Source organism: Lonchura striata, chromosome 3 (genome assembly GCF_050655825.1).
Source record: "Lonchura striata isolate lonStrDom1 chromosome 3, ASM5065582v1, whole genome shotgun sequence".
Lineage (NCBI taxonomy): Eukaryota > Metazoa > Chordata > Aves > Passeriformes > Estrildidae > Lonchura > Lonchura striata.
In genome coordinates, this window is record NC_140705.1 from 5,230,407 (window position 1) to 5,286,792 (window position 56,386).

The 56,386-nt window shown below is 42.7% G+C and overlaps 4 protein-coding genes across 15 annotated transcripts; 2 read left to right on the forward strand and 2 right to left on the reverse strand.

Moving 5' to 3' along the window:
* Nucleotides 1–5,737: 5,737 nt before the first annotated feature.
* Nucleotides 5,738–15,851, forward strand: LOC110468938 (cytochrome P450 2K1). Of its 3 annotated transcripts, none has more exons than XM_021527220.4 (10): nucleotides 5,738–7,187; nucleotides 8,534–8,696; nucleotides 9,803–9,952; nucleotides 10,425–10,585; nucleotides 11,239–11,412; nucleotides 12,003–12,144; nucleotides 12,817–13,001; nucleotides 13,086–13,227; nucleotides 13,722–13,810; nucleotides 14,522–15,851. In XM_021527220.4, the coding sequence occupies exons 1-10, from the start codon at nucleotides 6,930–6,932 to the stop codon at nucleotides 14,696–14,698; spliced, it is 1,641 nt and encodes a 546-aa protein (XP_021382895.3). In that variant the 5' UTR covers nucleotides 5,738–6,929; the 3' UTR covers nucleotides 14,699–15,851. The 3 variants fall into 3 exon arrangements, with proteins under 3 accessions (XP_021382895.3, XP_021382896.3, XP_085430549.1); XM_085574423.1 differs by lacking the exon at nucleotides 5,738–7,187 and adding an exon at nucleotides 7,878–8,025; XM_021527221.4 differs by lacking the exon at nucleotides 13,722–13,810 and having other exon boundaries at nucleotides 5,745–7,187.
* CENPQ (centromere protein Q) lies at nucleotides 14,169–20,975 on the reverse strand. 7 transcript variants are annotated; one of them, XM_085574428.1, is made up of 10 exons: nucleotides 20,889–20,975; nucleotides 20,434–20,530; nucleotides 19,755–19,918; nucleotides 19,456–19,510; nucleotides 19,207–19,321; nucleotides 18,967–19,035; nucleotides 18,278–18,407; nucleotides 17,945–18,064; nucleotides 17,606–17,683; nucleotides 14,169–17,016 (listed from the first exon to the last, which is right to left on the reverse strand). In XM_085574428.1, exons 3-10 carry the CDS (start codon nucleotides 19,905–19,907, stop codon nucleotides 16,888–16,890), a joined length of 849 nt encoding a protein of 282 aa, XP_085430554.1. In that variant the 5' UTR covers nucleotides 19,908–19,918; nucleotides 20,434–20,530; nucleotides 20,889–20,975; the 3' UTR covers nucleotides 14,169–16,887. The 7 variants fall into 7 exon arrangements, with proteins under 7 accessions (XP_085430554.1, XP_085430551.1, XP_085430555.1 ...); XM_085574425.1 differs by having other exon boundaries at nucleotides 19,456–19,513; XM_085574429.1 differs by lacking the exon at nucleotides 20,434–20,530.
* A 13-nt stretch (nucleotides 20,976–20,988) lies between these two features.
* On the forward strand, nucleotides 20,989–38,156 carry MMUT (methylmalonyl-CoA mutase). Of its 4 annotated transcripts, XR_014953531.1 has the most exons (14): nucleotides 20,989–21,313; nucleotides 23,101–23,474; nucleotides 24,377–24,744; nucleotides 25,444–25,601; nucleotides 25,823–25,994; nucleotides 27,334–27,582; nucleotides 27,857–27,968; nucleotides 29,251–29,366; nucleotides 29,923–30,038; nucleotides 34,347–34,478; nucleotides 34,960–35,015; nucleotides 36,033–36,180; nucleotides 36,311–36,478; nucleotides 37,745–38,156. XR_014953531.1 is itself a non-coding variant. In XM_085574421.1 (13 exons), exons 1-13 carry the CDS (start codon nucleotides 21,279–21,281, stop codon nucleotides 37,871–37,873), a joined length of 2,277 nt encoding a protein of 758 aa, XP_085430547.1. In that variant the 5' UTR covers nucleotides 20,989–21,278; the 3' UTR covers nucleotides 37,874–38,156. The 4 variants fall into 4 exon arrangements, 3 of the variants coding, with proteins under 3 accessions (XP_085430547.1, XP_085430548.1, XP_021382902.3); XM_085574421.1 differs by lacking the exon at nucleotides 34,960–35,015; XM_085574422.1 differs by lacking the exon at nucleotides 34,960–35,015 and having other exon boundaries at nucleotides 20,989–21,028; nucleotides 22,523–23,474.
* Nucleotides 38,157–40,329: 2,173 nt separating this feature from the next.
* Nucleotides 40,330–46,505, reverse strand: LOC110468950 (opsin-5). Its single transcript, XM_021527250.4, has 4 exons — nucleotides 46,198–46,505; nucleotides 42,584–42,877; nucleotides 41,663–41,994; nucleotides 40,330–40,846 (listed from the first exon to the last, which is right to left on the reverse strand). The coding sequence occupies exons 1-4, from the start codon at nucleotides 46,268–46,270 to the stop codon at nucleotides 40,499–40,501; spliced, it is 1,047 nt and encodes a 348-aa protein (XP_021382925.3). The 5' UTR covers nucleotides 46,271–46,505; the 3' UTR covers nucleotides 40,330–40,498.
* Nucleotides 46,506–56,386: the final 9,881 nt, after the last annotated feature.

Genomic DNA, 56,386 nt, shown 5'->3' on the forward strand with positions numbered 1-56,386 from the left:
AGTCCATCAAGGGAGAGAGGAGTCTCACTTGCAACACAGAGCCCCAGGAAACACAATTGCCACTTCGTGTGTTGCCATGTCACACATGGCACTGCCCAGAGAAAATCTGCCAGTGTGAAACTCTTCTTTCCATGCACGGTGCTCTCACCACCATGCATGGACAGACTGCTCACAGGGCTCCTTTAAGGATACTTTGACAAGGACCAACAGGAACAACAGTCCAGTGTCTCATTTTGGGACCACAGTCACCCCCATTTTCCTCCTCCCCTGGGGCCGAGGGTGAAAACAGAGATCTTCATCTTCCTGAAGACAGAGGGCATCATCACACCCTCCTTAGCTTTTCTCTGTTCACTCCATTCCTGCACTGGTAGTTGCTGAAGGAGTCTCTTGGCTCACCGTGCATCCCCCTAAAATGCAGTCTCTCTCAGAGGAGAAATTGATTCAGTCTATGGCTAACAAGAAAAGTCCAGAAGTCCAGCCTAAAGCCACTCCATCATCTCCCCACAGCCTTCTTTCCCTAACATCTCAGGTCCCAGGCTCTCTCTCTTTCCTTCAAATCGAGGAGGAGTAATATTTCACAAAGCCTTCATTCCCCAGGAAAGGGTTAAAAGTCCCAGCTGAAATCTTGGCCCAGGACTCCACATCCTATGATGGGCACCTCCCCTCCCACTTCTCCTTCTCCTCTGCCAGCAAATTTCCAGGTGTGTTCAGGCTGGGGTGTGGGGAGGATGGGGGGAACGAAGAAATCTCAGACTTCCTCCTCCACCCTTCCGTCCGCAGGAGCTGGCTCTGTTCCAGACCCTTGTCTCCCAGGCACATGGCTTCCTCTCGCCAGCCCCGCCTGAGGCTGGGCAGGCGAGGTCTGCACCCTCTGATGACCAGAACCAAAGAGTTCTCCTGGCAGTTCTTGCTTTTAACCCCCTGTGTTCTCAGAGGCATGCCCAGCCTTCAGTGGTCACTCCAGGTGCCAATATCCAAACGTGACACTGAGTGGTTTGACTACCAGCTTCCTGAGAAAATGCTCTTCTGTGTCAAACCATGTAAACAATGTAAATATTGCATTTGTAAAAATTTTAGAAGTATTTTCTGCATAACTTATGAAGTGTTGAAATATTTGAAAAAGATTCCATCTCTGGACAGCCTGTAAAAATCTTATCTTCAGTACATGAATTTCACCCCTCAAATTCCTGCTTGGGAGTTCAGAGGGTCTTTCACTCACCTTAAAGAGAGTGAGGAAATTTCACTAGTTTTGAGTCCTGACCACACAGGAATACCTGAGTGAGGAAGCACCACCCACTGGCAGTAAATTAATAATTTGAATTATAGTAATTAATAATTTGAATTATAGAATCCTTAAGGTTGGAAAATACTTCCAAGATCATCTAGTCCAACCTTGGATGGATTATCATCATGGCCAGTAAACCACACTGAGAATGCCATGTCTACTCAGTTCTTGAACACTTCCAGGGATGGTGACTCCCCTGCTTCCCTGGGGAGGCTGTTCCAGTGTTTAACCACTCTTCCAGCAAATATTTTTTTCTAATATCCAACCTAAAACTTCCCTGGTGATGCCCTCAATAACAATATTTAGGTTTTTTTTTTTTTTTAATCCAAAAGGGGAAAAATGAACTATACATTTTTGTTCTCCAGTTCTCCTTATAATCTTTCCATAGTAATCTCAAGTATAATCTTTCCATACCCTCATCCTCTCAGTACTCATTGTCCCCAAACTTCTTTTTCAGAAGATTCCTTCCTTAGAGAAATCAGTCCCTTAGGGTCTCTCAAAAAATAGAGTAGGGACATGAATCCCTTTGTCTTACCAGAGCTTTAAATGTTATTTTCTTTTCCATGTGACTGCGCTCTTGAAGTATATAACTGGTTTCTCCAAAGATTTTTTACCCTAACTGCTCACATTCACATTGCAGATGCCAGTGGCATTTGGTTGTGTGGCTTAGGGTATTTTCTTTGGTTGGTTATTTCCCAATTAATCAGAGCTTTGAATAATTTGAATCAGCAGAGCTTAATTAATAATCAATTACAATTTCTGTGTAATACATGACTGGGGCTTCAAAGACAGAAGCTGAAAATTTTGTACTAAAAACCCTTTTGTTCTTCCATGAGGGAGCTTTACATTGGCAGGAAAAGAAAGTAAGGAGTTAAATAAGACATGGAGTGGAGGATGAGCTTAAAGGATGGGACTGAAAATTAAACAAAAGTTTAAGTACAACTACTCTAAATTTGAGGTTTCTTTTCTTTCTCAAAAAGACTAGCAATGTTTTATCCCTTCCAACAGCCTCTCAATACTCTTCCTGTCATACCTTTGTTCTCAGTTTGACATTTTTTTATATTAAGAGAGCTTAAGGCATTGTGGGGTGGGTTTTTTTTTTTTTTGTTTGTTTGTTTTTTTTGTTTGTTTGATTGTTTTGGGGGTTTTTTTAATGAGTAAAACTTCATTGATATCCTCTTTAAACTATATAAAGGTCATACTAAAGATCATTAAACATACTAAAGGCCATTTAAACATACAGAGGTTATTAAAGCTTACTTTAAACTAACTAAAGGTCAAGCTTACATGACAGCTTTTTTCAGAATACCAGTGGGTGACTATAGCTTTGAAGGCAGTTGTATAGTTCTCCGTTCCTACCTCTGTCAGAGCAGTATCTTTGTATTTCATTACTAAAAAGAAAATTTATTTGAAAGCCATTGGCTGAATATTTGCTTACAAAATTTATTTTAACATTTGTGCTCAAATCTGCTGCGGGGTAAATGCACTAATGGAATGTTCATATGACCAGCTGTATTTGTTTGACATTTCCTGGTGATGTTTTCTTTCTCTCTTACTGGGATTAACTTTTTCTCAAAATACATTAAAAAAATATGTCTCCTCTTGCCAAAGGAGAGCTCTTCCTCTTCTTCTCAAGCCTCCTGCAAAATGTTCATGTTTCAGCCTCCTCTCAGTTCCTTGATCTTTTTTAAATTCCAGATATATGTGGAAAACTGAACATTTTCAGTGCCCTTTTACCCACTCTGGAGAGGTGAAATAGAATCAGGCAAACTGGAGCACAGCTGGACTCTGGGCCTGGACTTTTCTCAAGACATCGTCCAGGTAGGTGAAATGTCCTGGTCTCTCCTCTGGAGCCCCTGGGATCAGCAGCAGGCTCAGGGTGAGCCAGGCCAAGAGTAGGCTTGCTGAAGCCCCTCTCCCAGGCTCCCAGCCATGTGCCTGGGCTCTTTTCCTCTAGGTCTCTGCACCCCCATTCCTCGGGGAATTCCCCCATTCCCTCCTCTCCTCTGCCTCTGGCCATGTCTCTGAAGGGACCCTGACACTTTTGGGAGAGAAGAACAAGGGGCTTAGCCTTGAGGCACTTCACACAACCTTCAGGCTCCGGTCTCAAGGCCACATGCAATTTAGTGTTCAAGATTTCTGCTAGAAAACTCTTCCAAACACTGTTCTGTGGGCTGTGACTCAAGTTTCCTGTCCAGGTTTCCCCTTGGCTTGTTCTTTCAACACCTCCTTCTCTGCTGTTCACTCTCTTAGACTCTGAGACACCTGAGTTAGACTGTACCTCAGCCAACAGAGGACATCCTTTCCCAGTGCTGTGTCCAGTTCTGGGATCCCAAGTACCAAAGAGATTTGGACAGACTGGAGAGAGGCCGCAAAGATGCTGTAGTGGTTGCAACATCTCTTATATGAGGAAACACAGAGAGGTGGAGTTCAGCCTAGGGGAGAGAAGGCTCAGCCAGATCTTACCAGCATAAACACCTGGGGGAAGGATCAAATAAGTCAAGAGCCAGATTCTCCAAAGTGTGTGCCCCGTGCCAGGACCAGAGGCCATGGGCACACACTGAAACACATGAGATTCCCTCTGAACATCTGGAAACACCTTTATATTGTGAGAGTGACTAAGCACTGGCACAGGTTGCCCAGGAGATGCAGAGTCTCCCTCCTTAGGATCATATAATTTTTTAGGTCCTTGGAGATGTTAAAAACCTGTCTGGACATAGGTTGGGGCAAGTGACTTGTGGTGGCCCAGCTTGAAAGGGGCATTGAACCAGACAAATTCCAGAATGCCCTCCAACCTCAATAATTCTGTGATTCTGTGATTTCAAAATCCCAATTAATTAAATGGAATCAAAGTTATGCTACCCTGTCGTGGTTTAACATGGAAGTAAATTTTCTTAGGAAGTTAAAGTCAAACCAATCAGTAATCAAGTTTAGATACTAACACTTAGAGTGACTACTAAAAGCATGGGACACACTTCTGAGAACACAAAGAGTTAAAAGCAGAGAGCTCTCAGGAGAACCTTTTTTTCCACTTTTGGTAGTGAAGAGTGCAGACCTCTCTTGCCCAGCGACAGGCAGGGTGGGAGAGGGGAAGCCATGCAGCCTGTAGCTAAAGTAGGCTGGGGCCCCAAAGACAAAAAAGAGAGTAAAGAGAAGAGAACCAGGCCAGCCCTGTCACAGGATGAAGGGTGGAGAAACACTGAGGTGTCCCAGGCAGCCCCCTCAAGAGAGAGAGAGAAGAGAGAGTCCGTTCCACCTGGAAATTTGATGTCATGTGTGGCAGGACGCTGCAGAGAAGACAGAGGTGGTGGGGGGAGGCAGGTACCCAGCCGTGGCAGTTTAGCAACCCACTGTGAAATCTCAGCTGTCCTAAGAGCCCAAGACTTTTAACCCTTTCCTAAGAAAAAAAAAAACTTTGCAAAACACTACTCCTCATTAATCTAAAAGAGAAGAGAGACAGCCTAAGACCTGAGATGTCAGAAGATGATAGAAAAAAAAAAAATCCTAAGTAAAAAGAGATAATAGAGTAGCTTTAGCTAAACTTTTCTTACATAACCAGACAGCAAACCCCCATGGCCACTCCCTGCCAACCTGGTTCGGGAAGAATTTCCTTGGAGGAAGAAACCTATTTATTTAACAGACAAAAGCACTCCCTGGCACAAAAACACCACCAGAAGACAAAAACTCTTTCACCACTCTGAAGAGATAACAAATTTAGAAAGTCTCTCCTGGAGTGTTTACCCAGTCATCGGTCTCTGGCACTGGGGATGGCTGCTCCAGGTCACAAGATGCAGGCTCTCGGTGTTTCTCGGTGTTTCCCAGGTCCCAGTACGGAGCAGGTTCAAATGGAAAGGGAAAGAAAAACAGTGCAGGAAAAAAAATTTGGTCTGCCTAGCTAAACTAAGTAATAAGCAAAAGCAAGAAGCAGGAGCAAGAGCAAAGGGAAAGGAAGGAATTGGTGTGTAGAGACTGCGTCCCGTCAAACACCGCAGCCATGGCTTCGATGGTGTTGTGGATGACATTGTCGAAGGATGTTTTTCCTTTGTTTTTAAGGTCAAGCCTGGTCTACTTTGTTCCTAACCACATCTCACACCACTCATTTAGAAAAAGGGCATTTTCATTAAGAGTCACTGGCATTGAGCCAGCATCAAACCATGATGACACACCCATAAACAGTTTTGTGAGAAAACAGCAGTGAAAAGGCTTGGGAAGCATGGGAGAAAGAAATTATACACAGTCTGGAAACAGCAAAGGAAGCCTGTTTCCTCAAAGTCCGGAAACTTTGAGACTTTGAGAAAAATAACAGACTGATAGGCTGATGGATTTATTAGAGGCCTGAATTTATTAGAGGGTTGTGTGAAAAGTGAACAGTGTACATCTATTACCAAGAGCATGTCTACTGTCACGTGTAGGAATGAGTTAGATTGTGAGTTTGCGGGCCTCAAATTGGGCAACTCCCAGGGGCCTCTCCTGGCAGGAGAGACCTTCCTGGAACAGTTCTGTGTCCGGAACGAGAGACGCATCAGATTTTTTTGGTCTTCAGCTTCTGTTTATTGTTATCTTATCAAAACTTCAACACACTGTCTGCACCAGACTCTGCATGAAGGAAAAAGAGCACAAAAATGGCCAACAACCTCGTGCTGCAAGGTCTTTTTACGTCTAATGAAAAACTACACTACCCAATTAAGAAGTGACACCTAAATTATTTTCCTTTCTAACCCAATAACTGACCCCTAAAGATATGCAATGCAGATTTTTCTACTCAATTACAAGATACCACCTAAACCCAAGAAGAAAGAGGAAGAAAAAGAGAGAAGAAAGGAATTCGAGATCACACGCTATATCCTCCATCTTGAACCCATCTATAACATACTAAAAATCCTAAAACCTAAATTTCTCACCCATGTAACATACTACACTACTATGTACAATCTCTACAATCTATTTCACACTTTTGTGGTTTCTGGTTTACCTTGAGGCTTTGGAAGTTTTCTCCATGAATGAGGGTCCAAGTCAGTGTTTTCCTGGGAGTCAGAGCACCCCAGGGCAGACAGGGGGATATTCCCCTTGCCCTGGATTCCCACATTAGCCTGTGAGCATTTACACACTAAAATACACTTAATGTGTCTTACATACACTTAGTGAATGCAGATGGTGTCTTAACCGCAAAACAAAAACAGAAACATCTCAGCTTGTAAGCATTCTTGCATTCACGCACCACATACTAAAAATAATACCTCTTTCCGCCACACCCCTGGGCCATGGAATTTTGACTTTAAAAGCAAAAAGATAATGAGTAACCTGGACAGTGTGCAGAATTTATGCCTTCTAGAGCAAATGTCAGGTTGATGACCTGCAGTTATCCGTGTTTTTGGACTTTCACACTTAGCCAGTGACCCATACTCTCAACCAGTCACATGGGTTAGAAAAAAAAAATATATATATGCCCCCATACCCTTCCAAGGATTCATTAGGAAGCACATGGGAAGAGAACAAGTCATCAGCCATGATTAAAACATACTCTTCAGTGGAAAATAAGTTTATGGACTAACACAAGAGCCTCTCAAGCTAAATTATTCCAGGAAGACAGAGATCCAGAGTCCACATTTTCTCTTTTCTGTGGCAAATACTTGGCTGAATAGAGATGGACTGGAACAGCAACACGTCCATTGGTTTTGTGTTCATCCTGGCTTTTCTATCCATTTTGAAAATATCAGGATTCTGGAACAGCAGCACTTCTATTGTTTTAGTGTTGATCCTGGTTTTTCTGTCCATTTTGAAAACAGCAGGTTCCTGGAACAACAGACAAAGACAGAACTTTCCTCCAGGTCCAAGACCATTACCTATAATTGGAAACCTTCTTTTGTTTGACTTGAAGAGACCCTACAGAACTTACCTACAGGTACTCATTTTCATTTTTGTTGGTCCTATCAATCAAACCCCATAGACCAGATGTCAGAGAGTCTCTCCTATTGCACCCAATGTACTGCACCCATGCATGAGCCTTTAGCAAGGGACCCAGAGTAGGTTATTTGAGCAGAAAATATTGAATGAAGCATGGTTTCTTTACTGTAATATTTTATCCAGGTTTCAGCCTTCAACAACTTTCAATTTAATAGCAAGCATCCACCCTATTTTTGCGGTAATTTTGAGAAAAAGACAACAGAATAAGGAATGATTTTGAATGTGGTGTAAGCCTGTCTGCCTTAAGTGAGATCAGCTCTTGAGATCAGCTCTTTGGTGAATTCAGCTCTTTAGTGATTTCAGCTCTTTGCTTGCTAAGTGCCTCAGCAGACACATGGGGATAGAGACATGAGAAGGCTGTATGAGGTTCCATGGCGGTGTCTTTATTGGCAACTCCTGTGAAGGATTTCAGTGGCAGGCAGCTCTTCCGCCGAACTGGACAGAAATGGGGTTTTATATAGGGTACAGGGGTGTTGGAAATTGTCCAGTAGAAAGGGTCGAGGTGAATATGACCTATGGTCTTACAGCGAGATAATGAGGGTCAGAAGTGGGAAGTGGGGTTATTTTGGTAAAGTCATCGTGACTCGGCATTCCTTATCTCGGGCACGTGACCGCCTGCAAGGCCTTGCAGGGCCTCTGGCTGCTACAAAATCTACTACAAAATGAGCGCAGTCAGGAAACCACCCTCCAGCTGTCAGAAGAATCAAGAGTCACACAAAAATAAATCTGCCTGTTCCGGATAAAAAGCTGTACATTGTCTCTGAGACAGATTCATGGTGCATGCAATCATGTGTAATAAGTTTGAATGTATCTAATGCTAAATCCTGGCCCAGAAACAAACTGACTTATTTTAATAATAATTAAATTTATTTTTAATAAATGTTACCAAATATTTGAACAGGTTGTTTAGGTGTAGCCTGTGCACAAAAGAAATACAAATAAGAAATAAGTCTGAAAACATGAGTCAAAAAATTCAATTTACAAGGGTTTCTGAGGGATGACAGAACTCTCAGTGCAATCCTTTTCTGACTTGGGGTTTCAGCTCTTGACACTTCTGCTCAGTTTAGCACAACAGAACTCTTCTCCTAACTGTTCCATTTTGTCATTATCCACCACAATGGCACATTCCCATCATTTAAATCAAGTGTCTTTCCCTGTAGTCAGGAAAATATCTACCATGTGAGTAACCTCGAGCCAGGACTAGAAAATAAGCAGCACTGGAAGAGTGATAAATCTCTTTGTAGGCTGTAGAAGTTGTAAATCACTGTTCTTTTCTCCTGACAGCTGTCAAAAATATATGGTCCAGTCTTCAGTGTTCAGATGGGGCACAGGAAAGTTGTAGTGATTTCTGGCTATGAGACAGTGAAGGAAGCTCTCGTAAACCAGGCAGATGCATTTGCAGAGAGACCGAAAATTCCAGTCTTTGAAGATTTGACCAAAGGAAATGGTAAGCTGGTCTTATTCTTCCTTATCAGCTTGACCTACTCATTTCTTTTTCCCCTATGGACAAAGCAGGAGCTGGGACAACACTTTGGATCAGAGATCACAAAAGGCATTGGAAATAGGAAGCAATTTCATTGACTTTAGCACACTTATTCAACTTTGAAACTACTGACAGTGGCAACAAAACAACCATAACTCTAAAAATAACCACAGCAATAGAAAATAGCTAGTGACACAATTTCAGGATCTAGAACTGGGCATCTTTGGCAGAGAAGAGTTTTTATCTCTCATGATATGGCTCTGAACTTTTGGAGTTTGGGGCTTACCATAAAATCACCTTTTCTAAAATTAATATTCTACTGTTTTTTGTCATTTCAGTGGTAGATATGTTTTTAAATTCAGAATGGGACAATAGATAGCATGTAGCACATAGAGAACTGTAGATTTATTTTAAAAAGGGGAATACTGTATGCTGAGCTGGGTTTCAAAATACACCCAAACTTCATAAGAATTTCATATTTATATCTCTAAAGATCCTTGCAGAAATTCAGGAATAATTCTGTGAACATTTTAACAGCTGCATCTTTTGTTCATATTATTGCATAGAAGCTTACTTTTCACTCTATTTTTTAATTTGAAAAATAAAACCATAGTTGAGGTAATCAGTTAAATTTTGTAACAACTTCAGTGAATAAAAATTATGGTGGAGGTTTTAAGACATTACCTAATTTTTAAAGACATTTGTTCCTACATAATTTTTTTCCTGCAGTCATCAGAGATCTTCCAAATCACTGCTCAATTCCACTTCCAAACTATGATGACCAGCAGTTTGAACTTGAATTTCCAATGTCCACTTTCTTTCAGTGACAAGTGTCTTTGAGGATATATATTTTTCTTAAGATTTGATGAAGTAAACCTTAAGTATTTATCTTTTGCTTGTATAATGAACCTATTGCTGAGGATTGAAAATACTTAAGGCACAGTTGTGTGTTTCCTCATCTGGATGCAATTTAACTTGTTTTAAAAGTGACTGCTACTAAACAGCTCTATTTTATGCCTACAAAATGATTTAAAATCTTCTGCCACCTTGAAATGTTCTCTTGGTCTCAGGGGTTGTTTTTGCCCATGGTGAAAACTGGAAGGTGATGCGAAGGTTTACCCTCACAGCCTTACGAGACTTTGGGATGGGCAAAAAAGCCATTGAGGATCGAATTGTGGAGGAGTACGGGCACCTGGCTGACTCCATCGCCTCACACGATGGTGAGTGGATTGTTCGTTCTGCAAACACATAGAATCACAGAGTCACAGAATGGTTTGGGTTCAAAGGGACCTTAAAGCTCATCCAGCTCCACCCCCTGCCATGGGCAGGGACACCTTCCGCTATCCCAGACTGCTCCAAGCTTGTCCAACCTGGCCTGGAACATTTCCAGGAGTGGGCAGCCACAGCTTCTCTGGGCAGTCTGTACCTGGGCCTCACTACCTCTAAGGTTTTGTCCAAGTATGAAGATGCTTTTTGAGCCTTCTCAAGTTCAGACCTTTTTATTAATTGTACACTGATTTGATGAATTTGGCTCCTCTGGCATTTTTGTGTCTTGATATGGTATTCTGACACTGGATAACAATCAATGATAGCAATCAATCATAACAAATAAATAGCAAGATTAAATCATAAATTTACATTTACAAATTACATATCATTACAATGTAGTAAATTCTCTTGTTCCTTGTCTAGGAATTCCATTTGATGCCAGCAAAATAATTAATGCAGCAGTTGCAAATATAATTGTGTCAATATTGCTTGGAAAACGATTTGACTACAAAGACTCCAGATTTGTGAGACTTATAAATCTGGCCAATGAAAACATGAGGCTTGCTGGGAAACCTTTGGTCACGGTAACAATTCACATGTTTAAGTTGTTGTTCCACTGCATGCCAATAAAAATACTGGTGATCAGTTTCTTCTATTAAATAGGAAAATCTGAGACTTTGAGAAACAATTAGTTTACAAAGCACTTTCTTGAACAAAAATACCTTGAGAGACAGTTTGGGAATCATGAAGTCAACAATCAAGCCCCCAGTCCCTCAGAAACATTTTTAAAATATAGTTTGAAGAGTGATAGTGAGTGAAAAGTACCTTCAGATACTTGCATGCAATGCTGCCACACCCTGGATTGATTTATGTTTATCTAGGTTTTGAAAAAGAAAAAAAAAATGCTAGTGGAAAGGCTGACCAAAACAATAAAAAAAGTTGCTCGCCAACATTTCCGTCTGTCTGGTGGCAGCTGGAAGCTGTTTCAGCCTGACACCTACACTACTCCTGAAAAATAGTAATTTGGGGCAAGATTTTTACATCTATTTGGTGGTTCTTGATGTATTTTCTCCCACAAATTCATCCAGTCACTTTTTCATGTTCTAAAAAAAATATATATATATTAATCTTGAGTTTTTGACTTTGTATCTGCAAGGAAGGCCATACATTGCTAATTTGTTTTTATAGTGTTTTCAGAGCTCTGGCTGATAAACTCTAACAACTTCCACTCTCCTAGATGTACAATATCTTCCCATATCTTGGATTCCTCATAAGGGCTAACAAGGCTCTCCTTCGAAACAGAGATGAATTCCATGATTTTGTACGAGTTACTTTTGTAAAGCACCTCAAAGACCTGGACAAAAATGATCAAAGAAGTTTTATTGATGCCTTCCTTGTTAAACAGCAAGAGGTAACAGAATTTTCTTGCTGATTCCATCTTTTACAGCTCTATGGAGACATTTATAATTTTCTTTCAGTCCTTACAATTTCAGCTGAATTTCTTTAGGGAAGCTGTCTTTGAGAAAATACATATGAAAAAGTGGTAGAGTTGAACAGATACTTCAAGCTGTTGAAATTCCAACCTCTTTTAATCAGTGAACATTCATCCTTATTTATTTTCTTCAGACTGTATGAATATATTTATTACAGCTTCATCTTTTAATCTGCTCTTTTTGTTGTCCCAGATCTTCTTGTTCTTTTGAAAACATAACACATTATAGAATGGAATAACTACCTGGCCTTTAGTGGGACTTATCTGGGGTCTCTGATGTGGCTGGGTCACCTTCCCCATGGGGAAGGCAGCTCCCTTTGGAGACGGTCCCAGTAAATACAAAGATATGTCAGCACTCTCTTCCAGGCACAAGCCCAAAGCTCTTCCTTGTCTTTCACACTTCTTTAAAATACAGGATTTATATCTTAGCAAATGTTTATCTACATAAACTGCATTTTCACATGGAAAGCTTTGAGTTTTCATCCTTTTATCTCAACTACTTTTTTCAGGAGAAATCCACTACCAATGGGTATTTCCATAGTGGCAACTTGCTAAGCTTGGTGAGCAATTTATTCACTGCTGGTGTTGAGACCATTTCCACCACACTAAACTGGGGCTTTCTGCTGATGCTAAAGTACCCTGAAATCCAGAGTAAGTGGTTTAATTATAGAAACTGTTAGACTCAGGGTATTAGTGACCAAACAGGAACCTGGAGGATCAACACATCTGTTAATTGGCCAAGTTACAAAAAGCTGAGTTTTTCAGCCAATTATTGTCTCTGTGCCCTGTGGTTCAGACCCAGTGAGGGTCACACTGGTCAGCAGAACAGAGTTCATACAGGCCAGGCCCTCTGCTTAGGAAAATCTCATTAATTAGTAAGTAAAGGGCTGATCTGTGTTAGTCAATGATTCTGATCCAGATTTCCCTCAGAAACTGTCAATAAACCAAAGGCCTGTGCAGATATTAAATGGACTGTACTGAGGCTTTAGGGACCTGAGAATATTTGTGGAATTGCCCTTTCTGGCAGCTTCATTCCAGCTGATGGTACAGGGTTGTTTGGAGTCAAATGGGGGTTTCAAGACAACCTTTGGGCAGAACAGATCTTTAGACAGAAGAGATGGCATAAATAAAGTCTTTTCTTGTTGGTGAAGAATCAATCAAACACTGTAGTCCTGTTCACCTTGCATTATTTCTCAAAGGAAGAAAAGATTTTTGGAGAATTTATGGTTTGTACTCCAGATCTATTATATTTTACATCAGTAAAGCACACTGTGTCTCAGGAGTGAATGAGCTGTTGTATCTTAGAGTTGACTCTTTCTTCAGAAAAGGTCCAAGAAGAGATAGAGCAAGTGATAGGGTCCAACCCACCACGGATCGAGCACCGAGCTCAGATGCCATACACAGATGCGGTCATCCATGAAATTCAGAGATTTGCCAATATCCTGCCACTGGATTTGCCTCATGAGACTGCTGCAGATGTCACCCTCCAAGGCTATTTCATCCCCAAGGTGAGATGCCTACAGGATTGCTTCTTCTAACATTTCTTCTTTCTAAATTTGTCCAGGAATTCATTCCTCTGTCCTATTTTGCAGGGAACCTACATCATCCCTTTACTGACCTCAGTTCTGAAAGACCAGTCACAGTGGGAGAAGCCAGACATGTTCTACCCTGAGCACTTCCTTGATGCCAATGGGAAATTTGTGAAGAAAGATGCTTTCATGCCTTTCTCAGCAGGTGCTTTCTCTTTTACATTTACAGAGAACACACAGTAAAGATGCTTCTGTGCATTTCCTGCTTCATTTTCCCATATCCCTTTTAAAAAGTCACAAAAAATATTAGGTGGGTCAAGATTTCATATAGTGTGACAAGTAGAAACTCCCAAATTCTGTGTAAAATGAAAGGACAGCCAGAGGGGACTGGCCCTTTGAGGCTTCCCCAGAGGGTGACATTCACCTGAATTTACACACCTGCACCATTTGCCAAATCGTGGGGAATCCAATCATGCTCCTCTGGCATTTCTCCTGCTTTGCAGGCCCTGTAATTGCTCTTTTTAAGTTCCCATACATCAGTCTCTAGCTAATTTATCTGTCATATACACAAGTCTCTATTTCTTTATCAACGCCGTATTTTCAACTCCGTACGATCTTTGAATATGATTTTTTTCTTCTCATACTCACCATCCTGTACACTGTAATTTTTTTGTCTTTTTTTTTTTTCTTTCTTTTTAGAAGAACTTATGACACTTGCAGTTCCCAGATCTTCTTTTCCCGACTTAAGTCCAGATGTCCCAGCTGAAAGCACATCCAGGGAGTGTCAGGTCTGGGCAGTCCCTGGAGGCCTCATTTCGTATCACAGCCATGCAATAGCTCTCCATTTTTGGTCACACAGGGGTGTTAACACCAAATTTTAGTTCAGGTTTTTGTTAGTTCTGGGCTTGAATCATCATATTAATAAGGCAGTTTACTAGCTACTGGATTTGATAGAACTTACATTTACAGCACTTTTGAATATTCATAGAATATCCCCTCCACCCTGCTTCTCACTCTGGCCACTATTTGTGAATTTGTGAATCTTTAAGGAATTTGCTGACAAATTTTAGTATAAAAAAATAGATCTGAAGTCTAGACTAAACCAGTTGGTTTGGGATACAAAACTTGAGCCAAGCTGAGGAAAAATATGAAGCAAAAATTCAGATTTTATTGAAAACTGGAGTTGAGGAATTCAGAGTACATTTCCATACATTTTTCTCTGAATGCAAGCATTTAGACAATGGAAAATAAAAAACCATCACTAGCTGGCTTTGGTATGATACCTTTAAAGATCAAAACTCCTCTCTCTCTGTTAACTTGTACCCAAGAGTTTCAAAATCTACTGTGTTCTTTATTCATATCTAGGATATAACATTCAAATGTTCTGGATTCCCATTAACCATTTTCAGGTCAAGAGCTGATAAAAGGGGTTTTTTTTTCTTCCAATACTGAAGAAGCAGCTCTCACTGATTTTCTTGTCCTTTTGCCTTTTGTTCTAGGGCGGAGGATCTGTGCTGGGGAAACTCTTGCCAAAATGGAGCTCTTCCTCTTCTTCACCAGTCTCCTGCAGAGGTTCAACTTCCACCCTCCACCTGGAGTTTCCAGCTCAGACCTGGACCTCAGCCCTGCCATTTCATTTAATGTCATCCCCAAACCCTACAAAATGTGTGCTGTAGCACGTTCCTAGAGCTCTAATTGACATTCAATGTGTTTCTAAACTGCTGAAACCATTTTTCCATGACATCTGTCTTATTCTTTGACCAAAACAATCCATATTTCAATGAGGGTTTCCAGTACTTCTAAACTAGTGTTCTTTTATTTTTTGGGAGAGGGAAGAAATGGACCAGAAGTGTGAAGTAATGGATGGCTTATGGATTAATCTCAGATCACCTAATCTTGGCTACATAATACAGGTCCTTCAGCTTTCCTATTCTTGCTGCCATGTTCTCTGTTTGTTGAAAACATATCCCAAAAAAACACTCCCTAGTCCAGGTTTTTCCCAAAAGATATAGGGGCTATGAAGCTCTGCTTAGGTTGTACAAGGAGACAACAAATGTGGGATGTTCAGAGTTTCAGGCTGTCAGAACAGAAGGCCTGTTTGACCTTGGCTGTCAGCTGGGTTTGAAGCTGGGCTGGATATCCTGATGTTCCCCAGTGCAGCTTCTTCCCTTGACTCTTCTCCCTACTCCATTTCCACATGCAAAGAGATCAGTTCTGTACTTGCTGTAGATCACTTCTAAGGAAAAAAACTCAAGCCAAGTTGATCTGAATCCAGCAGTTCTTCAAGATTTTCCCTGAGTATTCCTTAAATAGATAAACTCAGTACATAAAGCATACACACAGAGGAAATTACCTTACCTACTTAAAGCCAAGGTTTGTGAAACTGAAATTTCAGGTGCTCCCTTGTCAAATCACAGAGCTGTGGTCACAGCTGCACACACATATCAATAGTGAACCTACTGAAAGAGGCCTCAAATCCCATCAAAACCAACAATCTGATCATTCTGCAACTCTGTCCAAGAGTATAGACCGTCGAGATAAGACCACCTCCTAAATGACTGGATTTATGTTCTGTGGTTCATGTTACCCTGTTTGTGTGTGCATGACAACCCCAAAGTAACAACATCCACAGCCAACCTATCATAAATCACCCACGGAAAAAAATTAAAGTAATTATGACTTGCCTCTGTATCTATCCAGCACTGTAATGCAGAAGCTCATTCTTCAGTTACTATTTCAATTTCCTTGTGTATAAGCTGAATCTGACTCCTACTCACTGCCCTTCTCCACAAGTTCTTTTCAAAATAAAAAAACTTTCAAAAAGGCAAAGGTCTCTATGTGGTTCAGGAAGTTCAAAACCCACACAGTAAATCACCCTTAATGAAAGGAAAGGAGTATATTTTTACTTAACCTCTTTATGGTATGCAGTAAAATCTTTAACCCATGCTCTGGATTAAATTATTTTCTGATATTGGTAATACCACTAACTGCTTCCCTTGCCAAGTGATAACAAATTTGAGAAATACTTCTAAATAATTATATTCCTTTTCCTGTGATTCAGTATAAAGCAAGTATTTAGCCTGGTTTTCCTGATCCTACATGGGTTAGGTAATCCTATGAGGAGTAGAGAGCTGAAATCAGGTTACAGGTTCGTTCCAACTTGATATATTCCATTATTCTAACTCCAGAGAGACTTTCAAACCGTCATAGAAGAGAGATAATTAGCTTTTGTCTCATTAAGGGTAGCAGCAGCTTGTAAACAGCAAAGAGTTTATGAAGCAAGTCAGTGTAAAGAGCACTGCTATCTTTCAGCAGGTAATTTAACTTGAGAAAGCACTTTATGTTGTTTGATTTTGGTTTTTGTATTAAGTAATGAAAATGTAAAGGCTATTTTTACATGCTATAAAAACTATTCAATTTTCTTCAATCAAGGGTTTTTGGTAAAAAATAGTAAGAAAGTTGAACAGGGGATTTACAACTGAATATTAGATAAGCTTATTTTTATTACCTGTTTCAGGTTTAAACTCCCAAATAAAAACTACTTTTGTAGAAGACATGGTCTTCAGTGATTTACAGATAAAGAAGTGCAAATAGAATGGAATAGTTCCCTTATTCTGTAAAAATACCCAAATAATCCAGGACCATTTCCCTCTCTTCTAAGACTGGATATGTCATCATTAGAAGTCATCACAGGTCAAAAAAAAAATCATAAAAGCTTGACAGATGACTTAAATCACTTGAGTTCCAAAATGTATCTACACATTTATATACCAATGTTAATAGAAAATGTTTTAACAGAAATTCAGCAGTCACAAAAGGAAGGCCATTAGGAACACAGCATGGAGACTCCACACATTTTGGCTTCTCAAAGCAAATCCACCTTCTCATAGGTCTTTTCAATAAGGGTTAACAAGTTCTTCAAGTCAGCTGACTGCTGAATAGTATTCATATCCTTTAAAAGGCCCTTCTGATTCTTTACCTTCAAAATTTCCTCCTAAAGAAGGAAAGAATCATAGACAACAAATAAAAAAACACTTTTGTTGAGTGCAAGAGGAATTTCACTTTCATGCAGCCCAGCTACAGTTCAAACAAAAACAGATACAAAGTCACAGAATGAGTCTTCCCTCTATCAATTATTGATATATTTCAGAAATTACACAAAGTCACAGAATGAGTCTTCCCTCTAAGTTCCCTAGGGCCACAGGGTTTCTAGGAAAAGACAGACGATGTTTTAAATCATAAGAGCACAGAATTGTTTGGGTTGGAAGGGACATTAAAGATCAGCTTGCTTCAACCCCCTGCCACAAGGTTCCACTATCCCAGGCTGCTCAGAGCTCCATCCAACCTGGCTTTGAACACTTCCAGAGATGAGAAGGGTTTTTAGGGTTTTGTCCTTTTTCTAAAGCATAAGCATGTAGTTCTCAAGGAAAAGAACAAAAATATAACATGAAAATCTATTCAAATTTTCTGAATTTTCAGAATTGTCCCCTCTGGCAGAAGTTAAGGGATAAAAGCACATTCTCTTGCCTTCTTCCTCATAACCAAAGTCCCTCTGAAAAGATAAACAGAAATTCCACACTCACCTGCAAAGTAGGTGCCTGCAAACTGCACTTGGGGAGTTCTGGAAGTTCGAGTGCACCACTGCCATTTTCCTGAAATACCTAGAAAAAGAAGAGAATGAAAAAAAACAATCCAAACTGCCAAATATCAGGCAGACAAGTATGAAAATAACCTGTCATTATCCAACTTCTGAAAACAAGCTCAATTATGCAACTGAAATTGGAAAGATTAAGATCCATTCCCAAAAGCAAATGAGGCCTTTCTTAAATGACACTGCCTGAGAAACAGCTTGCTTGAGAAAGCTCTGGAAGTCAGCCCATTCCTCTAGGTTACAGGAGTACACACGTTTTTATGAGAAATACCTTCCTGGCATTTTCTTCATCTTTCTGTAACTGGCTCTTGAGCACCTGGATTTTGTACTGCAGTTGCTGTATATTTTCCTCAATGCGCTCTGCTGATCTCTCTGCTTCGGTTATTTCTTCCTAAAACAAACAATCACAAAACTGGAAGAAAATTTACTTTAGAAATGGTGAATGCTTCCCACAGAACACACTGAGTGACTGAAAAACATCCAAAAAGAGACAGTGCTTTGCAGCAAAGGTGACTGACAATGAACACTGGACACCCCTCCACAACAGCACAAGCATAGCAAGCAGTGTGATAAGGTATTTCTTTCCCTTCCTTGCTTTTCCTACCTGCAGTTGTACCAAAGACTCCTCATTTGTATTAAGCATTTGTTTCTCTGCCATTTGAAGGCCCAGGATATTCTTCAGGTTGCCCAGCTTCCCTGGAGGCACCTTTAAAGTCTTGAAACTTGCCAGCACCCTTCAATTACAGAAAAAGGAAAGCATGACTTGTTTGGAGTTCTTTGCAAAGCAAAAAGAAAATTCTGGGGGAAAACTAATCTCACTATAGTTTTAAACTTAATTGCTGCCAGTGAAGTAAATGACTGCAGAGGGAAAGAAAAACTGCCTTGAATTGTTTTCCAAAATCATGTGGGGCAGGTGTCCAAGGAAAGAACCAGGAACAAGAAATTCCAAAATTCTCATGTTTGCTATTGCACTGACCTTGTGTGGCTTATATTCCACTGGCCTCTACACGCCCTGACTATAAACCAACATTCATTAATATTTTCCTAATATTTTCCCAGTTCTGACCTTTCTGCTTCTCAAATTAAGTTCTAAAAGGAGACCACAACTGCTTCCAAATTTTAATAAAACCTGGAAATGCTTTTATGAAACATGATACATAGCTTTATATATATATCTAAATATATATATCTGTCAGAGAGAATATTTTAGCTCGCCCTCAAAGTATGGTACAAAACAACTGGGTAGAAGGAACCTTTTCTCTCCCTCTTTTCTTTTACTTTATAATTTATTACCTGGTTTTCAGTACATTGAGATGCTTCTGAACATCATCTTTTTCCTCTCTCTGTTGAGACAAAACAGATCTGGAAAGATAATACAGGCAGAATTTCCATCACAAAGGTCTCTTCCAACACAAAGTGTGCAAGCACAGAGAACGCATCAAAAAACACATTTACTTCCCAGAAGTAATACTATGATTTTTACTTTGTTGCTTGAGGAAATAAAGAAGAACCACTAGGATATTTGGCACTTACAGTACTACTGAATCCACTATATTTTCCAGGAATAGCCTACTGTTCTCTGAGAGGGGCTGCCAAGATCTTATTGTAGCACTGGACAGCTTCACCTTTTTTGAAGAACCATTTTCTCCTGTTATCACAAAGGAAAAAAGGGAAAGGGATGACTTGTCAAACGTGGACAGACAGCTTTGTGACTCAATTCAGTCAGACTGGAGTCAAAGGTGTAAAACAGTTCAGATTTAACAGGAAAAAACAGGACCCTACCTGCAGGGGAATAGTCCTTCAGATCCTTAACTTTCCTTTTGCCTGTCTGAGGTTCCTGCTGAAGGGAAAAAAATACCACAAATGTGGCAATTTTGAGACATCCTCTGCTGTGAAATCATTAATCTACTTCTATGAACTCACTATGCCAGTGTCTGACAAGTCTTTGACCACAAAAAAAAAAAAAAAAGCTTTACTGATGACTGCTCAAAAGAGCTCTTCACACTGGTCTAATTTTAAAAGTAAAAAAAAAAAAATACCCCAGTAACTTTTCTACATGTTTGATCCAAATTAATGAATACCTGTCTTTTTTTACTTTGTTTTCTTCCTTGTTCATCTGCTCCCTTTTTTTTGCTGGAAGGCCCTTGCTGATTTTGTGATTTTAAAGGATTTTTTGCTGATCTGCCACCACTTGGTTTCCCCATTTTATTGGAAGATGTGTGGCGGGGTTTCATTAGCTGTAAACCTATGGGAACAGGAGGAAACAATGAAAAAATTAAAATCCAGCAATTATAACCCATAAAGTGCAAACCATACTTTAAAAAAGCCATGGAAATTAGGCTCAACCCAAATAAACCCCAAATGAACCTAAATGAGATGATATGTTTGAATATTTGCTAACCTAGAGCCCAAATCTTGTAAATTTACCTAAAAGTAGGACCACAAAAAAGCATCCCCATTTGAAAGATATCTCTGCCCGCAGCAGAGTGTTGGAAATAGATGATATTTAAGGTCTCTTCCAACCCAAACTATTCAGTAATTCATCTTTCTAACTTTCAGTGCAGCCATCCAATTACCAGAACTTTTTACCTTAGCACATAAGCACATCGGTGTCTGACACAGTTTAAACCAACAGATTTTTTTTTTCTTACTCTAGAGACAGAGGGAAAAGCCATCACACAGAAGGGAATAGCCACAAACCCCACCACCCTTCTCGCCTCTAAAGCACCACGATTCAGATTTATTCAGCTTTTCACTCACCCCCTCAGGCCACTCCCTCACTCAGGTCCTGTCACTTCTCACCAGGCAAGAGTTAAAATTGATAGCGATAAGTAAGCCCCGGCCGGGTTAATGAGGCCTAAAACAGGTAAAGAAACCATATGCCAGGCAAACAAACTCCACACCAGCTAAATAAGCCCTAAAACAAGTGAATAAATCCTGTATGTCCCCCTCTCCTTAACTATCCGTTGTGGGACAGCTTTCACAACGGACCGCAAATAAGCGATGGACTACAACTCCCGGCATGCATCGCTCCCCACCGCCACGCAAAATACACACTCCTCGACTGCAGCGCATGCTGGGAGTTGTAGTCATTCCCCACCCATACGATCGTACATCCCCAAATGCCCGCTCCCCGGCGCTTCTGAAGAGCAGCGCGGATAACAACTCCACAAAATTCTTCCTCTCCTCCCGTTTCATGTCTCCCCACTCCTCACCTTCCCGGCGCTGCCTCCCCCGCCTCAGCCCGCCGGGACGTTACAAAACAAACCCGCGCTTCCCGCGGCGCACGCGCATCGCCGCTCCCGCCCACCGCGCGTGCGCGGGGGCGGCGCGCTGACGGAGGGGCCGGTGAGAGGTAACGGGGGGATCCCATCCCTGACCCCAGCCCGATCCCTTTCCTTGTCCCCGTCCGTGTCCGGAGCCCCGAGCCCTGCCCCTGTCCTTGTCCTTATCCCCTCTCCCAGCTCCCGGCTGGCCCCATTGGCTGCCCGAGGGGCGTGGTGGGGGCGGGCGCGGTCCCGGCTCGGAGGGCGGAGCGTCCCCGTCCGGCTGTGGGTGCTGAGGAGAGAGGGGTGCGGAGAGGGGGTGACAGGCGGGCATGGGCGATGGGCAGAGGGGAATTGTCTGAAAGTGAACAAGGGTAAGTGCAGCGTCCAGCTCCGCGGCAGGAATAAGCCCGGCGTGCAGTAGGAAGAGCATTGCCAGGAGGAAGGTGATCCCGCCCCTCTGCTCTGCCCTGCTGAGGCACATCTGGGCTGCTGTGTCCAGTTCTGGGCTCCTCAGGACAAGAGAGACATGGAGCTCCTGGAGTGGGTCCAGTGGAGGGTGCCAAAGATGATGGAGGCACTGGAGCATCTCCCTGACAAGGAAAGGCTGAGGGATTCAGTTACAGTTCAGCCCCGGGTGTCCCTGTGTGCAGCAATGGCACCAGAGAAACGGGCAGGAACTGATGCCGAGGAAGTTCCACATGGACACAAGGAAGAACTTCTGTAATCTGCAGTGACAGAGCACTGAAGAGGCAGCCTCCACCAACAGGCTGTGGAGTCTCCCTTTCTGGAGATATTCCAGAAATGTCTGGACACACTCCTGTGCCCTGTGGTCTGTGCTTGAGCAGGGAGGTTGGATCAGATGAGCCACTGTGGTCCCTTCCAGCCTGACCCATCCTGTGACCCATGCAGGGGTGTGAGCACAGGTTGCCTTCCTTCCTGGCTGCAGCATCACATCCCTGCAGGGCATGAGTGTTCCTCAGGAGCTCCTCTGTGTTCCTCAGGTTACAGGCATGCCACACTTAGCATATATATTATTAAAGCACATGTTTGGAGGGTGTTGCTGCAGTGATACAGGTGCTCTCCAGTTTTATGAAGGATTTCTCATATAGGTGTCATGTTTCTTGGGAGTTGTGAAAAAGATGAGAGTGAGGAAGTGACTGACCCTTGAAGCCAAGCTGTAAAGGTTTTATTTTTGTAAGGAGCTGCAAGGATATGGTATGGAGAGCAGAAACAGAGGAGCTTACAGCTTTTAAGAGTTACTGAACTCACAGACTGGTTTGAATTGGAAAGGACATGAAAGATCATCTCATTCCAACCCCTGCCATGGGCAGGGACGTCTTCCACTAGACCAGGTTGCTCCAAGTTTCATCCAGCCTAACCTTGGACACTTCCAGGGATTGGGCAGTCACAGCTTCTGTAGAAAATTTGTGCCAGGGCCTCACCACCCTCACAGGGGATTGTTCACATTGTTGCCCCTATCAGTTTCATGCATGGTGGGACGAGCTCTGCAGCTTGTATTGTCCCTGTGTTCTCACATACCACATTTTTTTTCTTCTTTTTTTTTTTCAATGTCTCACTAGTTTCCATCCAGCCCAAGCCATCTTTTCCAAAGTGTGTGATTATATCAGCAATTTTCTGACAGCTCACTTCTTGCAGAGTGCCTCCTTGATGCTGGAGACTGGGAAGAAATTCTGTGAGGGTGGTGAGGCACTGGCACAGGTTGCCAAGAGAAGTTGTAGCTGCCCCAGCCCTGGAAAAGCATCACTCTTTGACATGAAGGAATTCCTAGATGAGAGAGATGTGAAGCTAAGAGGGTAGCTGGCCATGCCATCTTCATGTCTCACACTGGCTTTTCAGTGACTAATTAATGTCAGTGATTCTGGGGGACTGAAATAAGTACACATCTCAGACGTGGATATTGATAAGTTGAGGGAATGTTTTCCTTGGTTAGAGGAAGATGCCGGATTTTTCCTGAACTCTGTTCCTGGTTGAAAGGCAAGAGGAAGGGCTGTCTGTCAAATCAGTGCGTGAACAACGCGTTTTGTTTTTCTCCTGAGGGATTGCTTTGGATTCAGCAAACTGCATGACCTCTCCATCCTCACAACTGCTATGTTAGGTGTGTATGATAATGCAAAATGGATGTTTTTATTTTGTCCAGCTTGCCCCACCCTGTGAGGAGAGCCATGCTGAGGGCTGGGGATGCTGTCCTGCGGCTGCGCCGCTGTGCGCCCCTGGCCTGGCGCGCCCTGCACAGGCAGCCGCTGCACCCCGAGTGGGCTGTCCTGGCTCAGAAGCAGCTGAAAGGCAAGAACCCAAAGGATTTAATTTGGCACACCCCAGAGGGAATCGACATCAAGCCTTTATACTCCAAAAGGGACACGGAGGACTTCCCTGAGGAGCTGCCAGGGGTGAAGCCTTTCACTCGAGGGCCCTACCCCACCATGTACACATACAGGCCGTGGACCATCCGCCAGTATGCTGGATTCAGTACAGTGGAGGAGAGCAACAAGTTCTACAAAGACAACATCAAAGGTGGGGCAGCTGGTCTGGGGAAACAACACTGCTTTGTGAAGCAATGGGGGACAGGAATTCAGTCAGTTACATGGAAAATGTGATTATTCTATGCTGTGCGTTTGGATTTCTGATCCCAGTGGCACTGTCTTATTACTGGGAAATTGGATCATTTCTGGAGGTGCCTTTGTGTCATTTTGCTGTGGAGAATGAATGTGTTAAATGCTGCTTTTAGTTATTGCACCTTATATATTGCACCTATTATGGACATAATTTGCATCCATCCCAGGGTTCAAGCATCTGAGATCAAGGATCTGAGGCAGAAGTTAGCTGGTAGCACAGCCCAGTCACTGGTCAGAGGGGGGAATGCCTGGGGACAGCTGAGTTTTGGGTTCTGCTTACAGGTTGCAGCAGCAAGAGCTCTGGCTGTCCTGTTCCCTGCTTTATATGAATAATTCTCTCTTACTGCAGATTAACAAATAACAGTGTGTGTCAGTAGAGCCAGGGAACAGTCTGTGGTGTTTAGTTTGTGATAAAGAGAAGGTAATGTGGCAGAGTTTGACACTTCTGTTCCCAGCAAAGCCAAGCTAAGTTATGTGTATAAGCACTTATACTGCCTGTCTAGGTGTATCTATAACTTGTGGGTTAGCTGTTATCCAGCAATTTTTAAAGCACAGTAAGGACTACCTTTTTGGCTTTTTTTTCCCAGATAAAATCTTCTTTATTTGAAGCTAAGACTACTAGACCTCAGACAGGTTTGGGGAGGGAACAGTGTGTAGCATCAAAATTTAGTTTGCCATCCAAGCCTGAGTCATGTAAGATAGAGTGAATATATTTAGATCCCATCCTAATGGAAGTCTGTTCAACACTTCTAACTATATCTCTTTTTTTGTTTTTGTTTTTTTCGTTTCCTTTTCATATAGCTGGCCAGCAGGGATTATCAGTTGCTTTTGATTTAGCCACCCACCGTGGTTATGATTCGGATAATCCCCGAGTTCGAGGAGATGTTGGAATGGCTGGAGTTGCCATCGACACAGTGGAAGACACCAAAATCCTTTTTGATGGAATTCCTTTGGAGAAAATGTCAGTTTCCATGACAATGAACGGGGCAGTCATTCCTGTGCTGGCTACATTCATTGTGACTGGGGAAGAACAGGGAGTGCCTCAGGCCAAGCTGACAGGGACAATCCAAAATGACATCCTGAAGGAGTTCATGGTCAGAAATACCTACATTTTCCCCCCAGAACCATCCATGCGGATCATTGCTGACATCTTCCAGTACACCTCAAAGGTATTCATGGTTTAAATGTGTAACTTCTATTACTAGGTTAGGTGTTTATGAGACACTTCGGAGAACAACGAAAAGATGTCATAGAGAAGGTTGTGGAAAGGGCCAGTAGGAGAAGTTAAGATCCAACACCAATTATAATATAAATCTGAAGTTTGAGTCAGACCAGATCTGCAAACACATCTTTGTAGAGACGGGTTGTATTTGCAGTCAGCAAGGAGTTCAGAGAATGGACTGGAGACAGGCTGAGAGAGCTGGGGATGTTCAGCCTGGAGAAGGCTCCAGGAAAACCTCATTGCAGCCTTTCAGTACCTAAGGGGGGGTTTATAAAATAGATTGAGAGCAACCTTTTACACCAATAGAGACAACTTTTTACACAGATAGTAACAGGACAAGGAGGATTTAGATTAGATGTTAGAAGAAATTCTTCCCTGTGAGGGTGTTGAGGCTCTGGCAGAGGTTTCCCAGAGAAGCTGTGGCTGCCCCATCCCTGGAAGTGTCCAAGGCCAGGTTGGAGGGGCCTGGGACAATCAGGGTTAGTGGAAGGTTTCCCTGCCCTTGGCAAGGGGTGTTGAAACTAGATGACGTTTAACTTCCTTCCAACTCAAGCCATTCTGTGATTCCATGTTGAAGTTAATAGAACAAGTATTTGGTACTCTCTTCTGCTGTTGTATCCTGTTGTATCTTTTTTTTTTTTTTCAGTATATGCCAAAATTTAATTCCATTTCCATCAGTGGGTACCACATGCAAGAGGCAGGAGCTGACACCATCCTGGAATTAGCTTATACCATAGCAGATGGCTTGGAGTACTGCAGAACTGGGCTTAAAGCTGGCCTCACTATTGATGAATTTGCACCTAGGTGAGCTCCAGAAATTTGCAAGTATAAAACTCACTTTTGGTAAAACCTCTGTAGAGTTTAATATCAAATTCAGTATTTTTACACATACAAGCAAATAGAAACATTTCCATCATCTGTGAAAGTACATTAATCAGAGACCTTGCTGTAGGGCTTCTACATTACTGATCCAGAGTTATCTGAAAGATTCAATGTTATCTTCTGTTCATGTTCTCCTATCACAGGCTCTCTTTCTTCTGGGGAATTGGCATGAACTTCTATATGGAAATAGCAAAGCTGAGAGCTGGGAGGCGGCTGTGGGCTCACTTGATTGAGAAAATGTTTAAGCCCAAGGATTCCAAATCTCTTCTGCTGAGAGCTCATTGTCAGACTTCGGGCTGGTCACTCACTGAGCAGGTTAGAAATTAGACTCTCATCAATCTCCTTGCTTAAAGGTGTTCCCATGGTGTGTGTCTTAAAGGGTGTTAATACTGCTGGTGCTATTCACAAAGGTGCAGCAGCTGTCCTCTCACTCTGACAAATGCACACCACATTGGCATTGGATGCACCTTTATGTCAATTCAGGACTCAGGATGAAGCTCTCTCTTGGATTTGTCCTGTGAGTTATCCTTCCAAAATGCAGTGCAGTCAGCAGATAGAGGCACTTTTTTCTCAGGATCACTGGTTTGAGAATTATTTAAGCAGCCAAGGGAGTCTTTCACACACCTGATGCTCAGGGCTGAAGACAGAAGTAATGGTTACAGCTCATCTGCTCCTTTGAAACTGGGAGCACGCTCTGCTCTTCCTGCTGATTTACCTTACAGCAAGGAGATAAACCATTAGAGTGCATACTGTTTCCCAGGTGAGATCAGAGCCTGCTGCTCAATCGAAGTCATGTAATAGGAGTTATTTTTAGGTTGTGATTGTAAGCCTTATTGACTTCTGTGCATTTTTTTTTTTCTTTTTTTTTTTTCTTTTTTCAAATAAATGTAATGTTTACTTACATTACAACAACACAAAACTAAAACAGTGGAATTTTCTGAACAGTGGCCTCTGTGGGCCCTCCACTTAAAAGTATTGTGGGAGTGCAAGAATGTTACTATTACCAAAATTATATTCAGTTGTCTTCCAGTGTAAATATATTTCTGGCTAGATCATAACTCTTTCTTTTTGTCTAAACATTGTGGTTTATCTTAGTATAGCTTCTCAGTGTGCAATATTTTCTCCTTATAGGTTTCAGAGGGCAAATATACTTAACATGCCTTTAGATAGGTATCTACTCATAAATTATGTTTTACATTCTTACCTATCCAAATCACAGTTTTCTATAATTACCTTATGTGATGCTGTCATAAATGAAAATATTTAAGCACATTTAGTTCCAAAACACATCTTGACTAGTAATTTGTCTGACACATTTACTGTTCACTCCTCCAAGAATTCTGGATTTGGAGGATAAAAGACATCAGGCATACTGTTCCATCCTCTCTAATTTGGATTCACTCAGTTCTTTGAAACATCACTAAGCATAAATTAGTCTTTTATTTGTTGCTGTGAGCAGCTTTCTTTATGGATTAATCTCTTTGTTAAGATATCGACAAGTGATAAATCAGTTAGATTTGGGCTTTTTTCAGCTTTTGTTTTGATTACACTGTTTCAGTGGGCAATTTTGCATTTGTTTCTTTGCAATAATGACTAACCTGCCTCAGCCCCGTGCCAGAACCACTGAGCTTCAGAGCTCCCCTTTTCCTTCCAGGATCCCTTCAACAACGTCATCCGCACCACCATCGAAGCCATGGCTGCGGTGTTCGGGGGGACGCAGTCTCTGCACACCAACTCCTTTGATGAAGCCTTGGGGCTGCCCACAGTGAAGAGTGCTCGCATTGCCCGCAACACACAGATCATAATCCAGGAGGAATCAGGGATTCCCAAGGTGGCAGATCCCTGGGGGGGATCTTACCTCATGGAGTGCCTCACCAACGATGTCTATGAAGCTGCTTTAAAGGTCAGTTTGCAAAACTTTCTCTGGGAAAATTTTAGGGATAGGAGTTTTGAGAAGTGTCTTCTAAGGACTGTGTGATAAATCAGTAACTTCTAATCAAGGAATTATTTTACACTTCTGCTTCAGTGATGTCTTTGTAAATAAACTTTACAAAACACAGTTTAGCACACAAACCATATAAAAAAGGTTTAATCAAAATGTGGGTGGTAGGACAGGTACAAAGCTCAATTTTTAACCCTTGCTACTACTCACTATCTCGATCCTCTTAATTTCTCAGCTTATTGAGGAGATAGAAGAAATGGGTGGAATGGCCAAAGCTGTTGCTGAGGGGATCCCCAAACTTCGTATTGAAGAGTGTGCAGCCCGGAGACAAGCCAGGATTGACTCTGGTAAGAGCTGGGGGATGAAAGAAAGGAAAGTTGCCAATAGCATACTTCAGTATAAAGGTTTTTTACAGACATGTTCATTGTGATTTTTTTATTTCTCAGTTTAGGAGTAGCAGATTGTGAGTGCTAGAACAAATGGTGATGGTTTTTTGTCAGTGAAAGGTCTGGAAAGAGACAGAGTGTACGAAATACAGCACCAGTGTGAAAAGTCTTGTTTGACATGTTCAAGATTAGATTAGACAAAGCAGCAGAAACATCATTTTAAAGGAGTGTTTGTAGCCTTCAGTAGGGAATGGCTTGATTTCTGATAGGAGCTCTAAGATGTGATTCCTGCGTTTAAAAGCAGAAATGCCACCAGATGGCGATACTCACCGTAGCTGGCAAAATTCCTGGGTTTTTCTGGAAAACTGCCCGTGTTTCCTGAATGGTCAGATCATAGCAGGGGATGATGCAGCTCCCTGTTTGCTATACATATGTGTATATACTCAAGGAGTAAGTATTTGTGGAGATATTTATACATGTGTGCTTAAAACACTATTCCACTCTTTGTAATCTGCATTCCAGTAGTAATCCAGGAACAGAAACTAGAGATAACTCAAACATGAAAGAAGTTATATGGACTTCTTTGTATGGAGGATAAATTTGAAGCAGGTCTTAATTAAGGCCAATAAAGAATAATCAGTAAAGTTCTGTGTTTTCTCTTGTAAGGTAAATGATTTAACGTTGCTTCAAAGAGTGTATTAATGTTATCAAGCACTGCAAATAAAAATATCTGATAAGTCCATAATGACTGAAACCTAAAATATAGTTTTCCAACATGATAAATTAATTTTTATGCACATGGAGTAGTTTTAGGTAGAAACTTCACTTTCTTATCTATCTGTTAAATCAGAAAAGTAAATGCAAAGCAGGAGATCAGCACTTCTGCATAGTTCTGTCAGATACACTTAAGTAAATTTAAAAAGAGAAAAATAGCCAATGTATTTTAGGGACTCATTACTAAATCAGTTTGCAAGATAAATATTGTTCTATTTCATATTTCATTTTCTGCTGGAGTATTCACTGAGTTGAATGTTCATGCATTTAATCTCTCATCATAAAATCTGGGAAATACAGACTTAAAGAATCCGTTCTATAAGAGCAGATTTTACATATTTGAAATGTGTATGGTTATATAAGCAAAGCAATGTCTAATTATGCTCAAAATCTTCTTGTCCTGTTAACATGTCTTTTCACAGTAGTTTGCAAATGTGTTCTGAGTTTCTGGTGTTTCCACTGGAAATAGGGTCTGAAGTAATTGTTGGAGTGAACAAGTACCAGCTAGAGAAAGAGGAGACAGTGGAAGTTCTGGCCATTGATAACTCTGCAGTCCGTGCCAAGCAGATCGAGAAAATCAACAAGGTGAAAACAACTTTCTTAAAAATGAAACTTATTCTAATTGCAGACAGAGATTAAGTAAAGGCAGCTTGCCAGAAGTTTGACCTTCCAATTTATGAGAGTCCATTCTGGTCATTAGTGCAGAAACTGGAATATATGTTGAAACTGGAATATAGATGTTTAAAAATATGTTCAACCTTTAAAAATTGAGAGCTTTACATGTTCTGAAAATAAGATGGAAACCATCTATGCAATGTTTTGCCCTAAAAGCCTGTAACGTTGCTTAATCACTCACTGTTGGGTCCTTCTTGTCAAATGCTACTGAGGGTTACAGAACCAGAAATCAACATACACTTTCATAATCAGTGAAAACACAGATAAAATTGGTTTAGTGTTATCTTATGGATTTGTACACATTGTAAGGTCCAAGATGTCTTTTGACTTCTAATCTCATTGAAATAGGAAGTGGATATTGACAATTCCACATCCAGAATTAATATTTGAAATTAGTCTTCCACACTCAACTTCCCATTTCACTTTGTGGTTTCTTTGAACTGAGTGTCTCTCTCCTGCACTTTAGGTGAAAGCCAGCAGAGACCAAGCAGCAGCCCAGCGGTCCCTGGCTGCTCTCACACAATGTGCTGCCACTGGGGAAGGCAACTTGCTTGCTCTGGCAGTGGAAGCAGCACGTGCCAGGTACTGGGGTTGAGCAGCCAATTCTTACTTAAAAACTGATGGTTCATTTCACCTTTTAACTTTTCTTGGGTGTGGTGTCAGCAAGATTGGAATTTTGGGGTTTTTCATTAGAGGTGGAAGTAAATAATGCCTGCAGTTTCTCCTTGTAAGACAAACTATTATTATATTACAACTTCTTAAGGCAATGCTTTGATTTCTCACAAGGAACAGTATGGATATAAAGAATCTGATATGAAATTAGGTTGTTTGTACACATTCTGCTGTTTACAACTCATATTCTTAACAGTTCCAGGATGTAATTGAGTTTCTCTGTCACTCAGCTGTTTCATGGGTGAAGGAGTTTAAGAAGTGTCTGAGATGTGAAAATGGATATTCACAGTCTTATCATGCTCTGTTGCTTCATCCTTCCTTGCACCACAGATTGGTGTGAAAACATTTTTTGGCTGAAGGAGAAATCAGTTTGCTTAGTCAGGCAAAGTTGTAAGAAATGTTCTTGAGCAGTGTTAGGCATCCTTAGAGTCCAGGGAAACAGTTCTTTTTTTCACCCAAGGTGCTTTTGAGGCTGTTTTCTTTCCTGTTTCAAGGTCAGCATCAGTCTCTAGAATAGATTCTGTCTGTCTGTTCCTTAATTAACTAAATGGCCCAAATATGGGCAAACCAAATTCACTCCTTATTGGAGTGCTGCCCTGTTTTTACTGTCAGGTCTCAAATTCCTTCATTCCCATTCCTAGAATACTTAATAACTGTATTTTAAATCCATTTAACCACAACCTGTCAGGAATCTCCAGCAATATGTCTACATTTGTCTTGGAAATGGGAAGGTCACAGGAGGGCAGTGTTGGATTTACAAGGAATTCGTATCCTCTATATCAAAATTGATCAGTTAACTCCTAATTTCTCTCCTTGGTGACTTTGTTTTTGTTAACTGTAAAAGCTTTAATAGACTGAAGATGCACTTTGTAAGTTCCAACCACAGAACTTAATTCTGCCCCAAAACTATATATGGGATGTGACCACAGAAAGAAACTGCCGTGGCATCTGATACAGAGTGTTTGAAGCAGGATTGTGAACTCTGGGAACATGTACAGGGAGCCTTCTTGTTGGGTGCAACATGGGAAAAGGTTTCAAACTTAACACATTCACCCTTCACAAGCAGTAAACAAGTGGGCCAGATGTTACCTGTATGAGAGGGACAGCTGCCTCTTTCCTGGCCAATGGAAAATGATGGATTGTGAGTATGGTGTATTATAACTCACTTGGAATAAAATGAGTAGCACAGAATTATCAGTGTTGAGCTATGGAAAAGATTCTGTAGACTAGTACAGAGATTTCATTGCTGACAAACACAAGTAGAAAAGTTGATGTTGATATTCTAACACAAGAAATAAGGCAGATCTGAAGTTACAGACAATGAGAGCAGTACCTCCCTTCTGTGCTTCATGTCTCTTGAGAAACCCCATTACAGGAAAGTGGGACAGGTTACACAAAGTTCTTTCTCCCACACCTGCTGTGCTGCTTTTGTGTTCCTTTTCAGACTTGCAGTTTAGTGATGGAAAGGGAAGGCAGAAATGCAGTGTAGCAGCTTGTGCTTCTCCTTTTTCTGCCCAATCTGTGTCCTCATGGTACTTCCTCACCTGATTTCACACTGCTGCCTCTGCTTACTGAGGAAATGCAGAGAGGAGCAGCAGCAGCTGAGACTGAGCAGACCCTAATAGGCACATTGTGGTCATTGACTTTCTCCAAACTGGTGTTTAGGCTCTGCAGCTGGTTGTGAACCACTGGGAGAGAGTCACACACAAATACAGACTGATAAAAATGGTTCTGTATTTGTGGCTCCAGAGACAGCTATTCCATTGTGGATGGATGTGTGGCAGAGATTTTAAAAAGAAAAAGTTTATTGGTTAACAGCAGGAAAGTACTCATGAGTAGTTTAAAAGCAAAACTCCTGTTATTACTTAAAAGCTTTAGATTTAAAGGGTTGCAGAGATTTGGGACACAGTTTTCAAAATACAGGGGTTTCAGAAGCAATGTCTATAGAAGAAAGAAGTGTGTTTAATTTTTGTACAGTACACAAAAACAATTTCATCCCAGGCACCAGGTTATACCTCATTTATTTTTCATTTGTAACATGAAAATTTCTTTCACACTTTTTCATAATAAGAGCACATCACAGCCATGCTGGGCTTTATTTAATACTGAGGTATACTCAGATACTGCTTCTGCAAAAGTTGAGGAGAAAGATTTATCTAAGCTTAATTTTCTCTAGAAAAAAGATGTGCTTTATGCCACTGTAGCCCTTCACCACACTGCCAGGAGTAAGCCCTCAGTGTTTGTGCATAGAGTGTATTTATTTTGGGCTGCAATCTGTGATGTCTGGCACTCTGAAAGGGAGTCAGTATTTATAGACACTGTTTTTAAGTCTGCTGCAAACTTGCTTTTTAACCTTGGGGAAGCCACCTTCCCTAACATACTTTTGCAGTTTACTTTTCATTCTTTGTTAGAAGGTATAGAAAGCAATAATATTAATAAGATTATTTTGATATCCTGAAAATGTAAACCTGATGGCACAGTGATTAACAGTGAGTCGAACAGAATTCCAGAAAGCCAGGGAAGGAGAAATTACAAAAATGGCCAAAACAGTATCAATGACATGAGTTAAAAATGTGTGTTCCAGAGTGATGCTGTCTTTAGGCAAAGCTGGCCAACTGTGAAAAGTGATGCCAGAGATAAGAGGCTATTTCAGATATCTGAGCTGTATAGATCTTGATATGTGATCACAAATGGATTTCTGACATTTTACCTTTGCATAGTTTACATTTGTAACTAAGTTTGCTGAGTATGAGCCAGCAAAAGAACAAATTAGTTGGGGGGAGCAGAGGAAGTACAACATCTCTCTGAAATTTACTGAAAGATTCAGTGAATGCAGCAGAAATCCATGATTTGTTACTTTAGGGGCATGTGTGGCAGGTTGCACATGGTCAGTACCTGCTGAAACTGCAGTAGAGGTGTGTGGACAGCAAGGTGCATCTTCTCCAGTCTTTCCTGAGCATTTTATATAAAAGCTTTAGAGAATGCTTAAGTTAATTTTGCCCCAGAGTAGCTTGTAGTTGAATCATAGAATCACTTAGGTTGGAAAATTCCTTTAAGATCATTGAGTCTAACCACTCACCCAGCACTGCTAATCCACTACTAACGCATGTCCTCAAGGGCCACATCTACAAGTTTTTAAATCCCTCCAGGGATGGGAACTCCACCACTGCCCTGGCCAGCCTTTGCTACTGCCTGACACCCATTTCAGTGAAGGAATTTTTCTGAATTTCCAACCTAAACCTCCCCTGGTGCAACTTAGGGCCATTTCGTTTTGTCGTGTTATTTGTTACATGGGAGAAGAGACCAACCTCTGCCTGGCTCCACCCTCCTTTCAGGGAGTTGTATAGAATAAATATAATGTGGCAGGAGAAAATATGAATTCCAGAGGTTTGAAATGTGGTAGCTTAATTAGTTAGATACTTATTACTGCTTTGGTGTCTGTATTTGTAAGCACAGTTTTGAAGTGGTTTAGAAGAGTAGTATTTTTATTTCCTTCCTTTGACAAAGTTTGCAGCAAGTTGTATTCACCACCAATTTTTCAATTGCTTTGGGATAGAGGCTGTTATTGCTGATGTTTGAAGGCAGCACAGCCTAGTTTGCCTCTCTCACTTGTGCTACAGCAGAAGTATTATTTCAAACATGTACAGTGTGTCCAGTAGCAAACAAAACTTGTAACTTGCACGCAAATTTCCCAGATCCTTCTGCATCTAGTGCGTAAAGGAGCTGTGTCAGGAGTAGAGAAGAACAAACACTAAAATAAAATTATCAATGGAAAGACAAATAAATTCCTGTTAAAATGTTAGGTTTCAGTCTCTTCTATATATTCCTATTTTTTTGTCCCCTCTTGATTTATATTTTATATTTTAGCATGAGTCCAAATGCAGGATCTTTCAGTCTGAGCCCCCCCAAAAAAAACATTCAGAAAATCTGATTTAATCTAATTTTCTGAAGCATTTTGCCATTTTCCATTGCCTTGCCAGTTGTAAATCAATTCTCACATGAGCAGTAAAATATTTTCTTAAAAATGCCTGTGCATGTTTTGACAGTGGGTGGCAGTGGGGTGAGCTGGATTTTCACAGTTGCAGCACTGAAAGGGAAACCAATGTAAGTAAATTCGTCCAGCAGCAAGGCAAATGGTTGGGCCAGTGCCAGTGATGTCTGTGTTCTGTTTTCATTTCAGCCTGCTGATAATAGGAATGGTTTTTGTCTGTGCCTCAGGTGCACTGTGGGGGAGATAACAGATGCCATGAAGAAGGTGTTCGGGGAGCACAAAGCCAGCGACCGCATGGTGAGCGGGGCTTATCGCCAGGAGTTTGGGGAGAGTGATGAAATCCTCCATGCCATCAAGAGGTGAGAACTCTTCCCAGATAGCCAAACATGAAATAGCCTCATGTTTGATCCAGGAGGTACATGTGCTACTGACTATGCCCTAAAAAAACATTTCCCAAACCTGGGTGACATCCCTGAGGAAAAAAATGACCTGCAAAAGCACTTTCCTAAGCAGGAAAGTAGAATGGCAAGGATTAAGTACAATAAGACAAAGTCAAAACTTAATAAAACTTGTATTTGCTCTCAAATAAAATTCACTGAGGTGAAGTTAAGATTTGAGGGTTTTGTTCAAATAGCCTAAGCTGCTGCAGGATTAAGAAGCTGAGAAACATTGCCTGAAATCCCTGTCCATTGGGTTGCTTCTTTTAAAGGCTGTGTAATAGTCATCTTTAAAATATTTCCAGCAGTTCATGCTACAAAAGCTTGTTTTGATCTACCCATAAATTGTTCCTGCAATTTCACTCTTACTGATGCTAAAATCTGTCTGGATATTCACATACAGCCTCCAATCTTTGGTTATTACTCATACCCTGAAGGAGAAGGCATCCCAAGATGTTGGTATGTGTGAAAACAGTTGCCTTGTGGGTCTTTTCTCAGCTTCTGCCTTTACTGCTGCCCTCAGGGGTACAGAGCCTGAAATGCTGCTGTGGGAAATGATGCAGCACAAATCAATCCCTGCTGTGTTGGGGCTTACTCATTAAAGAGTTCAGGCTCTTCTGAAAGGGAATTTTTGATGGCTTTGCAGTGGTGATGATTAGATTGACTTGAAAGTAGTTGTGCTAGGAAATGTTACCATTGCTCTTTTATTTTAACTATTTAAATTTAACTATTTTTAATTATGCTTTTACGTGAAAGAGAACTGAACTAATCTTGATTTTGACCCTTGAAAATCAGGATGTAGCTCCCTTTCTTACATAGAATCACAGAACCATTTAGATTGGAAAGGAGTTCTAAGATCAGCAAGTCCAACCTGTAACCACAGAGAGATGCTGGTGGTACTTGAATAATGAGCAGTATGATGACAGGTTAATATCTGAGTCTGTGATTACACAGTAACATCAATACAACAGAAATATGAACTGCCACGATCCCAAAAAAAGAGGGGCAGTGGAACGAGTGCACAGAATAGAAGATACAATGATCCTTCCATGTACAGATTTTTACTCAGTGGAATGATAATGCACAATGTGACATCCAGGACCCATCTCTGTGCAAGTACTTTTGAAATAATAGGTCATAATTATTCTTAAAAACTAAAAAATGTGTTTTGGTGAGTTGTAATTTAGCTCATTAAACCCTCAGAGAATTCAGTATTTTACCTGTTAGAAAGCAAAAGAATAAGGGAAGATTTTTTTAAAATAAAGAATATTTTCTTGTTGAGGCTGCTAAGTACAAGAAGTGAGTTAGTAATAACATAACATGAATATTAACATTGTGTGCAGATTGCACAGCCAAACCATGACTTAGAAGATCTTTTTATTTGCTGAAATTTTGCTACACTTGCAGAAAGTGATGGGTTTTTTTGTGTGGGATTGCACTGTGACTTGCAGTGACAGAATGCATGTTTTCAACCAGAGTTAACAAGTTCATGGACCGTGAGGGCCGCAGGCCTCGTATCCTCGTTGCCAAGATGGGCCAGGATGGCCACGACAGAGGGGCCAAAGTCATCGCTACCGGCTTCGCAGACATCGGCTTTGACGTGGACATAGGCCCCCTGTTCCAGGTAGGACTGAGCAGCAGCCAGAGCATTCCCTTTGCATCCCCTGTCCCCAGGGCCGTGCCCAGCCCCGGGCTGGGCCCTGCCCTGTCCCCTGTCCCCTGTCCCCTGTCCCCTGTCCCCTGTCTGCCCGCAGACCCCGCGGGAGGTGGCGCAGCAGGCCGTGGACGCAGACGTGCACTGTGTCGGGGTGAGCACGCTCGCCGCGGGACACAAAACCCTGGTGCCTGAACTCATCAAGGAGCTCAATGCCCTGGGCCGGCCCGACATCCTGGTCATGTGTGGAGGAGTCATCCCCCCTCAGGTACGGGCAGCATCATTTCCATCGAGCTAAGAGACTGATTTATCTCTGAGCTGTTGGGCTGTTTCCCCTGTTCCGGAATGTCAGAGCACTGAAGGTTTCTCTATACAGTCACCAGGGCCAGCACAGGTCTGTAAGGTGGGATCCCCCTGATCTGATTTTCTGTGCACCATGCCCTGGTTTAACTTTGAGTGTTTGTGGGATGGACTATACAGTTATGTTGTGAAAAGATGATCTTCAGGGAGAATGTTCTTTATGTTCTTTTGTTTCACATCATCAGTCCTTGCATATCGTTGGTACAAGCTGGCTTCTTTCTTAAGAGGTCTTTTGACTTCCAGTGATGATTGGGAATAGCCACAGCCAGTGACTAAGGCCTCTGTCAGGTCCCATCACCCATAAGCTGTATGTCTCACTCACTTTTCAGCCTCTCCTCACCTTCCCTATCATCAGGCAGGTGTTGCCTCTCATTCCCTCTGCTTTCTCCTAAACTGTTGAGCAGTTTGTTGAATTCTCTTGCAATCAGATCTGTGCTTTCATCTTTAAATTTTCCTTAGCTAATGCACAATCTGCCTGTCTCCCTCACCTTACAGCCATCCTCTGTCTATAGTGATCAAAAAACTGATTTTGCACATAAACCTCCTGTTATTCCCTTTTTCCACACCTCTCCCTTTTCTAGGCAGTTAAGTAAGTTCTCAGGAATGATAGAATTCTAAACTGAACAAACAAAACTCATAGTATTTTTCTTGGAGACAATTTGTGTTTTCTCCAGTATCAATGGGATGCTAATACCCTGTGGTTGGTGAAGTACAATATATCCTATATAGAAGAAAGAGAGAATACAGAACTGCTTCCCAAGTATTTTTGAAATTTCAGGACAGTCATAAAATTAGATTAATTCTAGCTTGCAAGAGACCACTGGCAGTCATCTGCTCCAAGCCCTTGTTTAAAGTAGTATTTTCAAATTGGAAGTTAGATCAAATTTAGGTTAGGTTATTCAGACTCGTATACAGTTAACTTTTGAATACTTTCCAAGGATTGTCATTAGTCTGACTCTAAAGAAATAAACCCTTTCCTATGGATATTTTTTTCTTTTTTTTTTCTACTTTCTAACTTCCACCCTTTTCCCATTTCCTTGAAACTGTGCTGCCTCTCTCTGGGACTTGTTGCTTTCTCAGGCCCAGCATAGAGGACAGAGCATGAACCAGTTAAATCAATTACCAATTGTCTGTTTCACTATTAACTACAGACCTTAAATCTCTTTTCCAACAGGATTATGACTTTCTGTATGAAGCTGGCGTTGCCAATGTGTTTGGTCCAGGCACTCGTATTCCAAAAGCAGCTGTGCAGGTGTTGGATGACATTGAGAAGTGCCTGGAGAAGAGGCAGCAATCCATGTGATGCTGAAATGTCACAACTCAGCAGCCTTACACTGACCACATGATTGTCAGCAAGGGATGGCCAACCACAAACCTCTGCTCCCACTGCCCCTGGCCTCATGTTTTGTGCTTTCTAAGAAAGTTCTAAACTCTCTGCTTGTTCTATTTGAGGATTGTTTATATAGGTACCCACAAGAAAATTTTATCTCGAGAACTATGATTTCAGGAAGTGAAGGGAATTGAAATAAGTGTGTTTGGGTTTTTTTCTCCAGATATACTGATAAATAAAATAACTGCTGCAGCTCTTTGGTTGGTCTCTTTTGCATGCAGAGAACTTCTTTTGAATTTTTTTGATAGTTATAGTAGACCTAGAACTCTTCTGGCAGTATCACTCATCAGCAGAGATGGGATTGAATCCAGCAGCACTTTGATTTGAGAAATGGTGGCTTCTCAGGGAAGGGCAGTGATGGGGACAGAGCACAGTGCACAGCTGCTCCTATACAGGCTACTGCCATATACAGCATTTGTATCTTATTAAGCCATGAAATTCAAAAATTATCTAACTATAGTTTTATAAAGAGAGTTATGTTGTGACTGCCCCATCCCTGGAAGTGTTCAAGGCCAGTTTGAGTTGGGCTTGGAGCAACCTGGGATAGTGGAAGGGGTTTGGAACAAGATGATCTTTCAGGTCCCTTCCAACCCAAACCACTCTATGATGCTGTGTTTCTCTGATTCTGTGAAGTTGTTCATCAAACAGCTTGTGTTTTACATTAATGAGCACCAAAACTGTTATGTGGGTGAAAGAAGAACCCAAGACAAAGTTTAAGTTGCACAGTATTACTGGCAAAGTAATGGGGTGGAATCCAAGCCTTTGTAATGTTATCCTCATGCTCTAACTTCTGGAATAATGACCTCTCTCAAATTTGATCTTTGTTCTTAAGTGAATCACATTTAATTTTGCAGATGGAGAATTGACCATTAACAGAAGTTTTCTATAAAAAAATCTGTAAATTATTCCTGTGCCTTAATAGCCAGAGACTGCCTAGAAGCTTTTTCAAAATAAGGCATTGAAATTAAACTTATTTCAATACATATCAGAGTTTTAGTTTGTTATCCAACTTTATACGTCATCATCTTTATATGATGGCATAAAAAGTGTCATATCTTATGATTCTTGATATGTCATAAATGGAGTAGGGAGCTCCATTGATCCTCAGTGGAAAGAAAGAAGCCAAAGGTGGCTGGCTCAGGTTGAGTGTCTGCAATGTAAACCTCCTAAGAGTGGTGAGAAAACTCCTAATAGGTGAGAGGTCTGATCTGTTTGAGATTTTAGATTAAATATTTGTTTGTGTTGAGGTGGTTGCACTGGTGATTGCAAACGTGAGGTTCCTAGACTCACTCCTGAACTCAGTGCTTGCATCCTGAAAAGACAGCACAGTCCAGGGCTGGGTAGGAAATAACCATGGAATTATAATTTGAACATAAATTACCTTCTCAGAACTTAAAAAAACAAACAAACAAACCTGGTGTTATGGTTCTACTGAAACAGCAAACTCTGTTCTCAGTTGCAGTCATGTCAGTGCTCTAGCCAGGGGGGAATTTGGGATCTCAGGAGCTCCCATGGAAGCCATGAGAGCCAGGACTGCATCTGCAGGGTGACACTGCTAGGAAGGTCCCCTGGGGAATGCCTTGTGTCATCCTGTACAGAAAACAGCTGCAGAGAAAGGGTGGTAAAACACTGGAACAGGCTGCCCAGGGAAGTGATAGAGTCACAATCCCTGCAAGTGTCCCAAAAATATGTGGATGTGGCACTGAATGATGTGGTTTAGTGGTGAACACGGTGGTGATGGGTTGATGTTTGGACATGATTTTAAAGGTATTTTCCAACCTTAACTTTTCCAATCCCAAAGTGTTCCAACAGCTTCTGTGGCAGAAGAGTTGTACCTCAGCCAGCAACAGCTGAAGGACACAGTTCCTGCTGAGAGCTTCCTTCCCTTCCCACTGTGCCATTTGGGACAGAGAAGGCATCCTTCACTGACTGCCACCTTCCCACCAAACCTCGTCCGACCAAGGCTGCTCAGCTCCGTGGATTTGTGCTTGGAGGAGTTGGAACTGCACCTCTGAGAGAGCAAGGAACCAGAGAGCTCTAATTTTGGGAGAAGCCACATTCTCACCTTTTCCTGGCAGTGAACATTTCTTGCTCCCCATATGGTTTTCAGTCTGAATTGCTGAAAAAATACACACTTAGCGATGTTTATTTGGTAACAGTGTGTGCAACCTTTGGTTTTCTCTCGTGGCTGTTTTACTGGTAGGGCCAACAGTTGGCAGATAGATTGCATTAAATAAAATCAAAAGTATAGGAAAACAACAAAAATAATAAATCTCTTTTTACCTGAAAATAAGTTTAATTTACATGATTTTATATTTGGCACATAAATCTATTTCCCCTAAGGTGGAATTTCTTGGGGGAAAAGTAGATTTTTATTTTTTTTTTCTCTGTGAGGCCTAAAGACAATATTTGAGAGTTGCTTAAAAATATATACTTAAATCTCTGTATTGACCTAAGATAGGCAGTGACAACCTCATTTCCTGCATCCCTGCCCCTTTGGACCTGGGAGTGAGGCCAGGCTGACCCCATGGCTGCACTTCAGGGAGCTGCAGCTCCCGGGTCCTGCACCTGCGGCGCCGCAGACAGACGGACGTTGTCCCTCCCGCTCCACATGGTGGACACGGGATTCTCCACGGAGTTGTCGGAGCTGAAGTAGTGAACCCGCCAGGCACAGCAGCACTGCAGCCTCTTGACCTCGCAGCGGAAGGTCTTGCTGAAGACGTAGTAAATGAAAGGGTTGTAGGCCGTGGAGGACTTGGCAAACAGGCAGGGCAGCAGCGTCACCATGGGCTGCAGGGAGTGGCTGGAGTTAAAGATGGACCAGAAGCTGGTGGCTGCATAGGGAGTCCAGGAGCTCAGGAATCCCACTGAGATGAGCACGGCCATCTGCAAGGGAACAGAGCTGTTTGCAGCTGGCACAGACAGGGTTGGATGCCCTGGCACACGAGATGTGAGTGGGGCCACACCTGAACTGCAACAGCCAAAGCTGTGCTTGCTGGGCCCTTGTGACAAGAGAGACATTGAGGGGCTGGAAAAGGGAACTGAGCTGGGAAAGGGCCTGGATTACAGGTCTGATGAGGAGCAGCTGGAGGAGCTCAGCCTGGGGAAAAGGAGACTCTGGAGAACCTTATCACTCTCTACGACTCCCTGGAGCATAGAGCCAGATGGGTGTCAGGCTGTGCTCCCAGGTAAAAAATGAAAGGACAAGAGGAAATGCCCTCAGGTTACACCAGCGGATGTTTAGATTGGATATTAGGAAGCATTTCTTCACAGGAAGGGTTGTCAGTCATTGGGACAGACTGCCCAGGGCAGTGGTAGTGTCACTGTCATTAGCAATATTTAAAAAAATGTGTTGCTGTGGTGCTTAGGGGCATGGTTAAGTGGTGGGCCTCTCAGTGCTCAATTAATGGTTGGACCTGATGATCTTAGAGACTTTCCCAGCCTGAATGATTCTGTGATTGTATGACTGGCCTCTAGAAAGCTTGGATCAATTCTGCTTTTCCACCATAGAAATGCACTACTGAAGTCCATATTTGGAAAAAAAAATACTATTTAATATTAATATATTAAAATACTGTTTCCACACAGAATTTCTGTGTAGGTGTCTGTAATTCCATGATTCTGTGAGCTGTGTAGGAGCAGAGCCAGCTCTCTGCCAGCTCCTGATTACTGCATGCTCTTCCCATCACAGGGATAACTCACCAGGGTCAGCTTCTTCTCCAGTTTGGCTGCGTTGGGGATCCTGTCAATATTCTGGATCTCCTGGTACGCTTTATGAACCTTCCAGGCAATCCCCAAGTAACAGGCAACGATGGTCAGCGCAGGCAGGACCGTGCACAGGAGGAACATGCTCAGGATGAAGGAGAAACCATTGGAGGAGTTGTGGAATTTGCTCCAGGCTATTGTACAAGAGATGCCAAAGGGCTCAGGGCCGTAGTAGCCCCAGCCCACCAAGGGCAGGATGGCCCAGAGCAAGGAGTAGAGCCAGATAAAAGCAATCAGGATGCAGACAGTGTTCTTGGTGATTTTGTTATCTGCAAGAAAGAGGAAGGGCAAGCATATATGGATCCCATCCCAGCCACGTGGGGGTTTGCCATAACTTCTCCTTAGACAGAAGGATGGTGGCTCCAGGCATGCCTGGGCTGTTGCTGCAGGTCCCTAACCTTTGGGCTTCTAGAGAAACAGAGTGTCAGAGGATTGGATGAGACCTGAACACAGCCTTCAGTGCTCACCTAGAGCTCAGTAAGGCAGGGAGATTTACAAGATCAATTTCACCTTGAATGTGCAGTGCCCCCAGCCCAGGAATGCCAGAAGAATATTCCTTCCTTTTAAATTCCAGTGCACCTGTTCGGATACAAATAGGAAGGGAAGGCAGTCTGGTCCAGGAAAACATTTGTGCTCTCCATTTTCAGGTAGTTTCACTTGGTAAAACTGAGAAGTGACAAGCCTCACTGTTTCATACAGATCCCTCTGGGAACACCGGGATTTGATACGGCACTAAAAGTTGAGGTTTATGCTGCTGTTACTGACCTGATAATCCACGCCACATTCCACAAAGCACCTCCCAGAGCAGCCCAGCCCAAGCACAGCAGCACCAGGTGAGCAGACGGGCGATTTACTCACTGTTGGATTTGGATGAGTTGGTGACGAGGAATCGAATCACGGCCATGGCACACAGGGTCATCATGCTGCAGACCCCCAAGAGGAAACCCATCAGGGCATAGTACACACAGGAGGCGTCCCCCCCCAGCCAGGCGTGGCTCCAGGCGGAGGCGATGGCCAGCGGGTACATGCTGAGGGCCATGCCAATGTCTGCCACCGCCAGGTTCACTGTCAGCAGCTCTGGGGGCTTCAGCAGGGATGAGCGTTTCAGAGCTGTGGCGAGGACGGCTGAATTGCCAAGGATTGTCAGGATGGCTGAAAGGGAAGGACGAAAACCAACAGGAATATCACATGGTTAACACACCTGGAAAATCCACTGGAAGCATGTGAAGTGCCTGAGAGGGGCTACAACAGAGCTGAGGAGGGACTTCTTACAAGAATACGTAGTGATAAGGGGAATGGCTTTAAACTGAAAGAGAGCAGGTCTAGGTTTGGTATTGGGTGTGAGGGTGAGGAGGACCTGGCACAGGTTACACAGAGAAGCTGTGGCTGCCCCATCCCTGGAAGTGTCCAAGGCCAGGTTGGATGGGGCTTGCAACAACCTGGGCTAGTGGAAGGTGTCCCTGTCCATGGCAGGGTTTGGATTGTCCTTCACTGCCTGCCAATGTGAAAGGTCACTTTCTGTCTTTTTTATAAGCCCCCTTTAAGTGCTGGAAGGCCACAATGAATTCTCCCTGTAGCTTTTTCCAGATAGAACCCCCCAGCTCTCCCAGCCTTCTCCAGAGCAAAGGCGCTCCAGCCCTCAGGGCATCTTTGTGGCCTCCTCTGGACCCACTCCAGCAGGTCCATGTATTTCTTGCACTGAGAAAGAATATCCTCACTTCTCCTTCCTGCTGAAGTCCTCCAGCCCTCCCGGCCACCTGCCCCCTGCAATTCCCAAAGCCTTCCCTCTCTGTGACCTCCCTCATCTTCAACTGGAGCCCCAGCACTGGGCTCTGAGCTGCCTGGGTGGTGGGCATGGGCTGATCCTGAGAATTAGCATGACTGCTCTGGTGGTCTCTGAGAGCAGTGGGACCATGGGAGTTGTTTAGCCAGGGGTGTGCAACAGACCCAGAGCTTGCTTTGCAAAAGGAGCTGTCAGACATACATTATTCAGGTGTGCCACAGGGCTTCAAAGTCCTGGTGACAGCAGTGTCAGGAGTACATGCACAAACAACTAATTTTCTCTCTTCTTTCAAGTGAACATGGTGCTGTAGCAACATTTTGACGAAAGTTTTTTTCTGAGAAGATGTCCTCTAAAGTCAGATGTGAAAGGGGGAGACAGAAAAAGATTCTGTCATGTTCCCTCGAGGCTGTGAGTGCAGGAAGGCTGCATTTGCTCACAGGTACCACTTAAAGTTTCCACAGAGGACTTAATAGAGGCACACACAATAAAATGGAATAAATATATTGGCATAAGTACATAATCCTCCAAGTTGTCAAGAGAAAGGCTTAACTGAAATGGGGACACAAATCTGAGACCCCATGTCCCTCCTTAATTGACTTTCTGACCACACACATTCACTTGCCACCTCTGGCTGCCCCTGAAGGGTTCCCTGAGCTCTCAGGATCTCTGGGGCTGCACTCATGGGCTGATGCCCACGGGGGCTTGGCCACTTGCTGGCAGAGCAACCTGAGGCTCAGTGGGCAGAGCACTCTCCAGAGGCTGGGACATGGAACCATGGAATCATAGAATCCTTTGGATTGGAAAACACCTCTAAGACCATCAGCCCCAACCATTCCCCAGCACTGACCAGGACACCTCTAAAGCATGTCCCCAGATGCCACATCCACACAGCTTTTAAATCCTCCCAGGGATGGTGACTCCACCACTGCCCTGGGCAGCATATTCCTGTGCTTCACAGTCCTTTCCATGAAGAAATCTTTCCTAATATCTAATCTAAACCTGCCCTGGTGCAACTTGAGGCAATTCCTTCTTGTCCTGTTGTTATCCAGGAGCAGAGGCTGAGCCCCCTGGCTGTCCCCTCCTGTCAGGAGCTGTGCAGAGCCACAAGGTCCCCCCTGAGCCTCCTTTTCTCCAGGCTGAGCCCCTTCCCAGCTCCCTCAGCCCCTCCTGGTGCCCCAGCCCCTTCCTTAGCTCCGTTCCCTTCCCTAGTCACTCCAGCACTCTGGAGTCATTCTGTTTCTCACAGTGAGGGTCCCAAAACAGAACATGCTCAGGCTTCAGGAGGAAAAATGAACCCAGTTCACCTTCTTCTGTAAGAGCCCAACCTTACACAAGATGCAGGAAGCAGCTCTGGCATCAGAGGTGACACCCAGGCCCAGCCTCTCCTTCCCCTTGACAGAAGCTCTTCCCCTCCATCCCACAGCTGTGGGCAGCTGCCTGGCACAGGACAGGACTGTAACTGTGGGACAGTAACCAAACAGCTGCTGGTGAATGCTGCTGCCCATGCCCTGGCCTTGTTCCTAATAAAAAATATAATTTCAGGGCACAAACGTGCAGCCCAGTGAGGTGGCAAAGCTATGGAGAAATAAATATGGATAAAAAAACCTGATTCCAGCTCAGCTCACTGTTTTGTTTCTGAGAGTCCCTGCAGGATGCAGAACCTGGCTGCCACACACAGCTCTGGATCTGATGCTGGGAGCTGTGCCTGGAGTTTCAGTGCCTCAGAGTTCTTCAGGAGAGGTGTGAGACTGCAGCATGGTGGGACACTAGCACGGGAGCTCTAGCCTCCAGCCCCTTTTTGCTGCCCCTTCCCATTATGCCTTAACTGCATCTATGTGTTTTCACTTCTGAGAGATGGGAGCTGACATCCTGACTTGAAAAGCCCTTCATTTTTTATAAACAGGGATTTTCTTACCCTGAGTTGTGCTCTGCTGTGCAGAAAAAGAGGAAATACAAAATGCTAAAGTCCAGCACTTTTGCCCACAGCTTAAGTATTAAAGCACAGGAAAATATAGGCTTGCCTTTCTTATGTCAGCCAGACTTTTCAGGAGAGCTGAAGGAAATAATCTTAAGAAAAATTCAGGTGGAAAGTCTGCCTAAACAAGTTCCACTCCTCTCCAAATCTACGAGGGTAGAAAAATAATGCCTGTGTACATGCAAGAAGCAGACAAGGAAGAAAACACTTAACTGAAGCTATGGGCTGGTAGCTATCCCCACTTGTTTTTCATTTTCAATCTGCCTGCAGCAGGACAAACAGGCTGCTGCAAACCCCAGAACTGCTATTTGGAAACACTTTGCTGCTCTGTAGCAGTGCATCCTACCCAGCCACAGCAGAATGACACCACCAAGGGTCAGCCACAGCTGCTTTCCCCTGACCAGTCCCATGGACTGAGCTGCCCTGGCTCAGTTCTCAGGGCTGAGATGCCACAGAAAGTGACACACAACTTATTTCAAGTACTTGTGATGCCACAGAGGCAGACTTGTGCTAGCCATTCTTCAGCATCAAAACAAAATATTCCAAATCCAAGAGTGGAGATTAATCCTAGCTGCCAACCAATTCTAAGGCACTAAGCAGGGGAAATATTTGCTGCCATTTCCCTCCAGGTTCTTCTGCCTGACCATAGCACAGACAGGGAATCCCTGTATCCTCTTCCCTGGCTCCAAACTAAAGAGCAGGCTGTGAACTCACCTATGATTAGAAGAAAGACCCCAGCTCCATAATCCACTACTGGGTGGAGTTTGGAAATGTACTGCTCCTCCATGGTCCCTTGTGGAGATGGGTGAAGGTTTTCAGTCAAAGGTGAAGATGCTGCAGGAGCAAAGAGCTCGTCCTCATGGTTTGCCTGCTGCAGGTGGGAGCTGGTGTTGGGTGCTGGCAGCGCAGGGACCCTTCTGCTGCCTCCTTGTCCTGCCTGTGGTGTGGCAGGGCAGAATCCTGGAGTGAGAGGAAGGATTTTCCCCTGGGAGGCAGAGTGAAAGCCAGGCAGAGCTGCTGCCAGAGCAATCCCGCCTGCCTGGCTGGCAGAGCATCTCTCCTCCCACCCCTCCTCTCCCACCCTTTTGCTCCTTGGCTTGTTGGGAAGATTCACAATGCAAACCCCCTCAGATGAGCAAAAAACAATTGTTCTTTAGCCATCAGCAACCCTGGGAAATAAAGCCAGGCTGAGGGGCAAGCAAGGGAAGGAAGGTTGGGAGTTTTGCTTTCCAGCTTTATGGCTGATATGGGAGACACGAGGTTGGGGCAGGAGTCTCTGAGTTGAAGTGTTAGAGGAAAGGTGTTTGCTGCAGGGGCTTAGCAGGGTCAAAGCCACACCAGTGGAGACAGGACTGTCTGAGCTGCTCCCGTGCAGAACTAGAGGATGCTCTGTCCTGTGCAGTGTACCAGAAGAGAACAAACCTCTGAGGTCACTCTGTGACACTCCAAAGTTCTGACTTGGCAAGCAGCCACAGGAACATCTCACCTCTGTGTTTTCCTTCTCCTTATAACATCTGAGCCTAAAATCACCATAATGAGCAGCCTGGTTTAGTGGGTGGCATCCCTGCCCATGGCAGGGGGCTGGAACTAGATGGTCTTTAAGGTCCTTTCCAGCCCAAACCATTCTGTGATTCTGTGACAAGGAATGTTAAAATTCACAGGAGCATGGAGGCATCTCAGGTGTGATTTAGGTGGAATTTAGGTGCTCAGGTATAGCAGGAACAGCCTAAACTTAGGAATCTGGGAGACTTTAAAATCCTTTTGTTTCCTCAGGGTTTTGTATATCTCCAAGCATGGAGACTCCACAGCAGTTGTTTTAGTGCCTTTTTGTTCTAAGTCTCACACAGTTCAGGAACAAAGACACCACCCAACTCATGAAATCAGCAGCTGCTCATCGGCTGCTCAGTGCAGGTGTCCTTCCCTGAACATTCCTCAGGAGAGGAGATTCAGCTGAAAGAATGTGGGTGGTGGTTGCAATGCTCTCGAGCCATGGGTGTATAAGCAAGACTCAATTTAGCACACAAAAGTAGGATATATACAGTGTTAATCATAACAGAAAGTTCTTCTATCAGAATTGAATAAGAAAGGGAAAAGGTGCTGTCTCAAAAACATGCCCAGTACAGAGAGTTTCAAGCAGCTTGGTCAATTCAGTGTAGTCTGTGCAAGGAAGAGAGGTTATTACCACTTGATAGGATTTTGAGGAAGTGTCCTGGTTCTGACCAGGACAGGGTTAATTTTACAGCAGCCAGGAGGGGCATGGCCAGGACCTGGAGGTGATTCTATAGCACCTGGGCAGAACCAGAACAGGGAGAAATCTCTGCTAGTGTAGCAAAAGACACAAATCCTATGCCAGAAAGCAGAAAATTGACACATTCTGTCACTTAATCCAGTTCATAAACCCATTGCATTGTAAATTAAACAATGCCAGATCACCATAAAGAGGCTGGAATCTGACTGCTCACCTTGCTAAACTCACAGAACAGTTCCTGGCACTGATTTGGGCTTGGTCAGCTGGCACTGATCTGGCATTCCCAGGCACAGGTTGGCTAAAACAAGCACAGGATTGCTCCCCACAAGCAGTAACATAATCAGCTTTGAAAACAAAGTGTTTTGTTCCCTGGAACAGATGTTGCCTGTGGAACAGATGTCACATCTTATCCTGAGTGCAAACATTTAGATTCTCAAGGTGCAGCCATTGGATGAGGATTGACTGTTTTAAAGTTCTCAAATAGAGCTTTTAATTATCATAAAAGCCTTTTTTGATAAAATTCCTGGCCTGTATTATGCAGTCATCTCACCTAATGTTTCTTTTTGGCCTTTCTCAGTGAAAGCATGGCAGAGGGCTCAGTTCAAGGAGCCTGATGTCACCCAGTCCCAGCCAGATCTCCTGCTTTCCCACTTGTGGCATGGTCCATCCTCTCTCTACTGAAAAAAACACTGCCTTTCATCAGGCAAGCAAGGAGACTAAGGGCAAGATTAAAATGTTTTGCTGATAATTTAATTGCTAATATTACTTAATTACTGGAGACTCCACTGGCTACATTAGGAGCCCAGTCCTCTGCCAGCTTTTGTGGGCACCTTAGATTACACTTTGTGGCTCTGTCACGCTGGTTTAGATGGCATTTCATTTATTGTGAAACCCTCAACATAGCATTCACATGGGGTAGCATTACATCAACAGCCCAGTTACGAAATGGAAGAAAAGAAAATGAATGATTAAAACCAGAAGAGCTGACGGGTCCCAAACCCAGTGCATTATTCATGTGGAGTTTAACAATAGCAAGTTGTGCTCATCACCATCTTCCTGCACATCAGATCAAGCCATATGATCTGTTCACAACAGCCCAAGTTTATACATCTTGACAGACCCAGATTTGGGACAGATCATATTTTAGAACTGTTTTGTGAAACTTATTTTTGGTTTAATAAAGTAATCATGAAATGAGGCAGATGGAAGGACGAAGTTGATACCTACTGATTTCTGAAAGGTTATGTGAAACTTCAAGCAAAAAATGAACTCACCATGAAACTATTATACATCCTTTATGTAAATATGGACATACAGGGTACAGGATGTAGTATTGAGATAAGCAATATCCCAAAGCAGAATTGGCCTCGGGACAAAGAAAGTTAAGATGACTCCCAAAGCAGGAAGAAAGCCTTGGGATTAATAAAGTTGGGATGATTCCAGAGACGGAATCTAAAGTAGTACTCTTATCTATGAAATAATGCAGCTTAATTGGAAAATAATGCTTACTTACATAAAACAAAGCTTAATGCACATGCACAACCTGCCAGGTTATTCAGAGGGCAGCAAGAAAGGCGGTGAGCCTTCCTCTAAAAGGCCACCAAAAAGCCAAAAGACCAGCAACAAGTGGAGCACACGCCATGCAGTATAGTGATGTAGATTTCAAGAAATGAAGATAGGAGATTTACAGAGAATTATTGATGAATATGTATTAGCATGCAGCATATAAGTTGTGTTTGGATTACTTTGTCTTTTGTATGTGAGGTAGAGTGAGAAGCCCTCCCTATATCCTGGTCGGTTTCTCTCATGCTTTATCTGAATTACTGCCATATTTCATTTTTATCTGTTTAATTGTATTTGATTGTATTATTTTATATAAAATTACTGCTCAATTAAAATTGCTGCTAAATTCAATTTTGTTGTTTATTAAATTAGACATGTAGAACTTCATAACCCTACCAAGTGAGAATGTCCTACAACTTTATATTTACCTTCCACAAGAAGAACATAAAGAGTATTCTGAATCTGTAGGAACAAGGGAATTGCTCTGAAATATCAGTTTGCCACTAGGTAGTGGTTCATTTTGAGAGAAAATGTCTCAATGTGTGGAGTTGTTTGGGACATGAATACTGGGTTGTATTTGGTACCATATATTAAAATCACTGATATTTCCTGATATATGAGGAGGGCTATGAATCTGAGACCTTATCAGAAATGTCAATGAAAAATAGTCATATATTATTTAGAGGAGGACATGACTTTGTTATTCCTGTTTATCTCTGGCTGCTGTGTCCAGATCTTCTCTTTGCAAAGACTGTGAGATCTCAAGTGAGCAGAGTGTGCAAACAGTCTGTGGGGACAGGCCCTTTTGAGTGCCCTCTCCTTGCTGCAAAACACATCAGCCATGATGCACAGCTCAAGCTTTTTGATTAAAAAATGCCACCTTTTCCAAACTCCTTGGAGGAGACAACTTTGTCGCATTCTTCAGGAATTCTTACAACTTCCTTCCTTTGAAACATTCATTTACTTCTGCAGTTTTACTTCTGAAGCTCATCTTTGAGCTGAGACCTCTAGCTGAGCTTCTCTAGCTTTCACCTCTATTTATGAAAATCAGAACCAGCATTGTCAGAGTCTCCTCATGGAGTTGTATGTTTCCAACAACTAAATCTTGTTTAAGCTGGTATTTGCAACCTCAAGCATAGTAATTTTTAAATTGTTTTCTTCTGGCTGCCTGCACTGACTTGCATGTTACTGCCTGAGGGGTTATGTACAAAGTCTAAATTCAGTCTAGGGACACTAAATTCCCTGACTTCCCTTGGCAGGAACTGAAGAATCCACTTTGATTGATACATTTTGCTCTTCCACTACAACCAGTTTAATGCATAATACTTGCGTGTTGGTAAACCCAGTCCAAGTGAGTAACTTGGGTCACAACAACTCCTGCAGTGCTGCAGGCAGGGAAAGAGTGTCTGGAAAGGACTGGGGAGTGCTGGGGACAGCAGCTGAACATGAGCCAGGTGTGCCCAGGTGGGCAGGAAGGACAAAGGCACCTGGGCTGTGCCAGCCATGGTGTGGCAGCAGGACCAGGGCAGGGACTGTCCCCTGTGCTGGGCACTGCTGGGGTCGCCTCGAGGGCTGTGTCCAGTTCTGGCCCCTCAGGACAAAAAAGATATCAAGATGCTGGAGTGTGTCCAGGGAAGAGCAACAGAGCTGGGGAAAGGTGGTGGAACTTAAGCCAGAAGCTCACATTTATTAAACAAAGTCATTATTTGTTGTAACCATGATATTCATGCTGCACTGGTGAAAAAAATACCAGGTATGCAGAGAGGAAAGTCACACACAGGGTAAAGATGTCCCTGACATGAGAAACCAGCTTTTTCCAACTGGGCAATAGGCTGGCCTCTCAGGGAAAACTTTTTTTTCCCCCAGCATTCTCAAATTTCCAATGAAAGGTTCTAATCTGAATAAACAAGGCAAAGGAGAAATAAAGCAGGAGGTGAGAAAGGGGAGATTGGAACTTAAATCAACATTTGAGTATGAAGCATACTACAGCTATTTCAGGGGTGTGAGAAGACACTAACACATTAAGAGTGGAAAGGAAAGGGCATCCAAGATGCTAAAATAAAATGAAAGCTACTATTGTGACAAAAAAAATAGAAGAATAAAATGTATTGTCCATGTTATGGAATTTGACTTTGCCAACCTGCTCATATGTAATATGATGACCATTTTCCCAGACCTAATTTTAACAGTGGCATGAACAGCAATAACTCTCTCATTTTCAAGGGCTCAAATACAAACCCATGCTCTGTTATGCTATATATTGCACAAATAATCACACAGGGACACTTTCTTACAGTTTTTTTTTCAACCATTTATTGACATGTAGATTTTGGTAACAAGCTCCACTGACTTTTACTTTGCATTTTGGTCCTGCACTCCCATTTATTCATGATTTCTTTGTGTCATTCAAACAATGGAAAAAAATAACCCAATTTGTAGAATGGAGCACTCTACCCTCTAAAAAGACACATTCAACAGATTGGATCATTTAAGACTCTCCAGTTTTGTTTTACTGTAGCATGATGGCAACAAGGACCTGATTGTCTCTGATCCTAAGATCAGAAGTGTTCTGGAAGCAACAAAACAGCAAATATGACTGGGAGACAAGGGATCACAGTGTGTAGGGCTGGGACCAAACCTGCCCAGATTCTTCCAGCAGCTCTGCAGGAGTCTGCTCTGCTTCAGGACTAGTCCCATCTCTACTCCTTTGTATTTTTTTCATTTGACCTAGTGCTGATTTGGGCTCACCCCTTCCTCTTTTGAATAACAGAACTCAGTCCTCTCCTTTTTGCTAGGAAATCCAGAACCATGCTGAGAGGGATCATCCCTCCAGCAGCACAGGTGAAACTGGTCCTTCTCTTTGTTCCTTAACTTTGATAGCAGGACTAGGATCTGGCAGAACGTAGATGGGACAAAGCAGGCTGTGGTGGCAAGTTTGGGATGCAGGGTCATATGGGACAGCAAACACGGCAGGGCCCTCCTGGACACTGGCATGACAACAGTGAAATCCTCCCAGTGCTGCCTCCAAAGAGTTCACTGGTTGCAGCTGGTGCTGTTGTTCCTTGCATCACTGAAGAGGGGAAAGGGGATTTATTTTGAGGGAATGTTTTTACATTTATTTAAAGGTAGTCAGAGAAAAGGTTACCAGAGTGAAAGACAAGATCAGGTTGTATAAATATAACCTTTGGAGACAAAGCTGATTATATACTGATAATCTTTACCCAAATGGTGTAACCCAGTTGTGTTGACACCATGGGTTCTCTGAACAGTATTTGGGTGTACCCACCTCTGTTCCCTGTTCCAGTTTCTCCACCAAGACAGGCACAGAGCAGCCCAGGGATGTGATCCCAGAGCAGGCATGGCTGTGTATCCCACACAGACAGAGGGGATGTTCAAGGGTGCAAACCTATGGCACTTAGATGAACTCGATGGCACTGCCCTGGCTCTGATGCTGCCTACTGTGTGCCACTCCTCAAGTCACTTCCTTCCTCTTGCTTCCTCTGATTGACCCGCTGAAATTGTACATTTTCCAAGGTCTGGCTGATCTCCAGCTATTTCTGCCTAGTGCCTGGTAACAAAGCAGCGCCGATGCTGGTTTGTGCCTCTCAGCACCATTATGACACAACAATAGCTTAAAAAGGCCAATTTTGTTTCATATTGGAATTACTCTTACTAATTTCTAAATAGACCCATGCTGGGAATTCAAAAATGCAGGATTATAACTTATTATTTAGAGAAAAGAAAAATAGCTGAGACTGAATCCTGTAAAATATAGAGGCAGATAAGAATGGAAAATCATGAGATGCTTCTCTTGGATGGAAAAGAGCAGGTTTCCTTGTTCAGTCTGGAACACAAAATGTAATGGAGAAAGAAAATGATCGGGAAACAAGGGCACAACAGAGGCGAGATGATAACAAGCCTCTTATTAGGTAGAATGGGGAAGACAAAACTTCTGCTCTGCAATAAACTGTGGTGGCATCAGCAGCTCTTTGACAATGACCCTGTTGAGGACAGCATTGAGGAGAGCTGCCTGACTGATAACTATCACAGCAAACTACTGCTAAGGCAACTTCCCGGGATTTTAACTTCCAGTGAAAGACATTGCTTGGAATTTAAGGGTCCCCAGCAGCAGGGAGAGCACCAGAAGCCTCATGTCAAGACCCTCAGTAATTTTCTTAATCAAATCATGTTCAGGTCTCTTTTCCAGCGTTCAGGTTATAATCATATGAGTGAGATAAGTCACAGCTAGCCTGTCTTGACTTCCTTTCCGAGGTCTTTTGACCCTTTAAGCCAAGTAGAGGTTAATTCCTCCTGTACAAAACTGCCAGCTCAAGACGGCTGTAAATATGGCACAGTGCAGGACTGTGAGGGAAAGAAGAAAAACTAATTTCTCAAAATTATTATCTCTTAGTGACTACCATTTTAATTGCTTGAGTTTTCAAGGTTAACTGAACTGCAGTAACACATTGCTTTCAGAGAGCATTTTCTACACCTTGTAAAGTGCTTTAGGTTTTACTTCTTTGTACTTCGCTCTTTTGCAAGGATATAAGTGATCATCAAACTTGCAAAAAATTAATCCCACAGGTGTTATTGACTTGCAGCCAGAACTTCTGCTCATTGCTCTTAATACCTGACAGGAAAAAAAATTGGGAGTAAGTTACATATTTAGTGGATATTCCCTGTATTCATACAGAAAAACTTCCAGCTCTTTCCCCCATGTTTACACAGTGCTCAGTTTGTTTTGCTAATATTTAGTTATCCCTCTGCTTGCCTTCCCAGGGCCACTCTACAGTGAAAACCTCATAAGACAAGGAAGGGCCTCAGAAAAGTATGACTGCAGCCTACTTCATCTCAGGTAGTCATGACATCAATTCCTTTGCTGTTCATGTTATCTTATGTACATCAGAAAAGTATTGTCTTGTTTCTAAGAGGCTGGTTCAGATTATTCTCTAATAGACCATGCTCAAAAACAGCAGCAACAACTGTTAATACTTCCTGCACTCAATTACACTGAAAAAATGGAGATTAACATACCCTCAGAAAAAAATAAAGGCTTGTGGTGAGGGCCCTGGGGCATTCTGGGTTTGGATCCTTGCCTTGCCACAGTCTTCCTGTCACTGCTTTTTGGCCAGAGATTCAATCTTTCTGTACTTTAATACCCCAGAAATTAACTAAGGATGCAAATAAAAGCTTTCTTCTTATATCCTCTAAACCACTGTCATACATTCATGGGAACAGAATGGTTTGAGTTGGATGGAACCTTGAAGCTCATCTCATTTCAGCCCCTGCCATGGATAGGAACACCTTCCACTAGCCCAGGTTGCTCCAAGCCCCGTCAAATGTGGCCTTGGACACTTCCAGGAATGGGGCAGCCACAGCTTCTCTGGGCAACCTGTGCTAGGGCCTCACCACCCTCACAGGGAAGAATTTCTTCCTCATATTTAACCCACATATATACCCTGTCAGTTTGAAGCCATTGTCCCCTGTCCTGTCACTAAATACCCTTGTAAAAAAAATCACATATTGGTTTTCTTGGAAGCCCCCTTTAGGCACTGGAAGGGGCTCTGAGCTCTCCCTGGATCCTTCTCTTCTGCAGGTGAACATCCCCAGCTCTCCCAGCCTGGCTCCAGAGCAGAGGGGCCCCAGCCTGTGGAGCACCTTTGTGTCCTATGGACCTGCTCCAACATGTCCCTGTCTTTTCTGTGTCGGTGCTCCCAGGGCTGGGTGCAGCACTCCAGGTGAAATATCACAAGAGCAAAGCAGAGAGAGAGAATCACCTCCCTTTACCCACTGCCCAGGCTGGTTGTAATGCAGCCCAGGACACAGCTGACTTTTTGGGCTGCAAGTGCAAGTTGTGGTTGAGTCGTGCCCAGCTTTTCATTGACCAGCACCCTCAAGTCCTCTTTGGCAGGGCTGTTCTCAATCCATTCTCTGGGTTGATACCAGGGGTTTTCCTGACCCAGGTACAGCATCTTGCACTTGGCCTCATTGAATTTCATGGGGTTTGGTGCTGGGGGCTTATTGAACCTGGATAAGGACATGGGGAAAAAGATCCCCTGGCTCACTTGTGCTTATCTGGAAGTAGAGCTGCATTTTCCATTCAGTCTGCATTGCACACATTTTTGTTTGTTTGTTTCTAGACTCCGTATCAACATCAGGAGAGAAACTCCATTCAGAAGGGGAAATTCTAGGCCATTTCTATCCACTATGGTTATTTAAAAACACTCTGACAGCATGAATACAACAGGCACAAAAACCATGAGGTAAATAAAAAACCATAATTATGACCCTTTTTTCACTCATCATTGCTGTCATATTGACTTGTGACATTTTAATGCGTGGAGTTGACAGAGTAATACCAATCTATTTTTGCCTATAACTGAATATATTAAAATATTTTCCTGTCATACATGTTGAAGTGGTTTTTATAACCCAAACATTTGAAGCAAACATTTATTGGCTTGTAACTGATTATATTAAAGTCTGTCACATGAAAGTAAACAGATTTTATAGCTCTAACTTCACCAGAAAATGTATTTCAGCTAAATAAAACCATTTAAAAGTTTCAGATCTGGTTGAAACTGGTCATCCAGATTTCCCCTGGAGTCAATAGTGAAGTGAAAGATACTCTTGGTGGAGAAATATGCACCTTCTCTGAATGAGATCAGTTGTTATTTGGAAGTGCCTATTGACATTAAATTTAATAGCAATAATAGCAATAATAATGATGAGAATAATAATAATGCCATCATTATTCACTGTGAGGGTGGTGAGGCCCTGGAGCAGTTTCCCAGAAAAACTGTGGCTGCCCTGGAAGTGTCCAAGGCCAGTTTAGAGCAGCCTGGGATATTGGAAGATGTGTTCCCATGGTAGGGGGTGGCACAAGATGATCTTTATGGTCCCATCGAGCGCAAACCTTTCTGGGATTACAGAGATCCCAGAGAGGTGTCTTAAATAAGCCACCCAGTTTGAGGTGGCTAAATTTGGTTGATTTGAATCCTGCCCTGACAGACATTCTAAGAAACACAAGAAACCTGTAATAAAGGATGAACTGGAACATATGGTCTCAAATCTTGAGTTAAGGCTTTCAAT

What these genes read in the sequence shown, in the direction of transcription:
- CENPQ (XM_077782470.2), bottom strand. Translation starts at nt 19,907, where the DNA reads ATGAAACCCCGCCACACATCTTCCAATAAAATGGGGAAACCAAGTGGT. An exon ending in AACAAAGTAAAAAAAGACAG is followed by an intron (nt 19,514 to 19,754) that starts GTATTCATTAAT and finishes TTTTCCCTTCAG; the next exon opens with CAGGAACCTCAGACAGGCAA. An exon ending in GAAGGACTATTCCCCTGCAG is followed by an intron (nt 19,322 to 19,455) that starts GTAGGGTCCTGT and finishes TTGTGATAACAG; the next exon opens with GAGAAAATGGTTCTTCAAAA.
- MMUT (XM_085574421.1), top strand. Translation starts at nt 21,279, where the DNA reads ATGGGCAGAGGGGAATTGTCTGAAAGTGAACAAGG. An exon ending in GCTGGTCACTCACTGAGCAG is followed by an intron (nt 25,995 to 27,333) that starts GTTAGAAATTAG and finishes TTTTCCTTCCAG; the next exon opens with GATCCCTTCAACAACGTCAT. An exon ending in ACATAGGCCCCCTGTTCCAG is followed by an intron (nt 36,181 to 36,310) that starts GTAGGACTGAGC and finishes GTCTGCCCGCAG; the next exon opens with ACCCCGCGGGAGGTGGCGCA.
- LOC110468938 (XM_021527220.4), top strand. Translation starts at nt 6,930, where the DNA reads ATGGACTGGAACAGCAACACGTCCATTGGTTTTGTGTTCATCCTGGCT. An exon ending in CCTACAGAACTTACCTACAG is followed by an intron (nt 7,188 to 8,533) that starts GTACTCATTTTC and finishes TTCTCCTGACAG; the next exon opens with CTGTCAAAAATATATGGTCC. An exon ending in TTTCATGCCTTTCTCAGCAG is followed by an intron (nt 13,228 to 13,721) that starts GTGCTTTCTCTT and finishes CTTTCTTTTTAG; the next exon opens with AAGAACTTATGACACTTGCA.
- LOC110468950 (XM_021527250.4), bottom strand. Translation starts at nt 46,270, where the DNA reads ATGGAGGAGCAGTACATTTCCAAACTCCACCCAGTAGTGGATTATGGA. An exon ending in CAACTCATCCAAATCCAACA is followed by an intron (nt 41,995 to 42,583) that starts GTGAGTAAATCG and finishes TCTTTCTTGCAG; the next exon opens with ATAACAAAATCACCAAGAAC. An exon ending in TGGAGAAGAAGCTGACCCTG is followed by an intron (nt 40,847 to 41,662) that starts GTGAGTTATCCC and finishes GTTCCCTTGCAG; the next exon opens with ATGGCCGTGCTCATCTCAGT.